At 43.3% G+C, this 72089-nt stretch overlaps 1 protein-coding gene and 1 long non-coding RNA gene across 2 annotated transcripts; one reads left to right on the plus strand and one right to left on the minus strand.

The window, feature by feature from the left end:
- Positions 1–11547: 11547 nt before the first annotated feature.
- On the minus strand, positions 11548–14023 carry GPR6 (G protein-coupled receptor 6). Its single transcript, XM_032275051.1, has 2 exons — positions 13799–14023; positions 11548–13177 (listed from the first exon to the last, which is right to left on the minus strand). The coding sequence occupies exon 2, from the start codon at positions 13157–13159 to the stop codon at positions 12068–12070; it is 1092 nt and encodes a 363-aa protein (XP_032130942.1). The 5' UTR covers positions 13160–13177; positions 13799–14023; the 3' UTR covers positions 11548–12067.
- Positions 14024–14068: 45 nt separating this feature from the next.
- LOC116549472 lies at positions 14069–47393 on the plus strand. Its single transcript, XR_004267895.1, has 3 exons — positions 14069–14258; positions 37542–37674; positions 47217–47393. It is a non-coding gene; the product is annotated as an uncharacterized LOC116549472 (long non-coding RNA).
- Positions 47394–72089: the final 24696 nt, after the last annotated feature.

Raw genomic sequence — 72089 nt, forward strand, 5'->3', positions numbered from 1 at the left:
TGAGGGGATAGAGCCATAAGATGGCTGGCTATATTGCTGCATAGAGAAGCATTGCCTTGTCCCAGACATTGCAGGTAATGTTACACAAATGAGAAATCTTTGTTGTGTCAAGCTATTGTGACTTGGGGGTTGTTTGTTACTGCAGCATAACTTAGCCTATTCTGACAATAAATCACATTATGTGGGGACTTGGCATTTTATTTTCATGTGGTATTATTTTGAATTTTCTGCTATGGTACTATAGCTCTTTTTCTGACCTTTATTTATTACAAGCTTATTGAGGTATAATTGATACAATGAACCATACATCTTTAAAATGTATAATTTGATGACTTTTGACAAATCTACACATTGGTGAAACCATCATCACAGTTAAGATAAGAAACATATTCATCACCCCAAAAATTCCTCTTTTTTCTTTATTCCTTCTAAAAAAAATGGGATACATGTGCAGAACATGCAGGTTTGTTACATGAGTATACATGTGCCATGGTGGTTTGCTGCACCTATTGACCCATCCTCTAACTTCCCTGCCCTCAATCCTCACCCTGCAACAGGCCCTGGTGTGTGCTATTCCACTCTTTGTGTCCATGTGTTCTCAATGTTCAACTCTCACTTATAGGTGAGAACATGCAGTATTTGGTTTTCTGTTCCTGTGTTAGTTTGCTGAGGATGATGGCTTCCAGCTTCATCCATGTCCTTGCAAAGGACATGATCTCATTCCTTTTTATGGCTGCATAGTATTCCATAGTGTATATGTGCCATGTTTTCTTTACCCAGTCTATAATTGTGGGGCATTTGGGTTGGTTCCATGTCTTCGATATTGTAAATAGTGCTCCAATAAACATACGTGTGTGTGTGTGTTATAGTAAATTCATTTACATTCTTTTGGGCATACACCCCAGTAATAGGATTGTGAGGCCAAATGGTATTTCTGGTTATAGATCCTTGAAGAATCACCATACTGTCTTCCATAATAGTTGAACTAATTTACTTTCCTACCAACAGTGTAAAAGCATTCCTACTTTTCCATATCCTCACCAGCATCTATTATTTCCTTTTTAATAATCACCATTCTGACTGGCATGAGATGGTATCTTATTGTGGTTTTGATTTGCATTTCTCTGATGGTCAGTGATGGTTTTTTTCAAATATTTGTTGGCTGTGTAAATCTCTTCTTTTGAGAAGTGTCTGTTCATATCCTTTGCCCATTTTTTGATGGGGTTGTTTTTTTCTTGTAAATATGTTTAAGTTTCTTGTAAATTCTGGAAATTAGACCTTTGTCAGATGGGTAGGTTGCAAACATTTTCTCCCATTCTGTAGGTTGCCTGTTCACTCTGATGATAGATTCTTTTGCTGTGCAGAAGCTCTTTAGTTTAATTAGATCTCATTTGTCAATTTTGGCTTTTGTTGCCATTCCTTTTGGCATTTTAGTCATGAAGTCTTTCCTCATGCCTATGTCCTGAATGGTATTGCCTAGGTTTTCTTCTAGGGTTTTTATGGTTTGGGGTTTTACACTTAAGTCTTCAATCCATCTTGTATATTTAATTTTTGTATAAGGTGTAATGGAAAGGTCCAGTTTCTGTTTTCAGCATATGGCTAGCCAGTTTTTCCAGCACCATTTACTGAATAGGTGATCTTTTTGCCATTGCTTGTTTTTGTCAGGTTTGTCAAAGATCAGATGGTTGTGGATGTGTGGTGTTATTTCTGAGGTCTCTGTTCTGCTCCATTTGTCTATATGTCTGTTTTGGTACCACCATCATGCTGTTTTGGTTACCGTAGCCTTGCAGTATAATTTGAAGTCAGGTAGCATGATGCCTTCAGCTTTGTTCTTTCTGCTTAGGATTGTCTTGGCTACACAGGGTCTCCTTTGATTACATATGAAATTTAAAATAGTTTTTTTGTCTAATTCTGTGAAGAATGTCAATAGTAGTTTGATGGGAATAGCATTGAATCTATAAATTATTTTTGGCAGTATCATCATTTTCGTGATATTGATTCTTCCTATTTTTGAGGATGGAATGTTTTTCCATTTGTTTGTGTCCTCTCTTATTTCCTTGAGCAGTGGTTCGTAGTTCTTCTTGAAAAGGTCCTTCACATCCCTTATTAGCTGTGTTCCTAGGTATTTTATTCTCTTTGTAGTACTTGTGAATGGGAGCTAATTCATGATTTGGTGCTCTGCTTGCCTATTGTTGGTGTAAAGGAATGCTTGTGATTTTTGCATATTGATTTTGTATCCTGAGTCTTTGCTGAAGTTGCTTATCAGTTCAAGAAGTTTTGGGGCTGAGATGAGGAGGTTTTCTAAATATAAAATCATGTCATTTGCAAACAGAGACAATTTCACTTTCTCTCTTCCTATTTGAATATGCTTTATTTCTTTCTCTTGCCTGATTGGCCTGGCCAGAACTTCCAATACTATGTTGAATAGAAGTGGTGAGAGAGGGCATCCTTGCCTTGTACCAATTTTCAAAGGGAATGCTTCCAGCTTTTGCCCATTCAATATGATATTGGCTGTGGGTTTGTAATAGATAGCTATGCAAATAAACTAGGAAATATAGAAGGAATGGATAAATTCCTAGATGCATACACTCTACCAAGACTAAACCAGGAAGAAGATAAATCCCTGAATAGACCGATAACAAGCTCTGAAATTGAGGCAGTAATTAATAGCCTACCAACCAAAAAAAAAGCCCAGGACTGGACGAATTCACAGCTGCATTCTACTAGAAATACAAAGAGGAGCTGGTACCATTCCTTCTGAAACTATTCCAAATAAGTGAAAAGGAGTGACTCCTCCCTAATTCACTTTATGAAGCCAGCATCATCCTGATACCAAAACTGGGAAGAGACAACACAAAAAGAAAACTTCAGGCCATTATCCCTGATGAACATCAATGCGAAAATCCTCAGTAAAATACTGGCAAACCAAATTCAGCAGCACATCAAAAAACTTACCCACCATGATCAAGTTGGCTTCATTCTTGGGATGCAAGACTGATTCAACATACACAAATCAATAAACATAATCCATCACACAAACAGAACCAAAGACAAAAAACACATGATTATCTCAATACATGCAGAAAAGGTCTTTGTTAAAATTCAGTAGCCCTTCATGTTAAAAACTCTCAATAAACTAGGTATTGATGGAACATATCACCCCCAAAGTCTCACTGTATTCCTTTTCAATCCCTTCCTTTCTCTCCCATTCCTATACCCCCAATCCCAATCATTGATCTTCTCTGTCACTATACATTTTAAAGGATTTTGTATAAACAGAATATTGCTCTATTTGGTCTTTTTTTGGTTTGACTTCTTTCACTCGGAATAATTAGTTGAAGACATAGCCACGTTGTTGCATGCATCAGTAGTTCATTCCTTTACATTTCAGGTTAGCATTCTATTATATGGATGTACCACCATCTGTTTGCTCTTTCACTGTTGGAGGGATATTTGAATTGTTGCTAGCTTTTGTCTATTAAAAATAAAGCTACAGTGAACATTCATGTGCAAGCCTTTATGTAGACATATTCTTTCATTTCTGTTGGGTAAATACTTACTAGTGGAATAATTGAGTCACATGTTAGGAATATGTTTAACTTTTTAAGAAACCACCTAAAGATTTTCCAAAGCATTTGTACCATTTTACTTTTTCACCATCAGTCTATGAGAATTCTAATTGCTCTACATCCTTGCAGTACTTGGTATGGTCTGAACTTTCACTTTGGTTAAATGATTACACTGTCTCAAGCACGCAGCTTTGTTCTCAATGTCATCAACTCAGGTTCTCGATACTTCTTGCAACAGTCTCTTAACTGGCACTCCTCCTTCAGATAAATCCAGGTTGTCAGGTAGGAACTCTGTGAACTTCCTCCCACCTCCCATAATCTTAGATCTATCAGTACCAATTATCCCCACTTGCCTCCTGTCAGAACAGGGGAACTGTGTCCCTGCCTCCTCCTATCTGCACTCTTCTTTCCTCTGACACTGTGTCCTGGACCCCATCCTCCTCCTGTCAAGCCTCACTCTGTCAGCCAACTTTCCCCTCTCCTATTTTCAGTGTTTCCAGTTACGTGGTGCTTTCCCCTTGGTCTAAAAGTGAGAAAGATTATCTGTAACCTTGTATTTCCCTCTAGATACTACCCTTTCTCTCTCCTTCCATTTAAAGCTAAATTTATTGAAAAAACTGAAAATTCCCATTTTCTCCTCAATCCACTCAATCTAGTTTTCATTCTACTCTCTATGGAAGCTGTTCTCACTAAAACCGCCAATGACCACCATGTTCCTAAGTTGAACACTGCCAATCCCTGTCTTATTTGCTCTCTCGTCAGCCTTTACACACTTAATCACATCCTCTCAGCTTCTCAAGATCTCCCTGGGTGCCACTCCTAGGTTTCCTTTTCCCTTTTTCTTTTCTTCATTCAACTCCCATATGTTATTGGTCCTGGACTGTGACGTTGGCCTCTTCCTGTTTCCTCTCCTGGCTTCACTTCCACGGTAAGGTCAATGACTACAGAAATTACATCTCCATTCCAAACATCCTTGTGAGCTCCAAAGCCACAGGGTCACTTGATATCTCACAGATCCTGAAATTCAATACATAGAAATCCTGACTCATTCTCTTGCTCAAATTTTCCTCTCCTGCTATGTCTCCATTTCAGTGAATTCACCCAGTTTAACACTCTTTACTTCTAAACCGTTCTTCAGCCCCTACAATCTCTCACTTAGTGCGAAACCCTCTACTTCTTTGAGATCTCTTGAGTTTATCTCCTCCCCAGCCCTCTGCCCTGCTCAGCTCACACTGTTATCGCCTCTCACTTGGATTACTGCAAATGGTCTTTGGGTTCCTGTCTTTCCCGGCTACACCCATTGTCAGTGTAGCTCTTAGTGCTCTTGTTCCTTCTATCTCTCCAGACTTATCTCCTGCCACATCCTCTCTGGGCTCTATATCTCATTCACTCCAGCCATGCTGAATGGCCTGCGTTTCTCTGAGTGGCCCATGCTTTTGTGCCTCTTGTTGCCCTCTGGCCTAGAGCACCCCTCTTCAATGCCTTTGCCTTGCAAATGTCTTTTGTTCTTCTAGACTCAGCATGGTGTTGTCTCCCAAATGGAGACCTGCACAACATTTTCCTGACGTTCCTATTGGATCGTTTCCAATTCCGTGCATACCTTTGTTGTCATACTTTTCCTTAGTACTGTTGTCAGAGCTGTGTCTGTTGCCTTATGTGGCGAAAGGGGCTTTGTGGATATGATTAAGAATCTTTAGATGGGGAGGTTATCCTGGATCACCTGGTCAAAGCCTAAATGTAAACACCAGCATCCTCATAAGAGGGAGGCACAGGTATATTTGACTGCAGAGGAAGAAGGGAATGTAACCACTTAGCAAGATGTTACACTGCTGGCTTCGAAGATGGAAGAAGGCACCAGAGGCCAGGAAGACAACTCTAAAAGCTGGAAAGGGTAAAGAAAAAGGTTATCCCTGGAGAACCTCTGCTGACATCTTGGTTTCATCAGTGAAATTGATTTCAGACTTAACTGTAAGAGAATAAACATGTGCTATTTTAAGCTTACTACCAAGGTTGTGGTAATTTGTTACAGCAGCGATAGGAAACTAGTACGTGGGGCCACGTGGAGTCCTGACCTGGGGCTTATGCTCTAGAGGCCCCTGCTCAAGGCCTCTTCCAGTTGTGTACCTTCTTTTGGAGTGAAGTCTATGGCCTCACCTAGACCAGGCACCAGGTACCCAGGACCCCAGAATTTCTTACTCGAGAAATTTTTACTCAATGTCTATTTCCAGGGCCTATATACCTCTTCTCCAAGTTTGTTCCTTTGAGACAGAACTCCTGGTGGAGGCCAGGCGTGGTAGCTCACGCCTGTAATCCCAATACTTTTGGAGGCTGAGGGGCGTGGATCATCTGAGGTCAGGAGTCCAAGACCAGGCTGGTCAAAAGACTGGCAAAACCCAGTCTTTACTAAAAATGCAATAATTAACCAGGTGTGGTGGCAGGCACCTATAATCCCTGCTACTCGGGAGGCTGAGAAAGGAGAATCATTTGAACCTAGGAGGCAGAGGTTGCGGTGAGCTGAAATCGGGCCATTGCACTCCAGCCCAGGTGACAGAGCAAGACTCCATCTCAAAAAAAAAAAAAAAAAAAAAAAAAAATAGAACTCCTGGTGGGTTTATGCCTAGATCTGAAGAGTAGTCAAGGAGCAACTGTTTGTGTGGGTGAGCCACTGTGTAGACAGTAGGCTGAAAGAACTAAAAGTGGGAGACAAGACAGGAGGCTGCTATAGTAATTCAGGCAAGAGATGATGAGAGTGGGGTGGTTGGTGAGAAGTGGCTGGATTCCGGGTATGCTTGGAAGGTAAAGGTAACAGGCTTTGCTGACACATTGATTGTGAGGTATGAGAGAACTAGAAGGGCAAGTGTGAGCCTAGGGTTTCTGGCCTGAACACCTAGAAAGATGACATTGTCATTAACTTACACATAAGGGATAAAGATCAGGTTTGAAGGTGAAGATCAGTGGTCCAATTTTAAACGTGTTGAATTTACGATGCCCATTAGACAACAAAGTAGGTAGGCATTTAGCTGTTTGAGTGAGTCTTGCCTTTCTCCAAGACTATATGTTTAAATATACATACTTACTATATACCCATAAAATTTAAAAATAAAAAAATTAAAGAATTTTTAAAAAGATTATTTTTCTAGCAACTAGCATAGGATCTTGCAGTAGGTTATTCTTAATTAAATTTGATAGGTCAAAAGAATATGTGACCTTCTTCTGTGGAAATGTTTCAAGATCTACCCACAGTTTTATATTTTCATATTCCCAGGTTGGTTAATAGCAAGCCAGCCGACATTACACAAGCTGGAGAACTGTGGAAGTCGGCATTAGCAACAACCTGATTGTTTAGTACCTTCTTATGCTTGGCTCTTCCAAACATTTTGATTAGGACCAGGACTGATATTGAATATTAATAAGTGGATTGAAGGCAGACCCATGGTTTGTGTCTTATTATTCTAGTGTTGAACTTTCTTAATGTGATGATTGCAAGACATTCTTTTCTCTGCGAGTATAGAAGATAAAATACTATTGACTTTTTTGTTTTACTTCTGAAATTATAGTGTTTTCTCCATCACACAGTATAGGAAATAGAGGCACAGAGAGGTTAACTATGCATGTCTGGAATTCAGGACCAAGGTCTAAGCAGGACAAATGAATTTGGGATTTATCAACATATAGGTGGGAGGTAACGCCTTGGGTCTAGAAGGGGTCACCTCATGAGTACATGAAAAGAGAAGAGGCCCAAGAAAGCTGACAGCAAGAGCTTTTGCCTTGCAGCTCACTTGAATGCATTCCAGATGATAATAGGACCTGAAACAGTATCTGGTGATGCTGAAGAGTCCATGAAGGTTAGTACTTTAGAAAATTTTGATTTGGTGAGTGAGCAGTAATGCTGATCTTCCCTGATGTGAATTTATAGACAGTGTAACACTCGACATCTATAAAACGTAGTGTGTTTTATAGTGTTGAAAAGGTCACAGTCCTGTTGTGAGTTGCTGGAGACTAGATTACTCATACATTTTCTCTCGTACCTTCTACAGTCAGGCTTTTTTTTTTTTTTCTTTCTCCCTCCCCTGAAGCTTTTCTTGTCAAGTTCACCAATGACATTCACATGACATCATCGTTGGAAATTTTTTAAAGCCCTCATTTTACTTATTCTCTCAGCGGCATTTGAACCAGTTGACTACTTCTTCCCCACACACCTTTTTCTTCTTGATTTTTTGGGTCACTGTGCTCTTGGTTTCCTCCCACCTCACTGATCACTTTGCTTTCTCCCTTGCTTGATCCTCCATTTCTTCTTGATTCCTAAATGCTTCAGTTTCCTGGGCATCAGTCCTTGTCCCTCTTCTGTTTTCTATGAGTATTCATGAGGTGACCCCTTCTAGACCCAAGGCTTTACGTACCACCTATGTGTTAATAAGTCCCCAAATCATCTGCCCCACTTAGACCTTGTTCCTGAATTCCAGACATGCATAGCTAACCTCTCTGTGCCTCTATTTCCTCAGCTAAAAAGTGGAGCAATGAGAGTACTGAGCTCACAGTGTTTGTGCTGGATATTCTCTGTTTGCACCAGCAGATCCACCTCTCACCCTTTCTATCTGCTCAGTCCCCAGGGAAGCTGATCTGTGTGGCCTGCACCAAAGAGTTGTCTTGCTGTCTGGCTTCTGACTGAGTTCAGTTCATGGAAGCCTCCATCAAGAGGTGGGACAGAGAGAAGAGAGAGTTCTCGTAATTTATTCTCCCAGATCTCTCCCTGTCAAGCTATAGGATGGCAGTTGCTGCCTTCCTCTGTTGAAGTCCATAGCTCCTGTGGGACAGCCAAGACGTAAAGCCTTGTTTCCTTGTTCCAGTAATTGCTCTCCCTTCTTCGCTGTTCTCACAGCCCTGCTAGTGCCAGTTCTGGGGCATTTCACCATTCCTTGTTTATTTTCCTTAGCTATGCTCACACTTTTATAAATAGTCCCCTCATTAAACTCTCCTCAGTCACCTGGTTTGAGTGTGCCATTTGTCTCCTACTGAGACCTGACCAGTTTGAGATTAAATGAAGGTGGTGATTAAATAAGCCAATATTTGTAATGGACTTAGAGCAGTCTCTGGCATATAGTAAGTGCTATAGACATGTTTGTGAAATAAATAAATGAATAAACTGCACACATGAGCTCTCTATTTAGGTGTTTTAAACTAACTCTTAAAATTTGCCACCCTTCCTGTATTGGTCAAGGTTCTTCAGAGAAACAGAACCAATGGGATGTATATGTACATAACTACATCATACCCATAGGATGTGTGTGTGTGTGTGTGCACGTGTATGCATATGTGCATATGAAGACATTTATTCTAAGAAATTGGTCAGTGATTATGGAGGCTGGCAGGTCCACAATCTGCAAGGTGGGCCAGAAGCCTGGAGACCCAGGGAAGTTGACGCTGTAGTACCAGTCTCAGGACCACCTGCCATAGAACCAGGAAGAGCCAATGTTGCAGGTGGAGACCAAGGGAAACCCACTAAAGATTTCTTTCTTGCTTGGGGAAGACCAATATTTTTGTTCTATTCAGACCTTCAAATGATCAAAATGTGTTTGACCAAATATCTGGGTACCATATTGTCTGGTCAAGTTGACACATAAAATTAATCATCACACTTCCCAAGGTACCCCGCCCCCAGACCTCAGGTTTTCCTTGCTCACTAAAGTCCCGTGCGTTCACTCATTTGACTAATTCTGAACTTTTTTCTGTCATGCCCCACATCCCATCCATCCTTCAACACATTTCTAGAACCTACTATTTCTCACCATCTCCACCACTGACACTGTGCTCCAAGTCGCTGTCATTTCTCACGGGGATTATGTTTATAGATCTCTATCTCCTGCTCTCACTCTACCCTCCTAGAGACTATTTTCGACAGGATAGCTAGAGTGATTTTTTAAAAATATAAATCTTATCGTGCCACTTCTATGTTACTCAGGGTCAAAACCCAAGTCCCTAGAGTGGTCTGTGAAGTTTGAGATGATCCAATCCCAGGTCCGTCTCCCATCTCTTCCCCTTGCTCAGCTTGTCCAGCTACGTTGAACTTCTTGTTGTTCCTCGAACTTGCCGTGCATGCTCCCACCTGGAAGCCTGCATACTTGCTGCTTCCTCTGTCTGGAAAGCTCTTCCCTCGCATGCTCATGCATCTCACTCTCCCTTCACTGAGCTTTCCTTCTAGATGTTATCTCCTTAGAGAGATCGTCCCTGGCTGCCCTTACTGGAGCACCCTCCACAGCTTGCCACCCCTCATCCTCCTTTGTTTTCCTTCCTAGCATTTATCCTAACATGACATTATGTATTTGTTTGCTTGCTTGCTTGTAGACCATCTCCCCCGCTAGAAAGTAGCACTACGGAGTACAGAGACTTCTTGCTTGTTTTTTTTTTTTTTTTTTTTTTTTTTTTTTTTTTTTTTCACTTTCATATTCCAAGCCCTAGAATTGTGTCTAGGAACTCAATTATAGTAAAAACTCAATAAATATTTGTGAAATCTGTGAACAAATTTTCTTGTGTGTATTTTCCTAAGGCCTAAGAGTAGTAATGACTTGGGCTGGTGTGCATATTAATTCACAGAGGGCTCAGAGCATGCCCTCATATATTCTCCAATTTATCCCCACATCATCCTGTAAGAAGGGAAGGAGAAGAATAATCATGGCTCACACCTATCAGTGGAATGGGAATGTTCAGTGCTTAAGGATTTTAGTGTCCTCTTTTGAAGATTAGAATACCCCAAGAGAGGATACTGGATATAATTTAATGTGCCTCATGAGGTTGGAGGTATGTATTTTGGAATTCCGTATTGGAAGAATTTATTCATTTTACAAGGCTGTGAATTTTACTACAAGATCTGGCCAGCAACAATGTACTAAGTCAACATGAATTTTAAATCTTTAAAATTCTTGCCATCTGGAAAAATTACAATCGAAAGTTGTGGTTTCAGGATACACAAGTGCACAGGGGATAAAAGGAAAAAATAGTTTTGGACATTCTCTGACACTTCTTTTCCAAACCCAGTAACCAAGGGAGTAGTGCCCTTTGTTGTCCTGTGAATGCTGTTACATAAATACGTTACTTTCTTACTGCACACTCCCTCCCAACCACAACAGTATAAATTTGGTATTTCTGTGAAAGTTTATGAACAATGTGCAAATGCATATGATTTTTTTACATTAAGGTTTTCTCAGGAGAATGATGCTACATAATAAACTTGCAATTGCAAGGATTATGGAACCAACCTAAGTACCTTCAACCAAGGAGTGGATAAAGAAAAGATGATACGTATACACTATGAAATACTATTCAGCCATAAAAATGAATGAAATGATGTCTTTTGCAGCAACTTGGATGGAACTGGAGGCCATTATTCTAAGTGAAGTAACTCAAGAATGAAAAATCAAATACCATATGATCTCACTTATAAGCGGGAGCTAAGCTATGAGGACATAAAAACATGCAGAGCGATATAATAGACTGCGGGGACATGGAGTGGGTAGAGGCTGGGAGGGAAGTGAGGGATAAAAGGCTATTTATTGGGTACAGTGTACACTGCTCAGGTGACAGGTGCACTAACATCTCAGAATTCACCACTAAAGAATTCATCTAGGTAACAAAAACCACCTGTACCCTCAAAACTATTGAAATTTTAAAAACTTTAAAAAATAAATAAAGTAATCTGGGTGCTGTGGCATGCCTGTAGGCCCAGCTACTAGGAAGGCTAAGGCAGGGTTTCTTGGGTTCAGCAGTTTGAGGCTGCGCTGAGCTATGACTGTGCCACTGCATTTCCAACCTGGACAACAGAGTGAGGCTCTATCTTGAATGAATGAAAGAAAAAGAAAGAAAGAAGGATGGAAGGGAGGAAGGAAGGAAGGAAGGAAGGAAAGTAGGAAGGAAGGAAGGAAGGACACTCATACACTTATAATTCAGTTCTCTAATAGTTCTATAGTCAGTCACATACCCCAAATTACATTCTTATAATGGGTTTATTCGTGTACAAAATATGTTGTAATTTGTTGATGCATGTGCAGCAAAATATTCTATCACATACAACAAAAATACACCTTTTACTCCCTTTTCCCTGCCCTTGAAAATGGCAATACTGTTTTGGCAGTTCAGCAGCTAAAAATAAAGTGCTATAATTAAGCAGTATTGGAATGTCTTCGCTTGACAAATGTGATGTAAAATTTGAGTATACAACCATATCATTTTCCTGGTTTTTCACCGAATAGGAAGCTCCACATCCTGAACACCTCCAGAAGATACAAATATTTGTATATATATGTACACATGTATACACTGTATATGTAAAGTGCCAACAAGCCTCTTTGTCCTTGTGAGTTTGTTGCATTTCTCTTTAGTCTCTTTTTCTTTACCAAGTCAGACTCACAGCATTGGGATCTCACAGTTCATCAGCAGACACCGAGCTTACCAAAGGCTAGCTTGTTGCGGGTGTGGTGTTGGCGAGAGGACACGGAGCGAGCCCTTCAGACCTCGCTGGGGGACCTGGAACGAAAGGGCACTTTGGACTGGAAACAGCCGCAGAACAGGAGCCACAGGGCGCGCTGGATCTCCTGGTTGCGGAAGGCATAGATGATGGGATTGATCATGGAGTTGTAGGTGGCAGGCAGCAGGGTGGCGTAAGTGTAGACCGCCGGGTCCTCGTGGCTGCCCACCACGCAGTAGATGGCGAAGGGCAGCCAGCTGGCGCCGAAAGTGCCCAGCACCACAGCCAGCGTACCTACGCCCTTTCTGGTGGCGGCGAGATGGGGCGGTGCCAGGCAGTGTTGCTGCAGCGCGATCTGGTGTGCGTGGCGCCAGACCACCTGGCAGATGCGCACGTACAGGTGCAGCATGATGCCGAAGACCGCGAAGAAGGCGGCAGAGAGCAGTGCCACGTGGCTGCGCGCCAGCGGGCGCACCACGCTGCAGGCGGCGCGCTCTGCCAGGCAGTTCCAGCCTAGCACGGGCAGCAGCCCCAGGCCTAGGGACACGGTCCAGGTGGCGGCAAGCAGGAGGTGCACGCCCAACAGGGTCCGGCGCGAGTAATAGGTGAGCGCGTTATAGAGGGACAGGTAGCGGTCCACCGTAATGGCCAGCAGGCTGCTGACAGAGGCGGCGAAGGAGGCCACGAGGAAGCCCACCGTGAGCAGACTCACAGTCTCAGAGGGCACCATGTACTGGAACACAAAGTGCAGAATGAGGCCACAGCCCGCCAGCAGGTCAGCGGTGGCCAGGCTGCCCACCAGCACGAACATGGGCGTGCGCAGCGCCGGGGTGGACGCGATGAGGGCCACCACCAACGCATTTTCTCCAGCGATCACTGTCCCCGACACGCACAGGAGCACGTCCCACGGGTTCACCGCTGGCAGCAGGAGTCCCGGTGGCCCAGCCGACAGCTGCGAGGACAGCTCCAGCGACCCATTAGCCCCGCCACCGGCTCCCAGAGCCGCCGCCGCAGCAGGGGGTCCCCATTCGCCGGTGTCCGCCCCCCCTGCTGCTGTGGCCGCCGCCGCCGCTCCTTCGGCCGCCACTACTACCACTTGGGAGTCGTTGAGCGAGGCGGCGCTCGCGTTCATCTCGGCCGGATTTGCACCCTGCACAGAGAGGGAGTGTAGGCGTCAGGTGTACCCTTGAGGCTGCCAGGAAACTTCCCTACACATAGACCCTCCTCTAGCATTGCCTCACGCGAGTTGCACATCCCACCCCGGGACCCCAGAGCAGAGTGGGGAAACGGGTTAAGTGCGAACCCAAAATTAATACCTGTTGAGTGAGTGAAATGCCCACTCGGACTTCTGAGTTTTTGCAGATACACACCAGGAGAACATGCACTCACATGCACACGGATCAGTACTTCAAGGGCGCCGGTATTTGCACACGCACCCGAGTGCACCAAACTAGGAGTGTCATCCTGGGAGAGTCCCGCCCGGGTAGTGGCGGTTCGATCAAGGCATCGCCACAAAGGTGGGCAGCGGAGACGCTGTCCGCGGTGCTGAAAGCGAAGTTTCTGCCACTGCGAAGCCTGGAGCTCCTTGGAGCCCAGAGACCTCTGCGAAAGGGGTCTTGAAGGAGAGACTAGGGTGTGCGTATGGGGCAGCGGAGGTTTGGAATGAAGGTTGGCTCAATTTCTCCGCTTCTTGTAAGACCCGTCCCCTGGCGGTCTTTCTCCCTTTTTCTCCCCACATCCTCAAAGTTCCCTGGGGAACTCAGCCGCTTACCTGGGGCGTCAGGACTTCTGGAAGTCGCTGGTCATGGGCGCCGAGGCGGGGCGCCGGGCTGAGCTCCCCGCGCGGACAGAGCAGCTGCCTGCAAGAGGCAGTCGGGCCGGGGAGGAGGCGAGCGCCGGGCGCTTGTCGCTGTGCTGGCTCGGCGAGTGAGATACACAGTTAGTGGCAGAAAAGGCGGCTGCGAGCGACGCGCGCCGGAGATTGACAGGCAGGGCGTGGTGACGTCAGGCTCCTGGCTCCTGGTGCGAGCCCAGCACTCACTCTCCTCGCCAGCCCATCCTGTGCCCTCCCCGCCGCACTCCCTCTGCCCCCAAAACTATCTGAGGCTCCTGGGAGGGAGGAGAAGCCAGAGCAGCCACCTCCAGTCCAGAACTTCCAGGAATGGGATAGGGGAGAGACAAGGAGAGGGAGAAAGGAGTGAAGAAGACCCTGAGACCGGGCGGCTAAGAGGGTGAGCTGGGAGGGGAGGGGTGAGGGATGAGTGGCACCTGCCGGGCAGCAAAGCCCAGCGTCAAAGATCACTGAGGGATCAGGTCGAAAAAGAAGCCCCCGAGAAGGGGGTGGTTGGGACAAGGGTGTTTCATGGAAGAGTAGCTACCTTAAAAAAAAAAAAAAAAAAAAAAAAAAAAAAAAAAAAAAAAAAAAAAAAGTGCTGCTCCCGAAACAGGAATTATCTGGGAAAATAAGTTCACTTTTCATTTATTTATGTATTGAGATGGCACAATCTCAGCCCACTGCAACCTCTGTCTCCTGGGTTCAAGCGATTCTCCTGCCTCAGCCTCCAAGCAGCTGGGATTATAGGTGTGTGCCAACACGCCCAGCTAATTTTTGTAGAGATGGGGTTTCACCATATTGGTCAGGCTGGTCTTGAACTCCTGACCTCAAGTGATCCACCCGCCTAGGCCTCCCAAAGTGCTGTTATTACAGGCATGAGCCACCATGCCAGGCCTAAAATCCAGTTTTTATAAAGGCTGTTTGTGATACATGCTCCGTTGAGTAGATCCAGGAAAGAAATACTGATTTATGGGGAGCAGACACAAGATGAATAAAAAGGGGACATCTGAAGAAAACAATCTCTTCTTTTGGAGGTTGCCTGTGCAATTCCTTTCTTTCCCATTATCTTTTTTGAACTCTGCACAGCAGGTTTCGCTGTGATCTTTTCTGCCCAATGTTTCTCGATTTCAGTAGCTGATAGTGCCCTTGGAACTTGCACTTTAATTAAAGACCAAGTCTGTGTCTTCGCTATAAAAGAAGAAAACAGCAAAATGTGATTTACTTTCCTGGCAATAGACTTTGCCCTGTTAATTAGTACCCTATAAAACAAATTACAGGATGAAAATAGTGATAACTCAGCTGCACCAGACTTCGGTAGGCAGGAGTTTTATTTTCAGCCCAGATAAATCATCCTTTTGGTTTAAAGGTGTTTTGTTTTGTCAGTAAGATACAAGTATTAGTCTTATTCTTCTCTTTCTTCTTCCAGAATCTGCAATAGCTGTACTTGGGCAAGAGCTAAAATAGTTGATGCCATCTGAGGTTCTAAAATAGATGATTGCACATTGGCATGATGGCATTGCACAGAGGCCACAGCCATAGTTTTCAGGGACCACATAGTCTGGGCAAAGTGAAAATCAGCAATGTTTGTTGCTAGTGCTCCCCATAATTCTCCCTGTGGACCCTCTCCTCCCTTCACTTTGCCTCTAGCTCCAAAGTAGGGAAAAAAGATACTCAGACTGTCCATGGGTTGGGGGATGAGTTTACCTTAGATTGCCACCTTTAAACACATCCTCCAAGTCCAGACTATTCCTACCTCAATGCAGCCAAACTTAATTACAAGAAAAAAGGGCATAGGACGGTTCAGTTCTTTTCTGAAATAGCTGATGCTGGATATAAAGTGAGTTTACACACAATTTATTCATTTGGGGAGCTTAAAAAGTCCACACACCACTATTTTCTTGAACCCCGAAATTGACTGAAGTTAAATTTCTGAAAAGAGCCATTTTGTGTTTTAGTACAAGATTGTTATCTAAAAGTCAAGAGTGTTATTTCAAGTGAACCATCAAACCACTGAAATAGCATGTTAACTGAGGATTTTCCAAATGATCAGATAAAGGCCCAAGGGGAGGAGAATCCTCCTTAATGTCTAACTATGTTCCATTTTCACATGCCACAATGTAGCAGAAAGTATAGGCTTAAAATAGAACCTACCACAGGATCTCTGAGTATCCTTAGGCTTCAACATTACCAAGAATGGATTTCTCAGTGGTTTCCAGAGGAAGACAATACATGTAGAATCATGTACATAAATGCTGGTTGAGGATTTGTAGACTGACTTTGAGTGATACCAGTCTGTGGTTACCTTTCTTGGATGCTAGACTAGGTCCTGTGCAGACAGGGCATGATCTTTTAAACTCCTCTTTATCTCCCCCATATCCACCCATCTGTTGGAAGGTAGAAGATGGAAAAGCAAAATGTGTGTTTCATCAGTTATGAATGGAAATTAGATGGACTTCTTTACCTGCCTTGCCTATAGCTACTATATAAGCACCTGCCCTTCCAATGGTCTCCTAAAGTGTTCAGCCTGTGAACCACATGAAATTTTCTACCCATACCCTAGTACATGGGAGAAGATTGACACCTCACCTGAAGGTAGGTAAGATCAGATCAGCCATCCTTTTCTGGGCTAATGACCAGATCTTTTTCTGTTGAAAATTTGAACTAAGAAACACCTTAACAATTGTTAGTCAGTGTTGGGCTCTAGACATGAAAGATAGTGATAAATTAGAGCTGAACCACTTGTGTGTGGGAACTTGTGTGAAGTATGTAATCAGAGAAAGGCAATTGCAATGGAAGAAAGAAGCAGATGTGTGAAGAGGAACAGAGATGAAGGAGATCAGCTGACCAAGAGGTGAAAGGAGTGACCTCAGTCCCACTACATTGTTTGTATCTTTTTGGAATAGTTGCAATAAAGAAATTTCAGTGAGAATCCAGCTTTAAATCATTCAGTGAAACTTCAGGTTTAACACACTAACTACATCTCCTCTTCAGACCTTCAATTTTCCACACACACACACAGAACCTCCTTTTTCTCTCAAGAAAAAGGCTGGCACCTGGCTTGGCCCCGATGAATTCAATAGCCCCATCAGGGAGCACTAAACTCTGGCTCTGGGTCAGGTTGCCCTGAGTCCTTTATTCTGCTGTATGTTTCAAGATACCTCAGCATTTGCACCCTTTCTCTGTGCTGTTCTCACAGCTGCCTCCCAGGTGTGCCCTCTCCTGGCTCAAGTCCTTGCAAATCAATTCTGTTTTATAATAATAGGACTGCAGCCAGTCAAGCTGTCCAGAACCTCATAAAACTACGTTGGAAAGACACCCACTGGCAAGAAATTCTGGTCTCTCTCTTTCTCTCTCTCTGGGCATCTCAGCACAAACACACACACACACACACACACACACACACTCTCTCTCTCTCTCTCTCTCTCTCTCTCTCTCTCTTTTCTTGATTCTTGCAGATAAACTGTATAGTTTTCAACTGGGAAGTATAAGTCTATCTTGGGATATCCAGATGCTTGTGCTGACATCTCAGGAAGACAGCAAGTGCTTGGTGAGATGCAAGAAGCTGTTTATTAAGAAAGATTGTTGCTACAAGAGGCAGAAATCACAAAGGGCCACTGAATACACTACATTGTTTGTCCAGATCCATGGTATTGGATGGAGTGTAGTCTTTTGGGGCCACATGCTGAGGTAGATGATTCTATTAAAAATCTTTTTTATTTCTGCTTCCACTTGTCCCCAGGGGTTCCTCTCATCCTCAGGCATCAGTGCTCTGTCATAATATCCAAGGTACCTGCTTCTTCATCATATCCAAACACATCGGGGATGTTCCTCCCTCATGCCAGATGTGCAGTCCCCACTCAAAAGGGCTTCTAACCTAGGAGGCCAGCATAAACTGATGTTTCCACCAAATTGAGATAAGGAACAGAGCACCATTATTATCATTATATGTCCACAGGATGCAGCACACTGCAGGAAAGTTGAGATTTGGAGTTTAATTCACTTAATGAACATATTTTTTTGCATAAGAAATAAATTGTAGCATTTAAAGGCATGTGTATTTTTTCACAAAGATTGAAAACAATTTCATTGAGTTTATGAAGGAATGTATAATATTACAACTTAGAGCACCATCTATACTGAATATGAGAATGTTAATAAGAAAGTTGTTTCTATTAGTGTATTTGAAAATAAACACGAGGCAGTCTTCTAATCTGTCATGCCCTCCATTTTCTTTTCTCTCTCTCTCTCTCTCTCTTTGTGTTTTAATCTGTATTTCCTGATAACATGTAATTTGGAGCACATTTTCATATGCATATTTACCATGAGTATATCATCTTCTCTGGTGAGGTGTCCATCAAGGTGACTGGCCTTTTTTTTTTTTTTTTTTCTTTGAGAAAGAGAGACAGAGTCTTGCTGTTTCACCTCAGCTGGAGTCTCTCTCTCTCTCTCTCTCTCTCTCCCCTCCTCCACTTTTTTTTTTTTTTCAAAAAATGAAAGGTTCGAGGTAGATGTAAAGGTTTATGACATGTGTAAATTCCTATCACAGGGATTTGTTGTACAAATTATTCATCACTCTAGTATTAAGTCCGGTACTCAATAGTTATCTTTTCTGCTCCTTTTCCTCCTCCCACCTTCCACCTTCAAATAGATCCTACATGTTCAAAGTGCTTTGAAGCTCATTCTGTGGGTTCATACTCATTATCTCATTTCATTGAGACAATTACATAGAGTGTGAGGTTATGATCTTTGCAGGTGGGATAACTGAGGTTCAGAGAGGTGAAATGAGTTGTCCTCAGGTACACAGGGCACTAGCAGGAGACTTGAGCCTTCAATGGGCTCATTTCACTCAGTGCCACACTTACTAAGGGCTGCTGTTTGCCAGGGACCATGACACGTCCTGGAACTGTCAATGGAAAGAACAGGATGGTCCTCTCCCTCCTCCTTCCCTGGCATGGCCATCAGGCCCCCAGTAGCAGCTTTGCCTCTTTTTTTTTTTTTTTTTTTGAGATGGAGTTTCGCTCTTGTTACTCAGGCTGGAGTGCAATGGCGCCATCTCGGCTCACCGCAACCTCCGCCTCCTGGGTTCAGGCAATTCTCCTGCCTCAGCCTCCTGAGTAGCTGGGATTACAGGCACGCGCCACCATGCCCAGCTAATTTTTTGTATTTCTGGTAGAAATGGGGTTTCACCATGTTGACCAGGATGGTCTCGATCTCTTGACCTCGTGATCCACCCGCCTCGGCCTCTCAAAGTGCTGGGATTACAGGCGTGCGCCACTGCGCCCGGCCAGCTTTGCCTCTTTTTCTGTCCCTGTCTGGGCCATGAGGGCAAGTGGAGCCTGATGAGCCATGCAAAAGGGAGCAGCACTATCATCATTGACGCTGGCCTCCAGGCCACCGGGCACATGGTCATGGGTTTCCTCGAGTGGTGGGACAGGCGCCTCCCCTTCCTGCAGTTCTTAGCTCCTCTCACTTTCCCTGAAGGGCGGGTGAGCAGGGGCTTGGGGTTGAGTAATTCAAAGAAGGTTCCTCTCCATTTCTAGCATAGAGTCTTCCCTATCCCACCTTACCCAAATGTTTCTGTTTTGTATGAAAAGAAAGGCCACTCTTAAACTAAATGGCAAAGTTAAGCCAATCAAAGGCTGCCAAGCACCTGTTTAATGAGATAAACCCATTGTGAACAAGAGATTGACAATCTTCTGGGAAAGCAAAACAAACATGGATCACTGTGTGCAGCGATACGTAGGTAGAATAAAAAACTCTAAGAGGCTTTACTGTGGATAGATGGGTCCAAGATGATGGAGGTTGAATTTTATAACTTCAGTATTACCATGAGTAGCACTTGATAGGCTTTTTTCTGTTTTGCAACCTGTTTTTTTTTTTTAATGTATTGCTTTGAACAGTTAAAACGAATTTTGAAAGAAAATCATTTCCCAATATTCCCATCAGCTGAACAAGATTGCTCCCCCAACCCCAAGACTGTAAACCTTTCGAGAGGATGGGTCAATTTGAATTAATCTTTCCATTAGTATTATCTGACACAGAGTAGGTGCTAAATAAATGTCTCTTGAATGATTATTTCCAAAATTTATCCACATGTGTATGTATTTCATGTAGTTATATTGCATAGTGTGCAGTGTACTATACATACAGTTTACAGTTCAAATTTTCACTTAGTAATAAAAGACATGTTGTCAATATTTTCCTTTTCTTTTCTTTCCTTTTCTTTTTCATAGAGACAGAGTCTCACTATGTTGCCCAGGCTGGACTCAAACTCCTGACTCAAGTGTTCTTCCAGCCTCAGCCTCCTGAGTAGCTGGGATTACAAGCATGCCCCACCACACCCAGCTCCTTATTGTCAGTCTTTTTCTATGTTGCATTGTAATTATGTTTTAATACTTTGCATAGTCATTCATTCATTCAATAAGCATTTATTGAGTGCTGACTATATGCTAGACGTTGTGCTAGAAAAGGAAGCCAAAATATGGTCTGTATTCAGAGACAAGTAAACAGATTCCATGAGGACAGTGTAACGCAAGTTATAAAAGATGTGAATATAGGGGTAATGAGGACACTCAGGAGACTTTCACCTAGCTTAGAGGAGTCAGAGAAGGCCTCTCAGGGGAGGTAACACCTGAGCTGAATCTTATAGATGAGTAACTGTTATCTAGGTAAGGAAGACACGGCAGTGGTCCAGGCTGAGGGAGCCGCATACCCAAAGGTTTGCAGGCAAGGAAGCCTGGCATAGGGCATTGAAACTGTGGGTAGTTAATGCTGGCTGCCCAGGAAGACAAAAGGACAGGAGCAGAGATACACCAGGTAGGTGGAGACAATTCATGAAGGGCTTCTTATGGCATAGTGGAAGTTGATTTTATCTCGAAGGTAATGGGGAATCAGTGCCAGATCTCCGTAAGCAGGAATGGTTGATAAAATCAAACTTGGGTTCCTCTAACAATTTATGAAGTCCCCAACAACAACTGTATGGAGAATAAATTAGAAAAAAGAAGGAGTGAAGTCAGGCAAACCTGTGAGGAGGCTATTTCAATGATCTACTCAAAAAAGGATTATGAAAGCTTCAGGGAGGGTTGTAAAAAATGGGGATTGGAGCAGTTGATGAATCCTCCAGATATTTTGGACTTGTAAAGTTAAAGCATCTCTAGTTGCTGTGAAGATAGTTTCAAAAATCTTGGTGGCATAAATACTAGGGGATTGTTTCTTACAAGAAATTCAAAGCAGGCCTTTCTTCCTGGCAGGCAGCCTTTCACATGGTCAGTCCAGGGCTCCAGCTCCTTTATCTTACAGCCCTGGGCTCCTCTGCAATCTTAGAGTTTTCAGCATTTACAACATTGGCATTTCACCATTCTGGTGGTTGGGGCATGAGCTTGGGGAATTCTACCTGGAGTATTTTATGGGACATACCTGGGAAGAAAAACACAGATAAAGGGAGAAAAGGCATCAAGGATATCTCCCAGTTTAGATATGGTCAGGAATGTTAATGCTATTGTAGACATATGGAGTTTGAGGAAGGACAGCCAGGCAAAGGCTCCCAGTAGGACACTGAACACAGGAGTTGCTCTGAAGGTCAGCAGAGTCTAGGTAGAAAAAATAGAGTAGGGTATCACATAATAATAATACTAAGAAGAATAGCTATCATGCATTGAATGTGTACCGTCTACTAGGTATGCTACAGGGTGAGTTCTATTATTATCTCCATTTTACAGGAGAGAAAACTGATGCTTAAGAGGTGGAATAACTTTGCCACCTGTTTGGAAAGTGAGAAAGTTGGAATGTGAACCCCATTTTTCTGACCCCAGTTAAAGAAAATGAATGAACCTGAGTGAAGAAGGCCAGTGACAGTCCCTTGGGGAATACTGCCTTTACAGGAGAGTACAGGAAGAGGTTGCCAGAAAGGGTGTTGAGAAGAGCAGTGAGAAAGGCAGGACATATGATAAAACCCAGCCTCAGTCAGGGAGACAAGACAGTGGGGTGTGGGAATCAAAGGAAGAGCAGTTTCCGGAGAAGGAGAGTCAAAGTACAGCCTGGGAGGTTAAATGAGCTAAGGTCAAGAAGGAAAAACTATTCACTGAACACAGCAACCAGGATGACATTGGTGTCCTTGCTGAAAGCACAGGGCAGCTACGGCTGAAGTGAATGGGTGTCAGTGAGGGGTCAGAAGGTCAGTGCAGGTGCCTCTAACAAGAAGAGGGGCTTAAAGTGGGAGGGAGCAATAGGGCAGTAGCTAGATAGAGATGTAGGTTCCAGCGGGAGCTCTTCCTCGAAAATGAAACCAACAAGAAGGCAAAAGAGACAGCCAAGAAGTTGAGGTTGATTTCCGGGAGAGGAGGTAGTTGAGGGAGTGAGATGTGGGGAACAAAGAAAGAGAAGGTCTGCAAGACAGGTGGAGGCATTAACCTGAGAAAGGGGACAGGGGCAGAAAGATGACAAGCACAGATGGGACCACACGTGAATGTTAAGTAGGGGGCAAGGAAACCAAGGGATTGCCTTCTAATTCCTTGTGCAATCTGGGGATGAGGACACCAGATAACTGTGAGATGGTAAAGGGAAGGATTATTTTGATGGCTGCACAATATTATATTGAGGACATGGGGCAACGTTTAATTCACCATTCCCCTACTGTTCGACGTTTAGATGGCTCATATTTTTGTTGCAGATAACCCTACAAAGATTACTTTCATGCACATAATTATTTTATTTTGCATGATTTTCAATGTGAAAATTGTCAGCCAAAGAGCAGAAACATTTTCTCGGCTCTTAAAATGCACTGGTAAATTGCTTTTCAAAATGATCATAATAATTTACAATGCCAGTAGCACTCTGTGAACATACTGGCTTCTCTACAGCTCTTCCAGCACGGGGTTTTATTATTTTAAAATCTTTCAATCTAATGGGCAGAAGTGATACTTTTAAACATTTGAATTATATTTATTTGACTACCAATAACATTAAAAATTTGTCTTTTTTGTAAGAATTTCAATTTCCTCTTATTTGAATGACCGATTCTTTACCCTATCTGTTAGGACCTAATGCTGTACTTACAGAACTGATGAAGTCCACTGTAGCTAGCAACGCTTTGTATGTCCAATTTGAAGGATTTATTTTTCATTTTTGGTTTTCTAACTTTTGTTTTGATTGTACTGGAAATTACATTTTTATAATGGTGGTTTTAAAAGATAAGGTCCGCTGAGGCTTCTAGCCTCAGAAAGACACATCCATGGCTTTACAATGGAGCTTTTTGGTCATTTATTAGTGAAAACAGAGGACTGAGAACTTCTGGGGAGATAAAAGGTTCTGGAAGGCAGGCTACAGTCTCCACCTGAATGCCCAGAGGGTGACTCTGCGGCCAAGACCTGTGTAATGTACCCAAGAAGGGTGTTAGCATGCCAGGACAGCGAAGGCTTTGGGAGCTGGGAGACAGTAGCCCTCAAGTTCTGGCACAGAGTTCTGCAGGGAGATCAGAGGCAAGAACCTGAGCTGCAAGGAAAGCCAATAGGCTCTGCACAACTGGACAGCCCAGCCCAGCAGAAGCAAGGTGAAGACCAGCCCAGAACAAGTGGCACCCAGGAAGGACACAGTATGCTGGGAACTCAGCAGAGAAAAGGCCCTCAACAGAGAAAAACGACTACACAAGAAAAGGAAACGCATGGGGAGAGGAACATCACAGTGACTTAGTCCCTTGCCAAGAGCCAGGCACAATGCGGGGCACTCCGTGTACATAGTTTGACCCAGCCACGCCCCTGGGGGACCATATTTGTTATTCCATTTTTATTATTCTCTCCTATGTATTATTGATCACACGAGAAAACAGAGGCTCAAAGGGGTTAAATCACATGCAGTATTATGCAGTTCATTAGAGACAGAGTCCATTTGGTTCTCAAATTCACGCTTCCTTTAAAAAATAAGGTCTTCCTTTAAAAGGGGTTAAATAACATGCGGTATTACACAGTTCATTAGAGATAGAGTCCATTTGGTTCTCAAATTCACACTTCTTTTTAAAAAATAAGGCCTTGGAAAGGGAACCCAAGGTGTCGCCAGCTTCAGTGCAAGGCAGGAGCTGGGAGAGAGCCCGCAGTGGGGAGCAGTGAGTGGCTGCAGAAGTGGCTGCAAGTTCAGTAGAGAAGGTTGGATTTGGTGCAAGAGGAAGCAGGGACCCACAGGAGAATTCTCAGCCGAGTTGATCTAGATTGATGCTTTAGGAAGACAGTGAGGGAGGAGAAAGCAGAAAGGAAGATGTTTTCCTGTGACACATTTGTGGGGACCAAGTCAATAAAGCAGGCCTACTAAAGGAGAGCACACAGGAACTGACATTTCTGAGTTGCTGCTAAGATAAGTCACCACTCTGCATACTTATCTGAAATGTAATCCTCTGAGCTTTTGAGAAGGATTTTAAATCCTAGGAGAAGTTGCTAAGGGAATAAAGCCCTAAGTATCATAAACAGCAGAATTCATAAAATAATCTTCCCAAAATATCATGAGCTTAATTCTCCAGCCAGCAGCAGCAGCACTTGAAGGTTTGGCTGGAGAAGGTGAGAACGCCAGCATTGATCTATATTCTCTTTCTCCTCCACTTTTCCTTCCCAGGAACAGAGAGGTGAGTCCCGCCAGGAATCCATCTTTCACACCTGTGTTCTCAGGCGTGTGTACACTCCCTCATGTGTTCCTTGAGCCAGGGACGCTGCCCTCTTACAGGTTCTCAATTCCTCTCAGCTTTTTGCATGATATGAAATGGGTCTTCTTGGACCCCAGAACTGAATGATGCATCAAGCAAGAATTAGTGAATGTCTTGTATAACATGCTTATTGTATTAGGTCGAATTGTAGATTCCTCTTTGGAGCTTTTTTAAAAAGGATATTTACACATAGTCATAAAAAGACATTCACAAAATGCAAACAAAAAAGTGCATATGGTATTGACTCGGTTTTGTAAAAGAAATTATGTGTACACACACACAAACACACACACACACATGCTACATGTTACAATGTTAACAGTGATTCGGTGATTACCTCTGGGTGGAAGATTTTTTTTTTTTTTTTGAGAGGGGGGGTCTCACTCTGTCACCCAGCCTGGAGTGGAGTGGCACAATCACAGCTCACTGCAGCCTCAACCTCCAAGGCTCAAGTAATCCTCCTGCCTTATCCTCCTAAGTAGCTGAGACAATGGGTTCATACCACCATGGAAGGCTAATTTTTGTATTTTTTGTAGAGATGGGGTTTCATCACACTGCCCAGACTCCTGAGACTATTTTTAATTCTTTAAACAAATGTGTTGCAGAAACTAATAGTGATCTTATTTTATCCACTCTCTTTATTCTATGATAATAGACCTCAAATCTTAGCTGGCACATGGCCACTTAGAATAAATTCCATATGCCTACACCTGTCTTGCAGCTAGATGTGGTCATGTTACTAAGCTCTGATCAGTAAGATGTACATGCACGTGTGACATGTTACCTTCCAGAAAGTGCTCTTGAAAGAAAGGGGCATGCCCTTCTCCTTCCTGTTTCTTGCTGGCTGGAATGTCAGCATAATTGCTGGAACTGGTGCAGCCATCTGAGACCCTGAAGTGGAAGCCATATGCTGAAGGTGTTGGAGCCACAAGAGAGGAGAAGCCCGTGTCCCGAGTGGCCATCCAGCCACCATGCCAGCCCCTGGACATTCTATATATACATGAGAGAAAATTACTTTTCCTCTTCTGTCTTGTTTAAGTCACTATTTTGAATTTTCGCCACTTGATAGCTGAACCAAATCCTAGCTAATACACTTGTATATAATTAAAAGCCACAAAATACAAAGGGCTGTGTTGAGAATTCAAGACCAAGTTCTGTACAGGGAATGATTTTTCTGGTCTCTGGTTCATGGACTATCTTTTTTTTAATTCAAAGGGCTTCTCACAACTTTCCTGGGAATAAGGTATTGACTGTGGCTCTGCTATGATGATTTTAGGGTATTTGTGATCGGCTTCTAGAATACTGGAGACACTGTAGGTCAGCGGGCCCCACATGTTTTGGCACCAGGGACCAGCTTTGTGGAAGACAATTTTTCCACAAACCAGAGACAGGGGGATGGTTTCGGGATGAAATTCTTCTACTCAGATCATCATGCACACAACCTAGATCCCTCACATACACAGCTTCACAATACGGTTTGCTCCTGTGAGAATCTAATGCTGCTGCTGATCTGACTTGCCCACCCATTCACCTCCTGCTGTGCGGCCTGGTCCCTAACAGGCCATGGATCAGTACCAGCCCGGAAATTAGGGACCCCTGATATAAGCTGAAGCAAAACCAAAGTTGCGATGGTCAAGGCAGCACTTTTCCTAACCAAATAAGCTGCTTCTATCAACATATTGAGACTGAAGCCTGTGAGGGTCAAGAGGGAAGCCAGAGTAGGTATGTGTGTGGTGCAGCTATGTGCTACACATTATTTGTGTGGGTGTGTTATGCTCATGTGCTGTGTGGTACTGCTGTGTGGGGGATACACATATATTCTTGAGGTGTGAGTGTTCATATGTTTTGGGGGCCTGTGTTTGCCAAACCTGTGTGTTATATAGAGTTGGATGTGGGAATGTGTATTGTGCATTGTATCACATAGATGTGTGGGTGTGTGCATGCATATTACGGAGGTGTGTGTTTGCAGTGTCTGTATGTGTGTGAGTGCATGCTCGCACATGCACGTGTGTTACATGACACGGATGTGTTATATGGTAGTGACAGGAGATGCCTGTGATAATGAGTCCTAGAGAAGGTTGCAGTTGATTTAGAAGCCATGCGAGAATTGGTGATATAGGAGAACCCCCACCTCCTCCACACCTCCTTATACATTTCTACATCTCAGGCATCTCCATTCATTCCCAATCGTAATGCAATGTTTACATTACAGTTGGCTATCTAGACTGTAGGAGACTATCTGCAATTTAATTTTTAGTTGGCTTCAATTCAGCTGGTACTTCTGCTGTTCCAAATGATTTGAGGTCATTTTTTTAGCATTTTAAATTTTATGTTTTTTTTTGAGACAGGGTCTCACTCTGTCGCCCAGGCTGGAGTGCAGTGGCACAATTGTGGTTCACAGCAGCTCGAAATCTTGTGCACAAGTGATCCTCCTGTCTCAGCCTTCTGAGTAGCTAAGACTACAGGTGTGTGCCACCATGCCCAGTTAATTTTTTTTTTTGTAGAGATGGGGTCTTGCTACGTTGCCTGGGTTGGTATTAAACTCCTGGCCTCAAGCCATCTTCCCCCCTCAGCCTCCCAAAGCACTGAGGTTACAGATGTGGGTCACTGCACCCAGCTTTATTTTTTTAAATTAATTATTTCCAAGAATTTGCTTACAGTTTGGAGGGAAAATTATCCTGAAACATAATACTTAATAAAATAAGAGGGAGGTATCAGATAAAGAAAACAGATGTCAATGAAGCATAGTGTTGATATTTTAGCTATTCTCACGTTTGGTATGAAAAATATCGTTTAGCACCCGAGGCATCACTAGTATATTTCCACCAGGAATCCAGCTTCTTTTGCTTGTCAACTCACTTACTACACTGGCTGTTGCTCCTGAGCAGGTCTAGGTTAACAGGAACCATCTAAAAGGAGGGGAACCCCATTCCTGTGAGAGTATTTATAGATTCCATCTCTAGGCATATAGAGATTTCCGACTCCTCAGGACTGTACTGCCCCCCTGAAGCCTCCCTAGCACCAGAAACTGGCCACTTGCTACCTCCTTCGTGGCTAGCCCTTGCCCTGCTTCCTTCCATTCTCAGTGCTGCATACAGGCAGAGCATTGCTGAGGTGGAAGTCAGTTCTGTTCCTCCTCTGCTCCAAGCCCTCTGAGGCTCGCATCCCACCAGGCCCTGCAGTGGCCGTGCAGGCTCGCCATGGTCTGGCCGCCCTCCCTCCTCCCTGAACACAGCTGCTGCTTTCCTTTCCCCCTTCCACCCCTGGCACATGGGTCTCCTTGTTCTTCCTCCAACACAGACATGCACGCTCCCCAATATGGGGCCTTTGCACTGGCCACTCCCTCAGCCTGAAACGCCGTTCTGGTAGATGTCACAATGAACTCCCTCACTTCCTCAGAGTCTTTGCTGAAAGCCACCTTCTTGATGAGGCTCTCGGTGACCACTCTATTGACAGTTGCCACTCGCCCTGCCCCATGGCTCTCTGGAGTCCTCTTACCCACTCTGCCTCTTCCCCATGCCCCTTATCAGATTTACCATGCTATATGTTAGTCATTTATTATGTTTCTTGTTCAATGTCTCTCAGCACATCTGAAGTGTCTGTAAAGGTCAGTTGTGGTTAGCATTATCTACCTGCCTATAAAAGGAGGGAATCCTGGCCACTGCCATGACCTTTGCTTCCTGTTTTTCCAAAGAAGCTCCATTTCTGCCTCCTGCCTTTGGGGAGAGGCTTGGGCTCAGCTTCAAGTGCTATCTTGGAAATGACTTAGCTGGAAAGTACTGATGTAAACCTGCCAGGCTGCAAAGAGAGACACCAGCCTGCAGCCAGGAAGCAAGATGGCTGAAACACACCACCTCTCTCAGGGATCAAAGGAAGCCTTGGCAAGATTGCCCTCTGGTTCAGGGGACTTCTAACAGCCTCAGGGACTGCAGGGAAAGTGAGTCAATTCTTTAGCAGCCATAGATTTTACCACTTTAATATATCCCTCCCTCCAGATGGTCTCTAGGTATCAGACCAAATGGTGAGACAGCCCATCCAACTTGACCTCTTCCTTCTGTCTGCTGCATGCACCAACTGAGGCCCAGCTCTGTGGTTGCAGGAGTAGCCGAGAGATCCATTTCCACAATATTTCCAGCTGATAGCCGTGTGTTTGCTTTTGGGCTTAAAACAACACAAATTTGTTATCTTGCTGCTCTTACACCAAAGTCCACACGGGTCTCACTGGGCTAAAGTCAAGGTGTGGGCAGGGCTGCATTTCTTTCAGAGGCTGTAATGGAGAATCGATTTCCTCACCGTTTTCAGCTTCTCTAGTCTGCCTGCATTTCTCACCTCCCGGGCCCTCTCTCCATCTTCAAGGCCAGCAATTTCTCATCCTTCCAACCATTCCTGTGGGGTCACATCTCCCGCTGATGACAGCCGGGAAAGGGTCTCTGCTTTCAAGGAACTGGGTAATTAGATAGGGCCCCCTGGACAATCTAAGATGCCCTCCCTATCTCAGGGAACTTAATCGTATCCTCAAAATCGCTTTTGCTATGTAAGGTAACATATTTACAAGTTCCAGGGACTGGGACAGGGGTCTCTTTGGGGACCATTATTCTGCCTGTCACAACCATCAAAATAAAATGGTCTTTTGGCCATAAAATCATCTCTGCATGTATGGAAGACCATCCACCCCAATTTCAACTCTCATTATCTCCAAATGCTGGAATACGTGCTGGCTGCTTTTGTTACTCTTTGATAGGTTTTTAAAAGATATCATTAAATGATTTTGTTCTCCTGTCCTGACGCCTTAGGGAGCTTCTACTAAGGGCAGTGTGACCTCTGTCCTTTCTTTAGTGTTGCTGGAGTTCATAAAGGGCCTTCCCTTTTTTTTTTTTTTTGAGACGGAATTTTGATCTGTCACCCAGGCTGGAGTGCAGCGGCATGATCTCAGCTCACTGCAACCTCTGTCTCCTGGGTTCAAATGATTCTCCTGCCTCAGCCTCCTGAATAGCTGGGATTACAGGTGTGTGCTACCATGCCCGGCTTATTTTTATATTTTTCGTAGACAGGGTTTCACCATATTGGCCAGGCTGGTCTCAAACTCCTGATCCCAAGTGATCACTGACCTTGGCCTCCCAAAGTGCTGGGATTACAGGTGTGAGCCACTGCACCCAGCCTGTGAAGGGCCTTTCTTAAATGCAGAGGTGAAAGGCTTCAGCCAAGCCCAGGTAGCCAGGGAGGGTTACATACAAATCAGGAACAGCAAAGGGGTCTGAGGCATGGGGGTTTAGTCAGCTCCAGGACTTACCTGGAATCAGTATCTTACAGGTGGACCACCTGGTAAAGGCATGTCTAGATGAGGAATAAGCAAATTCTGCCCCCGTTTGTCCACTTATGGGGGAAGGAAGGCTGGTAAGAGTTGACTGGGAAGGTGAGTAATTTTTAATGGCTTCCTCCTGAGCTAGGTCTGAGGAAAATTGTACAAGGACTGACGAAGAGAATTTGCCCTTCAGGTACCCAAATGGCACAGAAATCTAAAATATTTTATTTGCTACTTTGCGTCACAGCAGATGCTAGATAAAGGAGTGCAGGATGGTGGATGCGGAAGAGGCCGGAAGGAAGTGCGGGGCAGATGGCAATCCCTGGCCGGCAGCAGAGGCAGGGCAGGGCGTTAGCAGAGCTTGAGAGGAGCTCTTGGGAAAGAGTGGAATCTACTGAGAATGGAAAGTTCCCTGAGGAGTTCTGGAAGCCCCATTCTGCTCCTCCTGGAACTTTAGAAAATTAAAACTACTAGAATTCCGAGGAGAACTTGTTTCTTCTCTCGTTCTTGAAGAAGGCCCTTTCTCAAAAGGCAGTTTCAGTTGTGAGTTGCAAAGTAACACACCAGCTCTCTAGGAAACTCATCCATCAGAAACTCAGACAACCCATGCCTGCATTTTATGCACAGCACTTCTTGCCCCTTTAACCACAGGACAACCCCTCACTAGAATGTACTTTTAATTTCATCACAACTAGGGCAGGCTGAGGTCTTATTTTGAAGCAACATTTTAGAAAGCAAGAAGAGGGATTGTGGCCATGCTCAGAAGGTCATCGGAGAACCCAATGGCAAGGATGATTCAACTTTTACAACCAGAACATAAGCGCCAAGGGTAGCCGAGGCTGGGACTTTGGAGTCGGCGCAAACATCCCTCTGCTTCCCAGGATACCTGGAGGGTTTCCTGTCCTCAGCACAGTACAGTCACTCTCGCTTACAATCATGGCCCCAACTCATTAGGAAAAGGTGAATTTGATCATCTAGTGGGAGGCTGGGAAGGATGTCATGTGTTTCCAAACTTTCCATGAAATATGAGAAGCTGCAAAATTTTTTTCCCATTCTATTGGTTGCTGGTTCACTCTAATGACTGTTTCTTTTGCTGTGCAGAAGCTGTGGACTTTAATTAGGTCCCATTTGTCTATTTTGGCTTTTGTTGCCAATGCTTCTGGTGTTTTAGTCATGAAGTCCTTGCCTACGCCTATATCCTGGATGGTTTTGCCTAGGTTTTCTTCTAAGGTTTTTATGGTGTTAGGTCTTATGTTTGTCTTTAATCCACCTGGAGTTAATTTTAGTGTAAGGTGTCAGGAAGGGGTCCAGTTTCTGCTTTCTGCACATGGCAAGCCAGTTTTCCCAACACCATTATTAAACAGGGAATCCTTTCCCCATTGCTTGTTTTTGTCAGGTTTGTCAAAGGTCAGATAGTTGTAGATGTGTGGCATTGCCTCCCAGGCCTCTGTTCTGTTCCATTGGTCTATGTCTCTGTTTTGGTACTAGTAACACGCTGCTTTGATTACTGTAGCCTTGTAGTATAGTTTGAAGTCAGGTAGCATGATGCCTCCAGCTTTGTTCTTCTTGCTTAGAATTGACTTGGCTATGCGGGCTCTCTTTTGGTTCCATATGAAGTTTAAGGTGTTTTTTTCCAGTTCTGTGAAGGTCATTGGTAGTTTGATGGGCATAGCACTGAACCTATAAATTACTTTGGGCGGTATGGACATTTTCACGATATTGATTCTTCCTAACCATGAGCATGGAATGTTTCTCCATCTGTTTGTGTCCTGTCTTGTTTCCTTTAGCAGTGGTTTGTAGTTCTCCTTGAAGAGGTCCTTTACATCCTTTGTTAGTTGTAATCCTAGGTATTTTATTCTCTTTGTAGCAATTGTGAATGGCAGTTTGTTCTTGATTTGGCTCTCTTTAAGTCTGTTATTGGTGTATAGGAATGCTTGTGATTTTTGCACATTGGTTTTGTATCCTGAGACTTTGCTGAACTTGCTTATCAGTTTCAGGAGATTTTGGGCTGAGACGATAGGGTCTTCTAAGTAGACAATCATGTCGTCTGCAAATAGAGACAATTTGACTTCCTCCTTTCCTATTTGAATACCGTTTATTTCTTTTACTTGCCTGATTGCTCTGGCTAGAACTTCCAATACTATATTGAATAGGAATGGGGAGAGAGGGCATCCTTGTCTATTGCCAGATTTCAAAGGGATTGCTTCCAGTTTTTGCCCATTCAGTATGATATTGGCTATGGGTTTGTCATAAATAGATTTTATTATTTTGAGATACGTTCCATCAATACCTAGTTTATTGAGAGTTTTTAATATCAAGGGCTGTTGAATTTTGTCAAAGGCCTCTCTGCATCTATTGAGATAATCATGTGGTTTCTGTCTTTGGTTCTGTTTATGTGGTGAATTACGTTTATAGACTTGCGTATGTTGAACCAGCCTTGCACCCCCGGGATGACGCCTACTTGATCGTGATGGATAAGCTTTTTGATGTGCTGTTGCAGTTGGTTTGCCAGTATTTTATTGAAGATTTTTGCATCATGGATATTGGCCTGAAGTTTTCTTTTCTCGTTGAGTCTCTGCCGGGTTTTGGTATCAGGATGATGTTGGTCTCATAAAATACTTGGGAAGGATTCCCTCTTTTTGGATTATTTGGAATAGTTCAGAAGGAGTGGTACTAGCTCCTCTTTGTATGTCTGGTAGAATTCGGCTGTGAACTCATCTGGACCTGGGCTTTTTTTGGGTGGTAAGGTATTAATTGCTGCTCAACATCAGCCCTTGTTATTGGTCTATTCAAGGTTTCGACTTCTTCCTGGTTTAGGCTTGGGAGGCTGTAAGTGTCCAGGAATTTATCGATTTCTTCCAGGTTTACTGGTTTATGTGCATAGAGTTGTATGTAGTAATCTCTGATGGTGGTTTGTATTTCTGTGTAATCTGTGGTGATATCCCCTTTATCGTTTTTTACTGCATCTATTTGATTCTTCTCTCTTTTGTGTTTTATTAATCTGGCTAGTGGTCTATTTTGTTGATCTTTTCAAAAAACCAGCTCCTGGATTTATTGATTTTTTGAAGGTTTTTTTTTTTTTTTTTTGGTCTCTATCTCCTTCAGTTCTGCTCTGATCTTAGTTATTTCTTGTCTTCTACTAGCTTTTGAGTTTGGTTTTTTTTGGGTTTTTTTTTTTTTTTTTTTTTTTTTTGATCTTGCTCCTCTAGCTCTTTCAATTTTGACAATAGGGTGTCCATTTTAGATATTTCCTTGCTTCTTATGTGGGCATTTATTGCTATAAATTTTCCTCTAGACACTGTTATAAATGTGTCCCAGAGATTCTGGTACATTGTGTCTTTGTTCTCGTTGGTTTTGAAGAACATCTTTATTTTTGCCTTCATTTCATTGTTTATCCAGTCAACATTCAACAGCCAGTTTTTCAGTTTCCATGGAGTTGTGAGGTTCTGAGTTAGTGTCTGAATTCTGAGTTCTAATTTGATTGCACTGTTGTCTGAGAGACTATCTGTTATGATTTCCATTCTTTTGCATTTGCTGAGGAGTGATTTACTTCCAATTATGTGGTCAGTTTTAGAGCTGGTGTGATGTGGTGCTGAGAAGAATGTATATTCTGTGGATTTGGGGTAGAGAGTTCTGTAAATGTCTATTAGGTTTGCTTGGTCCAGATCTGAGTTCAAGTCCTGGATATCCTTGTTAATTTTCTGTTTTGTTGATCTGTCTAATATTGACAGTGGAGTGTGAAAGTCCCCCACTATTATTGTGTGGGAGTCTACATCTCTTTGTAGGTCATTAAGAACTTGCTTTATGTATCTGGGTGCTCCTGTATTGGGTATGTATATATTTAGAATAGTTAGCTCTTCTTGTTGCATTGATCCTTTTACCAGTATGTAATGCCCTTCTTTATCTCTTTTGATCTTTGTTGGTTTAAAGTCTATTTTATCAGAGACTAGGATTGCAACTCCTTTTTTTTCCTCTCCATTTGCTTGGTAGATCTTCCTCCATCCCTTTATCTTGAGCCTATGTGTATCCTTGCACGTGAGATGGGTTTCCTGGATAGAGCACACTGATGATTTTTAAGTTTTTATCCAATTTGCCAGTCTGTGTCTTTTGATTGGGGAATTTAGCCCATTTACATTTAAGGTTAATATTGTTATGTGTGAATTTGATCCTACCATTTTGATGCTGGCTGGTTGTTTTTCCGGTTAGTTGATGCAGTTTCTTCATTGCGTCGATGCTGTTTACCATTTGGTACATTTTTGGAGTGGCTGGTATTTGCTGTTCATTTCTATACTTAGTGCTTCTTTCAGGAGCTCTTGTAAAGCATGGCTCGTGGTGATGAAATCTTCTATCAATTGGTTGTTCATAAAGGATTTTATTTCTCCTTTGCTCATGAAGTTTAGTTTGGCTGGATATGAAATTCTAGGTTGAAAGTTCTTTTCTTTAAGGATATTGAATATTGGCCCCCAATCTCTTCAGGTTTGTAGGGTTTCTGCGGAGAGATCTGCTGTGAGTCTGATGGGCCTCCCTTTCTGGGTAACCTGACCTTTCTCTCTGGCTGCCCTTAGCATTTTTTCCTTCATTTCAACCCTGGTGAATCTGAGGATTATGTGCCTTGGGGTTGCTCTTCTTGAGGAATATCTTTGTGGTGTTCTCTGTATTTCCTGGACTTGAATGTTGGCCTGCCTTGCTAGATTGGGAAACTTCTCCTGGATTATATCCTGAAGAGTGTTTTCCAGCTTGGATTCATTCTCTCTATCACATTCTCTCCATCACATTCTATGAAATGTAGATTAGGTCTTTTCACATAATCCCATATTTCTTGGAGGCTTTGTTCATTTCTTTTCACTCTTTTTCTCTAATCTTGCCTTCTCCTTTAATTTAATTGAGTTGATCTTCAGTCTCTGATATCCTTTTTTCTGCTTGGTCAATTCAGCTATTGAAACTTGTCTGTGCTTCGTGAAGTTCTCGCATTGTGTTTTTCAGCTCCATCAATTCATTTTTATTCCTCTCTAAGCTGTTTGTTCTTGTTAGCATTTCATCAAACCTTTTTTCAAGGTTCTTAGTTTCTTTGCATTGGGTTAGAACATGTTCTTTTAGCTCAGAGACGTTTGTTATTACCCACCTTCTGAAGCCTGTTTCTGTCAATTCATCAGACTCCTTCTCCATCCAGCCTTTTCCCCTTGCTGGTGAGGAGTTGTGATCCCTTGGTGGGGAGAGGCATTCCAGTTTTGGGTATTTTCATCCTTATTGCACTGGTTTCTTCCCATCTTTGTGGATTTATCTACCTGTGGTCTTTGTGGTTGGTGACTTTCAGATGGGGTCTCTGAGTCGATGTCCTTTTTGTTGCTGATGAAGTTATTTCTTTCTATTTCTTAATTTTCCTTCTAACAGTCAGGCCCCCCTGCTGTAGGAATGCTGGAGGTCCACTCCAGACCCTGCCTGCCTGGGGATCACCTGCAGCAGCTGCAGAACAGTAAGGGTTGCTGCCAGTTTCTTCTTCTGTTATATTTGTCCCAGAAGGATACTCGTCAGATGTCAGCCTGAGCTCCCCTTTATGAGGTGTCTCTTTGGTTATATGGGGGTCAGGGAGCTGCTTGAGGAGACAGTCTCTCCCTTATAGGAGCTCAAGTGCTGAGCTATGAGCTCTGTTGTTCTGTTCAGAGCTGCTGGGCAGGTACTTTTAAGTCTGCTGCAGTGGAACTCATAACTGCTCTTTTTCCCCAGGTGCTCTGTCCCAGGAAGGTGGGGCTTTATTTATAAGTTCCTGTCATTCTGCTGCCTTTTTTCAGAGATGCCCTGCCCAGTAAGGAGGTAGCCTACTCACAGTCTGCCAGCAGAGGTGTTGCTGAGCTGCCATGGGCTCTGCCCGGCTGCTGTGTGAGCTTCCCTGCAGTTTTGTTTATAGGGGTATAGTTAGAACTGCCTTGGTAATGGTAGACTGTCTTTGTAATGGCAGACTGCCTCAGTAATGGTGGATTGCCTTGGTAATGGTGGATTGCCTCTGTAATGGTGGGCTGCCTTGGTAATAGTGGACCACCTCTGTAATGGCAGACTGCCTCGGTAGTGGTGGACTGCCTCAGTAATGGCAGACACCCTTCCCCCCACAGAGCTGGACTGTCCTGGGTCCAGCTGTGCTTGCTGTGAAACTCTCAATCCAGAGCATTTCAGATTGCTGGTTTTTGTGGGGGTGGGACCAGCTGAACCAGGTCACCTGGCTCCCTGCTTTAGCCCCCTTTTATTCAGTTGAATGGGCGACTCTGTCTCCTAGGCTTTCCAGTCGCCAGTTCAGACAGTGCCCGGATTTGTGTGAATTTTTGTGTGGAGACCCGCTGCACCAGCTGGAACAGCCATGTTGGAGACTAGTGGTGCTTTTCTGCCCAGGAATCTCCTGGTCTGTGGGCAGTAAAAATTTGTTTGGAAATGCGGTGATCACTCACTCTCTGCGTTTTCACTGGAAACTGCAATCCAGAGCTGTTCCTGTTTGGCCATCTTGGATCCTAAACCAATAGTTAGTTTTCCAACCTTTCCCTGCTCCCTCCTTCCCTCCCTCCCTCCCTCCTTGTTTTGGTAGTTCCCAGTTTTGATTGTTGCCATCTTTACATCCACTAGTACCTGATGTTTAGTTGTCACTTATAAGTGAGAACATGTGGTATTTGGTTTTCTGTTTCTGCATTAATTTGCTTAGGATAATGGCCTTCAGTTGGATCCATGTTGCTGCAAAGGACATGATTTTGTTCTTTTTCATGCCTGCATAGTATTCCATGGTGTGTATGTACCACATTTTCTTTATCCAATCCACTACTGATGAACACCTAGGATGAGTCCATGTCTTTGTTATTGTGAATAGTGCTGCAGTGAACATACAAGTTCATGTGTCTTTTTGGTAGAACAATTTGTTGTTGTTGTTGTTGTTATTTTGGATATATACCTAGTAATGGTAGTTCCGTTTTAAGTTTTTTGAGAAATCTCCAAACAACTTTCCACAGTGGCTGAACTAATTTACATTCCCCACAAGGGTGTGTAAGCATTCCCTTTTCTTCACAGCCTCACCAACATCTGTTTTTTTTGTTTTGTTTTGTTTTGTTTTGTTTTACTTTTTAGTAATAGCCATTCTTTTTTTTTTTTCCCATTTATTTATTTTATTGCATTTTAGGTTTTGGGGTACATGTGAAGAACATGCAAAATTGTTGCATAGGAACACACGTGGCAGTGTGATTTGCTGCCTTCCTCCCCTTCACCTACATCTGGCATTTCTCCCCTTGCTATTTCTCCCCAGCTTCCCACCCCCCACCGTCCCTCCCCTATTTCCCCCCAACTGACCCCAGTGTGTAGTGCTCCCCTCCCTGTGTCCATGTGTTCTCATTGTTCAACACCCGCTTATGAGTGAGAACATGTGGTGTTTGATCTTCTGCTCTTGTGTCAGTTTGCTGAGAATGATGGTTTCCAGGTTCATCCATGTCCCTACAAAGGACCCAAACTCATTGTTTTTGATGGCTGCATAATATTCCATGGTGTATATGTGCCACATTTTCCCTATTCAGTCTATCGTCGATGGGCATTTGGGTTGGTTCCAGGTCTTTAGTAATAGCCATTCTTACTGGTGTGAGATGGTATCTCATTGTGGATTTGACTTGCATATCTCTTATGATTAGTGATGTTGAACATTTTTTCATATCTACATATATATTTTGAAGGAAGTGCTAACAGAACTGAATTGGGGTAAAGATGACTCCAAAACAACTAGAAGGATTTAGTTGCACTAACTGAGATGGGGAAGACTCTGGGAGGGACTAGTTTGCAGGGGAAGATGAGTCCATGTTGGACATGGTAAGTTTCACATGTCTATTGGCCACACCCAAGTAGCATTGTTAAGCAGGAGTTGGATTTACCAGGCTGGAGTTTAGGGAAGAGATCTGAGCTGGAGCCACCAGCTTACAGGTGGTATTTAATGCCACAGAACTAGATGTAATTAGCGGCAGTGAGGCGTAGAGACAGAGAAGAGTCGGGGTGCAGCTTCTGAGCTCTGAGCCTTTCTGTGTTAGAGAACAAAGGGATGAGGAAGAAACTGCAAGGGAGGCTGAGAAGAAAGAGCCAATGAGATGGGAAGAAAACCAGGAGAGTGTGATGTGCTCGAAATCAAGTAAAGGAAATATTTTCAGGGGAAAATGATCAGTGGCCTCAAATACTGATGATGGATCATGTAATGCAAGGACTGAGAACTGATCTTCAGGAGAAAACAGTTCATTTGAGTCACTGAAAGCTGTAGATTCTTTCTCCATGTTATTTCTTAAGTTAAGCCATGTTGTTCACCACCTTGTTTCAAGCCACTGTCTTTTCTTGCCCTGCAATTGGAGCTGCAGCTCTTAACCAATTCTTCTCGTGGTGCCCTCCATCTAGATCTGTGCTTTTCCTTGAAGGAGCCACAGGTCACACATGGTTGTTGAGCAACTGAAAATGTGGCCCATCTGAATTAAGATGTGCTATAAGTACACACTGGATTATGAATACTTAGCATGAAAAGAGAAAAAATAAAAAAGTAGACATGTCTTATGAATGATATTTTATATTAATTGATGTTGAAATAAAAACAGTGGGAATTGGGAGCTAAGTAAAATATATTTTTAAGATTCCTCACACATGAGCCTTTTTTCTTTTTATAGTTTTTAATGTGGCTCCCAGAAAATTTGAAGTTACATCATTGACTTGCATCTGTGGCTTGTGTTATATTTCTATTGGATAGTATTGGGACACACCGTTTATGACCCTGCCCCATAGGGATCTTTTAAAGTGACAAAATGACCATGTCACACTTCCCACTGCTAAGATAAAATGCCTCAACTTGAACACAAGGCTCTGTGAAAACAGGGCTCTGCTTGTCCAGCCTGCCCTCAGGTCTCTTTCTTCTCCATTGCCTATGCTCAGGGCACATTGGTCACATCCCTTTTCTTTTTTTTTTTTTTTTTTTTGGGACGGAGTTTCACTCTTGTTACCCAGGCTGGAGTGCAATGGCGCGATCTCAGCTCACAGCAACCTCCGCCTCCCGGGTTCAGGCAATTCTCCTGCCCCAGCCTCCTGAGTCGCTGGGATTACAGGCATGCGCCACCATGCCCAGCTAATTTTTTGTATTTTTTTTTTTTTAGTAGAGATGGGGTTTCACCATTTTGACCAGGATGGTCTCGATCTCTTGACCTCATGATCCACCCGCCTCGGCCTCCCAAAGTGCTGGGATCACATCCCTTTTCATTGTCTGCTAATGTATACTCCACTCTGGCTGGAGCCCTCTTCTCTAGCTTCTTTGCCTTGCCAATGTCTACACATCTGTTGGGTCTCAGTTTAACCATCACTTCCTCAGGGCATCCTTCCTTGGTCCTCAAACTAGGTTAGGTGCTCCACTCCTGAGGCTTGATCTTTTCATTTATAGTACTTGATTCCCATCATTATTTGCCTAATTAATTTTGCTCTTTCTCCACTAGACATTTGCTCCTTGAGGGCAGAGTTGGTCCTGTCTTAATCATTAGAATATCCTCTGCAACGGACAGACAGAAAACTGAGTATGTTTTTTACATTACTGTGGTGTTCCTTCCTGAGATTACTTCTATTCTTTTTTTTCTTTTTTCTAAGTTGTTACATCAAAACTTCAGATGTGGTGTTTTAGAAAGTGTTCTTATTATTAAGTTGAAGAGAGTTGCTTTCTGGTTTGTTTTGGGTTTGGGGTACTTTTTGCAATTTATTTTTCTTACGCTTTTAAAAACTAAGGTTAAATTTGCATAGAGAAAAATGCATATGATATGGTTTGGCTGTGTCCCTAACCAAATATCATCTTGAACTGTAGCTACCATAATTCCCACATGCTGTGGGAGGGAGCCGGTAGGAGATAATCAAATCATGGGTGGTTTCTCCCATACTGTTCTCATGGTATTCTCACAAGATCTGATGGTTTTATAAGGGGAAACCCCTTTTGTTTGGTTCTCATTCTCTCTTGTCTGCCACCATGTAAAATGTGTCTTTCACCTTCTGCCATGATCATGAGGCTCCCTAGTCACATGAAACTTTGAGTCCATTAAACCTCTTTTTCTTTATAAATTACCCAGTCTTGGGTATGTCTTAGTCAGCAGCATGGAAACAGACCAATACAGTAAAAATATTAAATATATCATTCAGTGACTTTTGGCAAATTAATATATCCATGTAATCAACATTCCAATCAAGACATTGAAGACTTCCATGACTCCCAAGAAAGTACCCCTTTACATTCAATACCTGCCCTCAAACACAACCACTTCCTGATTTCTACCATCATAGATTACTTTTGCCTCTTCAAAAGCTTAAAATAAAATAGAATCAGACAGTGTATGCTTTGTTCTGTCTGGCTTCTTTGACTCAGCATTGTGTCATATGGTTCCATCACTTGTTCCTTTTTATTGCTGAGTAATTGAATAGAAATAATTCATGTATCTATTAACCTCTTTTTTAAAAATAATTTCAACTTTTAGTTTAGATTCAGGGGATATATGTGCAGGCTTGCTACATGGGTAAATTGTGTGATGCTGAGGTTTGGGGTGTGGATGATGCCATCACCCAGGTAGTAAGCACAGTCCCCAGTAGGTAGTTTTTCAGCCCATGCCCCTCTCTCCCCCCTCTCCTTCTGGTAGTCTTCAGTGTCTATTATCCCATCTTTATGCCCATGTGTACACAATGCTTAGCTCCCACTTATAAGTGACAACATGTGGCATTTGGTTTTCTGTTCCTGCATTAATTCGCTTAGGATAATGACCTCCTCTTTTTCTTATAATGTCCTTATTTTCCTTCTCTCTCTTTTATGATGGATTTTATGTAATATTGGCAATATTTACAGACTTCATCAGAGAAATAATCTGGGCCTGGAATTTTCTTGTTGAAAAGGTTTGTAATTGCACATTTAATTTCTTTAATATAGGAGATATTCAGATTTTCTCATTTTTGTCAGTTTTGGAAAATTATCTTATACAAGGTATTTGTCCATTTAACTGAAGTTGTCAAATTTAGGGACATAAGATTATTCATAAATTTTCTTTATTATCCTTTTAATGTCTTTAGGGTCTTTGGTGATATCCCCTCTTACTCCTGTTACTGGCAATTTATGTTTCTGTCTCTCTTCCTCATGAACATGGATTCAAAAATGTATTCAGAAAAACATTAGAAAATGGAATCTAGCAGTATATGAAAAAGATAGATTATAACCAAGTGGGATTTATCCCAGGAATGTAAAGCTGGCTCAATATTTGAAAATCAATGTAATCCACCACTTTACTAAAACAAATGAGAAAATTGTATGATTCTTCTGATAGATGTAAAAAAATCACTTGAAAAATTTTAACACCTATTCATTGTAAAAACTCTGAAAATTAAAAGAATAAGGGAACTTTCTCAAATTGATAAAACTAATATCGTAATAGAGAAATATTGCATGTGTTCCCATTATACTTGAAAACAGAAAAAATATCTATTTTTATCATAAAATCTAACACTTTGGTAAAGTCCAACCAAATGCAGTAAAGCAATACAAACAAATATATAACATAGAAATTGGAAAAGAAGAAGTAAAATTTATTCAAAGACAACACAATTGTGTTTACAAACAATCCTAAGGCATCCACAAAAAATTTACTAGAACTAATAATGTGAATTTATCAAAGTCACAGAATACAAGATCACTAATTCAAAAATCAATTCTTTGCTTATATTCTGACCAAAAATTAAAAAAAAAGAAAAAGAAACATTTAAATACCCTTTAAAATCGCATCAAAAACATAAAACATTTGGGAAAAAATTTAATGAAAGCCTACAGTTTGAAAACTGCCAAGCATTGTTGAAATTAATATTTGCCCTTCTATGCCCTTTTCTGTCTTCTTTTGCATTTAAAATTGGATTTTTACAAGTAATATATTTTATTTCTTCTATTAGTGTTTCCGCTATACCATCTGTATTGTTTCAATAGCTGCTTGGTGGTTTTAAATATGCACCAGTAACTTTTCATGAACTACTAAGAATTAATATTATTTCATTTCACTTATAATGTAAGAAGTTTTTAACAGAATATTCAATTTATTCTCTCTGTTCTTTGTGTTATTGTCATATACTTTATTTATACATATGAATGCCACAAAAAGTTATTTTTTCTTTAAATAATCAATTGTCTTTCAAAGAAATTAGCAAAATTAAAACATTTTTTACATTTAGTAGCATCTTTGCCATTTGTAGGAATCTCCATTCTTTTTTGTAGACCTGAGTTTTCATCTGATATCATTTCATTTCTTTTCAGTCTGAATAACTCCTTGTAACTTTTTTTTTTTAAAGAGACAGAGTCATGCTCTATTGCCCAGGCTTCAATGCCATGGCACAATCCTAGCTTGCTGCAGCCTCAGACTCCTGGGCTCAATGATCCTCTGCCTCAGCCTCCTGAGTAGCTAGGACTATAGGTGCATGCCACCATGCCTGGATAATTTTTTTTTTTTTTTGGTAGAGATGGGGTATATTGCCCAGGCTGGTCTTGAACTTCCTGTCTCAAGAGATCCTCCTGCCTCGGTCTTCCTTTTAGCATTTCTTATAGCACAGTTCTTTTGGCACTTAATTCTCGCAGACTTCCTTTTCTGAAAACTTTCTGAGACTTTCTATCTGTTGTCTTTCTGGCCTCCACTGTTTCTGGTAATGTGACAAGTACCTTTCTTATCATTGTTCCTTTGTATACAATTATGGGTTTTTTTCTGGCTGCTTTTAAGGTTTTCTTTTATCTTTGGTTTCAAGAGTTTTACTATGATATGCTCAGATGTGTTTGTGTTTTGTCATAATTAATATGAACTTAAAGAAGAAAGAAAATCACATTTATAGTACATCTACCTTCTGACAAATACCATAGAATGCACTGATAAAGAAATAATCTCATCTAATCCTTTCTGTGGATTAATAGCATGTCATTGATGAGGAACCAAGGCTCATTGGTGATGCATCCAGCCATGACAGAGTGACTGATAATGGACCTGTCATCTGGCCATAAACAGCAATACAATCAGACAAGATATAGAACCAACTATTTCAGGCATTGGACAAAAGACAACACAAGTCTATGCTCTTCACACCTACTATATACTCCCAAGAATTTAAAAAATAAAATAAAACAAATAAACAAAAAACCAAATCTGGGCTCTTTGAGAGAAAGAAAGGCCCTAAGTGAGCTTAGCATTCTACTCCTACCCTGTCCCTATCTTCTGCCCTAACTTTCTTGGACCTTGGTGCCAATAGGTGGAGGTTAAATGGAAAGCTACAATTTTACTGGGTAGGGGGAGTAGAGATCAGAGTTGGGGGCTTCTGGTACTGGTGGAGCACTGGGATATGGAGGTAGATTCTCCTTGGGCCCTGGTCCACTGAATGCCGGAGGAGCAGGGGGAGATTTCACAGGGCCTAAGAGGCAGGCGGTTGGGGGCTGAGAGCTGAATGCGGATATCAAAGATTGCCCAGTGCTAGGACACAGGAGTTTTGGTTCAGCCAGAGAAAAGAAAACTTGCTGAGCGTACAAATCATTTCTTTGAGATCTGAGAAATGCTACATCTTAAGAGAAATGATCACATTCAGGGGCAAGGGTTCTGCACTAAAATAAAGTACAAAGCTGAACTAGACATGCCCACTTCCCAAATTTGGTTGCTCCCCTAGACTCTTTCTCTTCCCCTCCCTCTGCATCTAATGACACTGATGACAGTCAACATGTCCAGCATGCTTACTATGTGCCAGGTAGGGTATTCTGAGAATTTTTTAACCTATGTTGATGCAGCATACATCCCAACAACACTGTGAGGCAAGTAATATTTTTATCTCTGTTTCACAGGTATGGAAACTGAGGTACTGAGAGAGTAAATAACTTGCCCAATACTATACAGCTAGGCAGTAGTAGAGCTGGAACTCAAACTCATGTGAGCTGACTCCAAAGTCCACACTTTTAACTACAACTCTCACTACTTCAGTGTTCTCTGGGTTGTTACTTATAGGTTAAAAAACCTATAATGTCTGCTTCCCTTCTCCTCATGCAGTGTCACCAGAGCCTCAGTTCAGATGTTCCTCATCCCTGGCTGTATTAGTTCATTCTTGCATTGCTACAAAGAACCATCTGAGACTGGGTAATTTACAAAGAAAAGAAGTTTAATTGGATCACAGTTCCACAGGCTGTACAGGAAGCATGACTGAAGAGGCCTCAGGAAACTTACAATCATGGTGGAAGGCAAAGGGGAAGCCGGCACGTCCTACATGGCTGGAGCAGGAGGAAGAGAGAGAGAAAGGGGAGCTGCTACACATTTTTAAACAAGCAGCACTAGGAGGATGGTACTAAAGCAATAGAAACCACCCCCATGACCCAATCACTTCCCACCAGGCCTCTCCTCCAACACTGGGAATTACAATTTGACATGAGATTTGGGTGGGGACACATAGCTAAACCATATCACTTGCCTAAACTTTTATAATGATCTTCCTATAGAGGTTTCTCTGCCTCTGTATTTTCTCAAAGGTATATTTCTAAATTGTACATTCCAACATATAAACTTTTTTCTGCTCAAAATCCTAATGTTCACTATGATCCACTCCCCCTCACCTTCCTATCCAGAATTTCCCCAAGCACTTTCTCCCTCCTTTCTTTTTCTCTATTTCCCTCTTTACCACTCCAGTAATACGTACCACTTGTGGTTTAACAAACCGTGCCATTCATGCCTCTGAGCTTCTGCCCATGTTGCTCCCTCTGCCTCAAATATATCCCCTCCTTGTCAGCCTGGCAACCTTGCCTCCTTTCTGAAGTTGTCTGACTCCTTCCAGGCACATGGGGGCCTTTCTTCCTCCATGAGTCATAAACAGGCATCCACTAGTCCCCAACTCAGAGCATGGCAAAACTCTCTGTCTCTGGACATCTAACCCCTGGGGGTCTTAGTTGTTGCCCAGCACCCAGCACAGGCTGGGCACACAGTAGGCACATAACAAACGCCCCTTGAAATTGCAAATGAAATTCCAGGACCCCCCCAACCAAAAATAAAATTCCAGGGTCCCCCAACCATCTGAAGAGACATCTCCTCTTGGCCAAGCACATTCCAAAGTTAACCTGAAAAGCTAGTTCAGGCCATGATGGGAAGAAGGAGGTTGAATATGCGTCATTATATGCTCCTCCCTTTTGGAATTCAGGAAAAGCTGACCAGCATTAACATCAACACAGACCTTAAGTCTGTTAAGAAACATTTACAATCTATTCTTTCTAAAGCCTGATACCTGGAGGCTTCATCTCTTTGAAAAAAAACTTAGTCTCCACAATCTCTTATCATAACCCAGACAATTCCTTTCTATTGATAATAACTCTTTCAACCAATTGCCAATCAGAACGTTTTTAAATCTGCCTATTACTTGGAAGCCCCCTGCCCCACCTTTGAGTTGCCCCACCCTTCCACAGCAAACCAACGTACGTCCTACATGTACTGATTGAGGTATTATGTCTCCATAAAATGTATAAAAGCAAGCTGTACCTTCAAAACCTTGGGCACATGTCAGTACCTCCTGAGGCTGTGTCATGGTCATGTTCTTAGCCCTGGCAAAATAAACTTTCTAAGTTGATTTAAGTCCTGTCTCAGACACTTTGGGGTTTACAAAATATTGTACATATCAAATTCCTAACGACAGCTGAATGGCATCATATTTTCTTCTCCTCAGGAAGGCAGAGGAGGGGTGGTACAGGGGGTCCTGAGAAGCCTGCAGACCTCAGGAAAGGAGAGGAGAAAGGTGGGAAATATCTTTCTCAGAGGTGGCTCTGCTCTGTTAACAAAAGGTCAACGAACTCACAAGAATGAGCGATGCCTCTTTTCCTTGTTTCTAGACAAAGCTGAGATGTGACTTCAGCATTTCACTGTTCTCTGGTCTGCATCCTTGGCCGAAATGTTTTCCCTTGGAATTGTCTTTCTTTCAGAAGGGAGAGTTCACAAGACACAGCTGATCACAAAGAGCTTGGTAATAGTTCCTTTGGGGGAGGCTCCTCAGCCCTGCAGCTGGGAGACTGGGAGTGGGAGAAGGCCTCTTAGACTCCGTGCACCTGCAGCCCTTCTCCTGCCCACATGCCGTGAGTGGGGAGGGAGCATTGTCACCGTAGGTGCAGCCAAGCTGGCCAACCCACCTTCTCACTCCACCTTGGCAGAAAATGGGGTCAGTAGGATAGCTTTTGTTTTTGCTCTTTAGACACTTTGTTTTTCCTCTTTAAAGCATTTTTTTCTGAGATTCTGAGACGATGACTGTTTGACCAACATGCAGCTGTGGGGAGATGGGAGAACTCATCAGCCAGCCAACCCTGGTGACTATGTGGGGGCAGGGACCTTAGCCAGGATCTCTCGCAGGCCAATTGCACTAACGTTGGGCTGTCCTGGGGTGGGTGGCAAGGGCCAGTGCCTAATGCAGAGGGAAGCAGGCCTGTCACCTGGGCCCACAAAGGCACTCTGGATCCCTCTGACTGTTCTGCAGGGAGGAAGCTTTTTACCCCCAGCTCGGGTCAGGTACAGCATTACACTGCTTCTCACCCCCGTATTTTTCTTTCACAGCACTCCCAGAATTTGTGAGATATAGTTGAAGGATTCTTTTGTGTAATAATTATGTTTTCTAGTATTTGATACTTTGACATTTATGCTTTGCAGTTTCTGGAGGGATTGCCCCTCCCAGAGCTAGCCAATTGCTAATGATTAAGTAAACAACTCACCTGGGAGCAGGTCGTTCCTATGCACAGCAACCAGTCCAGAGCCCATAAGCCCCAACCACCTCCTTCCCCAGGTTCTCACACCCCCAGGCCAGCATTTCCTTGCCCTCAAAGCCTCAGGGCCAGAGCCCCTGAAATTATTCCAACTAGCCAATGATAAGCCTTTCCACCCTGCCTCACCTGTTCCTTCCCCCGGTAAACTACAATAAAGGCTCTTACCCATGTTTTCCCCTCCTTCCCTCCCTCTGCCTCCTGACCCACCTGCTGCTTTTCCCCATGGCCCTGAAGAGCATGCCCTGCCTCCTATTTCTACGGATCGGTGAGTACAGAAACTCCTTCCTCATGCAGTCATTTCCATGTCTGCATGTCTTGCTATGCCTGATTAAAAGAAAGCCTGGATACCCTTACAACATCTTCTTCATAATTCTCTCATCCACTGGATGGTGACCTCCATGATGAAACAATGTAGCTGTTTAATCCAGTTCCTGGCCCAGCACTTGGCTTGTAGCATTTGCTGAATAAATGATTGAATGCATAACCAAATGTTTTTAAGATCCCTTAGCGATTCTAGTAAGAGGAAGAGTTTTATAAAATTTTTTTCATCTTAATGTATTGTCCATCTTTCAAGAGACTGACACTCCAGTCCTTACTGATTGAGATGAGGCCCCTTCTGAGCTGCTGTCCAGGAGTGGAGGTGGTTGGCCACATACTCAGCCCAAGCCAGTTTCCCTCTGGACTATGTGGGACAATGTGGCAGGGTACTGGGTAGAGCTTTACTGCAAAAATAAACAAGGAAAGAGAATCACTGCTTCTATGGGGTCTGCAAGACTTTGAGGAGCAGATAGTACGTAAGCTGGTCTTGAAGAAACAAAAGGACTTTAGCAGATTATGGAGCACCTTCCATGTACCAAGCGCTGCTGATGTTTTATTTGTGTGACCTCCCTTTGGGCTGACTGCATCCTTGAGATATATTTAATTTCTTCTTTACAGATGAGAAAGTTGACGCTAAGATTAGGTAACTTATTTAAGGTTACACCATTAAGTAACAGAAGCAAAATTTGAATCCAGGAAGACTTTAGACCAAAGCCCGTGATCTTTCCATTATGCCAGGCACGGCGTGTGTTCGATGATAATACCACGCCCACAATAACATGTGCCTGGTATGCACTGAGGTCACACACATCATCTAATCTAATCAACTTCAAAAAATGAGGGTGATATTCTGACTATCTTCATTATACAAATTCCAAAAAGAGGCACAAAACAGTTTAAGAATGTGTTCAAGTTCATATAACTAGTAAGGGGCAGAGCTAGGAATTGAATCCAGGCTGGTATCTGAATCCACGTACTTAACACAATCATTTAGTTTGTTCATATATGCACATGCAGAGGGGTTTGAGATTGACATGGAGAGCAGGGGGCAGGGGAGAGTGGAGGCTGGATACTGGTGGTTTTATCAATTTTGGCAAAAACTCTTTTAGGACAAGTGTTGATTGGCAAAATTCTGTGTGAGCAGTAACAATAGTAATAATCAGCAATGATAAATATAGCTGAATGTTTGTTTTCTTTATGGCAAACCAGTTAGGGTAAGGATAGTGTGTCTTCCTAACTCTGTACTCCCAAAAGGTCACAATGTCCCTGGTATTTCTGGGATGGAAGGGACTATGAACTGAGACTGAGAAGATCTGTGACTAACAATCCCTGACAATGCCATGGATCCCTGAGCTCCTTTGCCTCACAGTTATGTCTGCTACCAAACTCTATGGCCAACAGCCAGCCATCAGCCTGGCAGTGAGAGAGGGGCTTGGGGCCTATGGCTGCAGGAACCTGTAGCTAGGGGCAGTGCCCTGGCTCAGCAGCCCTGGCCGCTGAGGCAGTGGATGTGCAGAATGGCTCCCTTCCAGCCACAGCACCTGGTGAGTCATCAGTGTTCCATCACAGCATATTAAAGGTGAACCTCTGTGGGAAAGACAGAACTTACATAGCCTTGAGTGCTCTCAGAAACAGGTCCTGGGCCTCCCAAGCTTTGCTACTTCTGCTGTCATCACCAATAGTACCCACAGGAGCCTGGGGTGGTTGCTAGGCAACAAGCCATCTCGGCATCCTCCTCCAATTTGTAGACATCTTTACTCAGATTCCCTGTCTCTAGGTCCATCCTTCCTGCAGGAGAATTGGCCAGACCAGTGTCAGAGATTCTGTAGGACTCCTGCAGGATGCTTGGGTCCTTCCTCCAAGAAGAGCCTCCCTGAGAACCAATCACTATCCCTTAGGTGCCTTCACCGTGCAATATTTCCAGTGTTCCATGGACACAGGGAGGGGAGCATCACACACCAGGGCCTGCCTGGGGTGGGGGAGCTAGGGAAGGGATAGCAGTGGGTGGGGGATGGGAGGGATAATATTAGGAGAAATACCTAATGTAGATGACTGGGGGATAGATGCAGCAAACCACCATGGCACGTGTATACCTATGTAACAAACCTGCATGATCTGCACATGTACCCAAGAACTTAAAGTATAATAATAAAAAAATGTTTCCAGTGTTCTCATTTTCTAACATTTAAAATATGCATCTTCTAGAGGTAATTCATTATGGAGAGGTTTATTAGCTCATGCATGAGTTATCTGGAAGTATTCCTCTTCTCTCTCCTATGGTTACTTTTATGGCCATTTTCTGCTAGGAACCAGAGGTCTGGGAGTAACAGAAGGGTAACCTATGTTTTATGACTTTGCTGCCACTGGTTTTGGAGGCAACGTGTTATTAATTGAGTTAAAAAAAAAAAAAAAAAAAAAGTTTTCTGGTCCATGGTCTAAGGTGAACAGGTTGCAAAATTAAGAAGCAAATTATTGGCCAGGCACGGTGGCTCACACCTGTAATCCTAGTAGTTTGGGAGGCTGAGGTAGGCAGATAACTTGAGGCCAGAAGTTCAAGACCAGCGTGGCCAACATGGCGAAAAATACAAAAATTAGCCTGGCATGGCAGTGCAGGCCTATAGTCCCAGCTACTTGGGAGGCTGAGGCACAAGAATTGCTTGAACCTAAATCACTTGAACCCAAATCACTTGAACCCAGGAGGCAGAGGTGCAGACAGCTGAGATCAAGTCTACTGCACTCCAGCCTGGATGAAAGAGCAAGACTCTGTCTCAAAAAAAAAAAAAAAGAAAGAAAATATTAAATAAATTACCACCCTCCCCACCCCCTGTAACCTTCCCCTTACCACCCATGTCTTTTTCCTACTTATGAAAAGGAAATCTGTGGCCACTCTATTAGGAGGACCTGCAAAGATTGCACAGGCTGCCTTCATTTCTTCTCAGTCTGCCATACTCAGTGTCTTCTTGTCCCTCTGGCTTTAAATCTTATTTGCATTGCTCTGGTGAAACTCGCAAGCAACACAAGACTGAAGAAGGTGGCAACTGGCAAGAAAGTACTGTTCAGACCTTTTAACACCAACAGGGGTGTTTCTATCAAATATCCCAGAACTCGTTCATGGGTCTTGTTGGGCTGGATTCCAACCAACACATGCCCCACAACCCTATCCCAAAGAATGTTATTCTTTGGTGTGCATCTGTCTTCTCTTCCTCCCTGTCCATTAAGGCAGCTCTCTCTCTTTGTAGTTTTTTTGCCTCTATCTATGGAAGAGTCTGTCCTCCTGAAGGAGGGTGGTCTTAGGAGTAAAACTTGAGGGGAAGAGAACCAATATTTATGGAGACCCATAACTGGCCAGGCAATGTGCTAGGTGCCTTCTCTACTTTTCTGCATTAAATCCTTAAAATAATCCTATAATGCATTAATCATATTTTAGAAATAAGCAAAAACTCAGAGAGATTAAGATATTTCATTTTATACCATCGCACAGCTGGCAAAATCCCCAGCCCACTTGCCCGGTTTCACAGCAAGTTCTTTTCACTAGGGGTAGAGTCTCCAGAGAAACAGGGGCTTGCTAATCCTCGAACCTATCCATGACAATCACCCACACGCAAGCAGGGAGAGAAAGGAAAATGGAGAGGTAGCAGCCAGGTTTCAAGCCCAGGTGCTAATATTTGCAATTAGCTGGCAAACAAAACAGAACTGACCAGAAAGCCTAGAAGAAGAGCAGAGATTTAAGAGAAATGCCAGCAGCAGGTGACAGGTTTCCATTCTCTTCCAGCCCTTGGATGTCCTTGGGAGAGTTTGAAATTGCAGCCTTGAGGACCCTGGCTGTGTTTCCTGAACTGGTAGAGCTGGAAGCTAAGTGGAAGTTATAGTATTCCCAGAACATGACCATTTCCTTTTCAAGGAGAGCTTTAGTCTGAAAAGGAAGAATTCACCTGCTACATTCTACGATCCAGCATAAGTGATGGACTTGCACTGCCATCCCCTTGTTGCTATAGGAACGATTTCCTACCCATTTTCGGAAACACGCGGCCAGGGTAAATGCTGCCATTATTCATGCATGTACTTCCATTGGTTCAATTGGAAAAAGACTGCCAGATGGTCACTTGCTGAAGACAGAACCTGAAGACCTCTTTCTAATGTGAAAACTATTTGGCAACTCCATCTCTAATCACAGGGGTGTTTGTAGACTCTGTCCCGTGGTGTGCTCAGACTTTTCTATCAGCTTGTTTTCTAGGTAAACTATGATTGGTGAAGGAGGTGCTGTGAGATTCAGTTCAAGGAATATATCCTGGTGGATATGACTCATCCAGGAGCCAGGGGTTTAGTGCAAGCACAAAGGAGCTGAGGATGACTGGTGTGTGCACGTTCTCATTCAGGCCACACACACACAAACACACAGCTCCTACCTTAATTGTTGTTGTGCTCCATTATGTTCCCTTCCTGGAGGTCACATCACATTTGGTCAACAAAAATTTCTCAGGTGTGCCGCTGAGCCTTAGGACTCAGACAATGTTTGCTGCCTCCCTGCATTGAGACCCACAGTCTGCACACAATGTCTATTTTGTGTGGGAGTGCAGGACATTTCCATTTTTTAAAGGTAGAATTCTCCATGTGGAGGCAGCTTCAACCTAAGTGGAAGGGCAACTGGATTTAAACTCAAAAGACTTGCCGTTCACTGAACTAGCTCTGGGACCTTGACCAAGTCATCTGGTTCAACTGGATGATCTTTTTCTCATTCCATGAAAAGGAATGGTCAAGCCTCCTTCACAGCCCGATTGGTTCAGATAAGTACATTGATTTATGCCTTCAATAGTTGTCTAGAGCTGGGGATATTTCAAATGAAGATGAGACAAGGTCCTGCTCTCATTCTAACATAAGGAAGTGAGAAAAATAATAAACAGGGGTAAATAATATGAAGATAAATAACAGGAGAGTGTGAAAGAGAGGATCTGACAACTGCTTTAGATTGGGGGATCCGAGAAGGCATCACTGATGAAATGGTACCTAAGCTGAAATCTGAATGACAGAATGAACCAGCCACGCATGGGGGAAGAGCAATCAGCAGAAGGAATATGCAGTGCAAAGACCCTGTTATGGGAATAAGCTTTGGGCTGTTTGAGAAAGCAAAAGAAGGGTGACATGGCTGGAGCGTGGTGGGGGAGGGGGAGGAGGAGGCAGAGGCCAGCCCACAGCACTTTGTAAATCCAGGTAGTAAATTGAGATTTTATTCTCATATGTAGGAAGTCATGATAATGGTTTGGGAAAGGACAGGGCTGCATGGTTTGTTTTTAAAAGACTTCTATGCTCGCTGTAAGAAAAGTAGATTTAGAAATAAGAAAACAAGTTAGGAGGCTATTGCATTAGTGCTAGCAGAAGACGATGGGTGGGTTGGTCTAAGGTGATAGGAGAGAGATGGAAAGAAATTGACACCTGGGCTCTGTGTTATAGCTTGCGTCAATGAGTTCCACTCATGGGTTGTTATGTGGGGTAAAAATAATAGAGGATAGGTCAGATTTTGTACTTGAGAAGACGGTTGAGAGAGATGAGGAAGCCTAGGGGAGGAGTGGGTTTGGAAGGATCAATAATTCTGTTTATGATGGGCTTCTGCTGTGTTTTAGATCTCTAAGGAGAGGTGTTATCTAGGCTGTTGGTTACAAGGTCTAAAGCTCAGGAAGCAGGTCGGAGCTGGAGATAGAAATGAGGAGTTTGTGAGCATAGAGAAGGTGTTACAAGCCATGGGACTGGATGAGGTCACCTAAGGAGAGGGGAGAGGTGCAAAGGCTGAGTCCTGGCTCTCTAGTCTCTAGGGATGATGTTTGAGGACGAGGATCCAGCAAAAGAAACCAAGAAATGGCAGTCACTGCAGTCAGAGGAAAAGCAGAAGAGTGTGGTGTCCCTGAAGTCCTGTCACAGGAGTATTCAACCAAGAGGCCAAGTACACGGAGAAAAACGATGAGCCTGCATTTGGCAGCACAGAGGCAGTCTCCCTGGGCAGCCGCGTGGAATGCGAAACTGCTTTGGAAACCGTGAGGTGCTGTTGGTGCTTCTCACAAAGGAACGTTTGTGCAGAAGTGTCCAGGGAGAGCTTTTTCAAAATGCACCCTGCTGAACCTCAGCCTCTGATCAACTGAATCTGAATCCTTAGAGTGTTTAGAAAGTTCTGCTTCAGCCCTAGTTAAGAGCCACTGTGCTATACAGCTATAAGTTACTGTTGCTATCACCTGCATGTCCCACTCCCAAGGATATTCTGAGCTACTTTCAGCTTCTTTGCAGATGTCTTATGAACAGTTCTGTGGAAGGATGGTTTATGTTATTCTTTCCAGGCACATTGATAATATGCATAGAACAGTCCTATTCAGTGCCCCGACTGTAACTGTTTACATAAAAGCGTTCTTTGCATTGTCTAAATACCCTTGGAGTTTTAGAATTAACAATTGAAGAGTTCAAAGTAAGTGTTGCTGATAGAGGTCTTCTTTGATTTAGTTTATTTACGAAGTTTTCCTGCTCAAACATGAGCTCCAGTTGATTCAGATGAGAACATTAGTCGGTAATATTAAATGCCCAGTAGACACATTTCAAGGCACAGCAAACAATGTGTGTTTCAGTCCATGGCAGGCAGGCGTAGTGACCCTGCAGAAAATTTACTCATCATCCCACTTCTCTTCCCCCAGCTCTGTGCCTTTCACTTCGTTTTCATATTCTTCCATTTTAGGGGCTCTGGATGCGTAAGCAGATGTGGACCATGTGGTGGAATGGTGAAGGGAATATTTTCAAAAATATCTCACCAATGCTTAATTGATTTTATAAAATGTCGTTTTGAAAGCAACTCTAATACTTGTTGACAATTGCTTCTGAGAAGTCTGCTGAACCTTTGGGGAAACAGTTATGAACACATCATTATGACAGTGATCACACAAGTAATCAAATGGCCTTCTTCTCACACTCATACACCTGGATATGGCTCAGGAGGGCTGTCACGAGAGTCTGCTCTGCCATGATATCTTTATTAATGAGCAAGAAGCAGAGGTAAATATTGTGCTAATTAGATCTACTGTGGATACTAATCTACAAGGCACAGTCAGCCATGGGAAGCACAGATGCCACACTAACTCACTCTGAGCTTTTTAAATACATGGAATGAGAATGGAAAAATTAGTTTTGATGACAGAGAATGAAAATGTGAGGGAAAAAGATCCTAGATGCTTAGATTATTGGACAGATGATAGGAAGACGTAAATACCAACTATTACCATTATGGCTCAGCAGGGACACTGAGATAGCATGGCTCTCTGCCCACAAATTGGATCTTCGGGGAAGACTGAAACACTAGTCGGAAGTTTAGTTTTTAAAGACAGAAAAAAGAAAGTCGGGGTGATTTGAGATCAGATTTACTGGAATGGAGTGGTTGAGGTCAGGTCTGCTGGGGCCTGCTAGAAGATGCAGAGACCGGTTGAAGAGGCTTGCCTTAGAGGGAGAAGTTAGGAGGCAGCTGAGGAAAAGGTGAATTAATGCAGGATCTCTTTCCCTCAGGGTTTTGAGATAAATGATCAGTGGGAATCTTGCTGCACAGAGATTGACATTAATACATGGGGATTGTGCCTAAGAGGGAAAGGGAGGAAAGCGTTTACTGCCTCGGTAGCATCAGCCTCTTTTTATCTTTTCTTCCTTTTTTCCAAGCTCTCATCCTTAGCAGTACATCCCTCCTTCTGTCAGCCCTGGCCCTGGCCCCAAGAATGACTGTGAAGATTTCCAGGAATCTAAAGAATTAACTACCCTTTTCTGCTCCTAGCAGCACTTTCTGGGTCCGAGGAGACAACTTACCAACAGGCAGAGGGTTTAGGGAGACGTGAGGACAGCAACTCTGATGTGGACCACTGTGTCCAACCTCTTTGGACCTGGAAAGTCTGCCCTAGAGGTGGGCCCCGTGAGGAAGACTTGAACCCTCCCCAGTAAAAGAACACATTCATCCACTCAATTAAATTCTCTACACATTTACTGGGCAACTGCCAGTGCCAAGGTCTATGTTAGGATCTTAGGATATGAGGAAGCAGAAAAAGCAGATACATCAACAAATCATGTCAACACTGAGAAGTAAGCTCAAGCAACAGCCTGCCCCATGCCCTAAGAGTGGCACTGAGGAGGGTGCAAACCACTCATTGTTGGGGCCAGAGGGCTGTCAGGGAAGGCTCTATATCCTTCACAACCAAGTGGGGTGTATTAGTCTGTTCTCACGCTGCTGATAAAGACGTATCTGAGACTGGGTAATTTATAAAGGAAAGAGGTTTAATTGACTCACAGTTCCACGTGGCTGGGGAGGCCTCACAATCATGGCAGAAGGTGAAAGTCACATCTTACATGGTGGCAGGCAAGAGAGAGAAGAGAACCAAGTGAAAGGGGTTTTGCCTTATAAAATCATCAGATCCCATAACACCCATCCAGTATCATGAGAACAACATGGGGGAAACCACCCCAATGATTCAAGGCATCTTCCACCAGGTACCTCTCACAACACATGGGAATCATGGGAGCCACAATTCAAGATGAGACTTGGGTGGTGACACAGCCAAACCATATCATGGAGCATTGTGTAAAACCAAGTTTCCCAGGAGATGTGCTGACCAAGAAAGAAAGGCTGGGAGAGATGGGAAAGGAGGGAGGGGAGAGGTGTTCTAGAGAGTTGGAGCAGCACGTGTAAGACACAGGCATGGCATGGCAGGGTGTGCTAAGGAGGGCACAAAGTTTTCAGCATGCTTGGAGCACCAGGGGCACCAACATCAGTAATATCTGGTTCTTTCTTTCCTGAGCACACAAGTGACTACATTTCCTACCTCCTTTGAGTAGGGCAGGACCATAGTGAAGTTCTGGTCTGGGAAATGTGAGTGGGCGTGACGTCACTTCCAGGCAGAGGCAGTGAAAGCCTGTGTGTCTCCAGTCTCTCCTCCACTGCCTGAAAAACAGAGGACCCAGATTGAGAGGACCGAGCCACAGGATCAAAGTGGCCTGGATCTCTGAGTCACTCAACCAAGAATAGGTTCTTGGACCCACAGGAGTCTTTGCATGAACATAAAATAAACTTCTGGTATGTTAAGTCACAGAGATTTTAAGAGTTGTTTGTTTCTGCAGTATATCCAAACCTATCCTGACTCATGGGGAATATGGGAAATGGTAAGGAGTTGGGCTGGGGAGACCAGCAGGGGCCAGATCTTAGATGGGGAGTTACAGGGACATCTTCTTTCTGAACTTAAGAGTATAGATATTCTAGGCCATAGGGAGATGTAAAAGGAATTTTAAACACCAGAGTGACATGATCAGGTTTGGCAACTGTATGGAAGGGTGTGACAGCCAGCAGAGAGGCCAGGTAGGAGCAGCAGAGTGATGTTAATGGCTTGAATAAGGCCATGGCAGTGAGGATGGGAACAGGCTAGTATGCTAAAACTGAAGGCCTTAGAGATTGCTCAGATGGATGGAGAAAGAGAAAAGGAGGAATTAATCCAAATGACTCTTTAGTGTTTGGCATCAGTGATTAGATGTTTAGTTTCATCATTAACCAGGATTCAGGGTAAAGATGGGTTTGGATGACAGGTTATTTATTTATTTATTTATTTATCCTGTCAATTCCCTGTAGCTTGGTGTTACATCCACTAAAAGCTTCAGTCTACAGGGTCTGGCTTTCAGGTTCTTCCTTCATGGCCTGGACCTGGAACCATATCTAGTTATTCCCAATCTTTCATTGCCCTGCTGTCCCACTGATGGGAAAAACTGTTGAGACATCAATGACTGGACTGTAAAATTAGGATCTTCCCAGCCTTTAAACCACACACTTGAGGCTTCTGATGAAGTTATATTACTTGGAATGGCCAGTAGTAATGATCCAGACCATGTTAGACTCCAAAGCCTTGGAAGGTACCATTCAACAAAAGGAGGTGAGCCAGGTGTGACATTGGCCCAGAAACGTCTCTCCAAAAACGTCTCGGTGAAAGGACTCTCCTAGCCAGATTACCTAGGACCTATTGGCCACCAAACACCAGGAGCAGCGGCTTCTCCATATATTACTTGGCCCTCCCTACCCCATTTCCATGTGTCTTTGGAATTCTATGGCTGAGTTGATAGGTCCTGGTTGTGACTTGGAACAATTACATGCCAAATCTAAGAGTTTGGATATTGCTACCAATGATAACAATAATGAACATTCATTGAATACTGGACCAATATATGGAGGCACCCAGCACCTGGACTCTGTGACTTATAGGTGGATGGGCACATCCTACCCCTCAGGCTGTCCATCTAGATTAGTGCAGGCTTCAAATTAGGGGTGCAAGAGAGGTGAGGAGAACTGGCTATTTCTGATTGGGAATGAGAGTGTGGACCAAGAATCTAGTCAGAAACAGGTGCAGGGAGAGGGACAAAAAGTAAGGAAGAAAGGGTGTAGCTCACAGGACGGCCACATGACTGCTGATGGGCCATCAAGTGCATTCCAGCCTCTTCTCACTGAGGTGCTGGCTGGCTTTGCTTGTCTCCCCTAGGTTTGGCAGCAGGAGCAACCTACATCTATAGGTAGCTGAGGAAGGAAGGGTGGGCTGGAAAAGATGGTGACCTCCAGGAGAAAAGTGAACCTGCAGTGCAGGCGACTTGTCCAGCCCAACAGCCTTCTGGAACCCAACAGGGTTCCAGTCCTCTGAAAAGAAACAGATGGGAAGTAGGGCGTACGATGATGATGGAGCTCTTGGAGATGGCATTCTCATACTCGCCATCTTTGGGCCTCATTGCAGCAGCTGGGATTATATAGTGAATTCACTACTACATATTTTTATATGTCATGTTTGAAAATGGCCACTTAACTTCTCTGAACCTTGTTTCTCAACTAAAAATTGCAGATATCAACACCTAATTGCAGATAACAATATAGAATTATTGTCATGAGGATTAAATAAGATGATTAAGGTCTAGGGGAAGGTCCCCCTTCCGATCAGCAACATTATTCATGGAAAAGTGGACTAGAAAATGAAGGATGGGAGCCCCCACCTGGGACAGTTTTCAATAATGGAAGAAGAACTTGGAAAGCAAATGCAGGCAGCAACTGGTGGCTACAGACTTGGGTCCTACTAAGGCCTTTAGGTCTCTAATCTCTCCCAACTATAAATCTCTAGTATCAGCTTTGTCAGAATCTGCATCCAGATCTGCTGACTTGCCTAAAGTTTTCTTTCATGGTTGCTGTGAATAAGTCCCACCTTTGTGGTGCATTTTCTGCTTAGAAACATCTGCCCAGCAAGCTTAACACGAGGTAAGATAATACTGGTTTTGCAGATAGGCTGCAAAACAAGATCTCACTGCAGCTCATGCAGCCACGCAGGCTCCCTGAACTCACACTGAGGGGAACATGTCGGCTCATACCCATAGCCTCTGATGATGAGTTTGTAACACTGAACTGGATCATCATTTCAAAGGAGAGAAGTGAAGTAGACGCCCCAAGCTAGCTGAAAATCTAGCCAATTAACAAAGTGTTTTTTCAAGATTAAGTGCATCAGAATCTTCCAGATTGCTTGTTAAAAATCAGATGTGTGGGCCTCCCTCAGAGCTACTGAATCAGAATCTCTGAGCTTGGGAGTTGGTACATTTCATGCACAACAAATTCCCTAGTGAGTCTGATGTACAGTAGTGTGAGAACTACTATAAGGACTATAAGGACTGAAGGGAAAAAACATTCACTTAAATAGATTAAAACCAAGTTGGTAGATTGAGTGAGTTAAGGGCACCATTGTTCACTCCTTCCTGGATCCTTCCATTTGAGGTAACTTTGCAGGGTTCTTCTAGTCTTACTCCAGGCTCAGCCATGTAACTTGCTTTGGCCAATGGGATAAACTATACACAATCATATAGTAAATACTCTATGTGCAATTGGGCCTCTGTTCCTGCACCTCTGCCATTTCCATGAGAACACTACCTGGGCCTGCTATAGGAAAAGACACCTAGCACAGAGCCAAGTCCCTCAGTAGTCTCAGCTAACAGCCAGCCAACTTTCACCTGTGTCAGTGAGCCCAGCCAAGATCAGCTGAGCTGCGTAACTGGCCTACAGCTGACTACAGATATAGGAACAAGCCCAAATGACATCAGCAGAACCCTGTAAAACTGCTAGTTATATAAGTGTTTATTGTTGCATGCCACTGAAGTTTTGTGGGGGTTTTGTTTTTGTTTGTTTGTTTAGACAGAGTTTTGCTCTTGTTACCCAGGCTGGAGTGCAGTGGTGCAATCTCGGCTCACTGTAACCTCTCCCACCTGGGTTCAAGCAATTCTCCTGCCTCAGCCGCCCAAGTAGCTGGAATTATAGGCTTGTGCCACCATGCCTGGATAATTTTGTATTTTTAGTAGAGATAGGGTTTCACCATGTTGGCCAGGCTGGTCTGGAACCCTCGACCTCAGGTGATCCACCCGCCTCAGCCTCCTAGTGTTGGGATTACAGGTGTGAGCCAGTGCGCCTGGCCAGGAGACCTGTTTTCTAAACCAGGCCTGTAAACAAACTTTTTCTACAGAGGCCCAGGTAACAAATATATTAGGCTTTGCATGCCATACAGTTGCAACTGCTGAACTCTACCAATGTAGTCCAAAAACAACCATAGACAATAGTAAACACACGAATGTGGTTGTGTTCTAGCAAAGTTGTATTCATTCCAATAAAACTCTACTGAAAAACAGTCATGGACTTGTAAATATTTATGAACTCTGACATTTAAATTTCCTATAATTATCACATCACAAAACATTCTTATTGTTTTTACGTGTTTAAAAAAATCATTAAAAAATGTAAAAGCCATTCTTAGCTTACAGGCCTTATTTTAAAACATGGCAGGCCAGGTTTGGCACAGAGTCCATGGTTTGCTGACCCCTGGTCTAAACTGCCTGCGGGCTATGGACAGGGCCAGTCCCTGAGCCTCAGAGACCATCCTTGTGTCCTTTCATGAGTCCCATTGGATCCTCAAGGGGAATCCCAGGCAAATAAACGCAGTGTTTTTAAAACTGCAGATTTCTACCTACATATATATGGGTTAGAACATAAATTTGGTGGATCACAACCAGCATCTTTTCAGTGAATTCAAATAAAGTAAAAAAAATACTAGAGTGCATTGTTCATAGTAAGGGTAAGTATTGCTTCACTAAATTTTATTTTCTTTTTGTTTTTGTAGAGGCAGTGGGTCTCGCTATGTTGCCCAGGCTGGTCTTGAACTCCTGGGCTCAAGTGATCCTCCCAGCTCAGTCTTCCAAAGTTCTGGGATTATAGGCATGAGCCACTGTGCCCAGAAGTTTCATTAAATACTAATTTCATTTATACACATGTGTGATGGTTAATATTAGGTGTCAACATGCTGGATTGAGAGATGCCTGGATGACTGGTGAAGCATTGTTTCTGGGTGTATCTGTGAGGGTGTTGCCAGAAGAGATTGACATTTGAGTCAGTGAACAGGGAGAGAATGTTCAATGTGGGTGGACCCCACCCAATCAGCTGCCATCGTGGCTAGAACAAAGCAGGTGGAAGGAGGTGGAATAGCTTAGCTTGCTGAGTTTTCTGGCTCTCTTTTTTCTGCTGAGATGCTTGCTCATCTCCTTCTGCCCTTGGACATCCAACTCCAGGTTCTTCTGCCTTTGGACTCTGGGATGTGCAGCAGTAGCTTGCTGGGGGCTCTCAGGCCTTCGGTGGTGGACTGGAGGCTGCACTGTGGGCTTCTCTGGTTTTGAGGCTTTCAGACTTGGACTAAGTCACTACCATTTCCCTCTTCCCCAGCTGGCAGATGACCTACCGTGGGATTTCACCTTGTCTTCATGTGAGCCAGTTCTCCCTATGAACTCCTTTTCATAGATACGTATATCCTATTGATTCTGTCCCTCTGGAGAACCCTAATACAGCATGTGATTGTGAATGTATGTGTTTGAACAAAATTACCACATAAAACATGTTTCTTACTGAGGGTCACCACCCAAAAGTTTAAAACACGATGCATTAGAATTGTGTCTTTTGTTGTTGCTTTTGTTGTTCTGTTTTATCCCAATCTTACTTCCCAATTCATATTTGATTCTAGGTGATATTGGAATGGACTTGCCTTTCTTACCCAGAGAATAACCAATGGCAGGACGGGAAGCCCCAGACCTCCTGGCATCTTCGCACTTCAGATGATACACAGAGTAGAGCAATAGGCTCATGTGAATCAATGGGCCTGTGCCATGCAGACAAGTAGCATCGCTTGAGCGTGGGCTAACCTGTCACTGGGAGCTGGAGGTGGTAGGGAAAGGACTAACCCTGACAGCTGGACAGGCCCAGCCCATCCCAGAGCCCTCTGAGATCCTGCTGCTGATGTCCTGCTAGTCTCAATTCTTTTTATTTCTCACCTTGCCTCAAAGAGCAAATCACTCATTACTCCCTCCAGACTCCTGGCTCACTCACACCTTTGGGCCTTAGTGTGCTATTTCCTCTCTCTGCATTGCCTTCTGATCTTCCACCCTTCCCAGCCTTAACTCAATCAACACTTCCTCATTCCTAAAACTCTGTCTAGGTACCACCTCTATAAGGAAACCTTTACTGGTGACCTCTGCCCTGCCCCAGTTTGAGTTAAGCCCCTTCCTCAGGTCCATCCTGACAACCTTGGCCATCAAAACCTATCATATAATGGCTCTTACTATATTGCTTCCAAGTGATCTGTCTCCATATCCAGCTCTGCCACGCGGAGAAGGGACTGGTGTATATTTATCTCTGTATCCCTAGAACCTAGTGCTGCGCTGAACAGATAAATGGGCAAATGAATGAATGAGTGAATGCCTCAGTGGAGATGATGCAGTTAGGATTTGGCCTTCCCAGTCTTGAAGATGGCCTAGAGTACCCTTGTAACTAACCAGGCTATGCTGCTGGAGGCCCTGCATCCTAGACATGAGGACCTAGTCCTCAGTTTTGTCTGATTTCTAAAGAATTTGCTGTAGCTTCAGGTCATTGATCTTGCAGACACACATTCAAAATAAGTTACCATTGCCAGAGGGAGAGAATAGGAAGGGAGTTGGGTCGAAGCTAGACTTTTCTGAATGAACCTTGTTTTAGAGTTGAATTTTGAAACCAGTAAATGTTTTATATAATTTTAATTAACTAAATAAAAAATTCTCCCAAAATAACAAACCTAAAAGGGAAATCTAATTGTTATCTAGTTTTTGACATGACCACACATAAGAAGGCTCATTTCAAATGACTTGAAACCGCAATATTTTCACTATCCATCTTTTGTGGAATCTATCTTGAGAACCAAAAAGTATCACAGAGATATCAATAAATCTTACTCTGCGTTCAGTGGTCTTATTGTAGGTAGTAAAATATAGTGATATTGTTATTTTGAAACCAGAAAATAAGATAAAACAAGTAACTTCTTCAATATTGTTAGGATGGAACCCAGATTTACAGTATAAGGAGATAAAACAAAAAAATGCAAATTATAAAATCAGGAAGGTCAAATAAAATCCTGAAATTCTTACTTTAAGTTGAAAATATCAGTATTAACTCATGATTTTGGTTGTAGGGGGTGGTTTGAGACAGAGCCTCCCTCTTGTCACCCAGGCTGGAGTGCAGTGGTGCAACCTCCGCTCACTGCAGCCTCCACCTCCCAGGTTCAAGTGATTCTCCTGCCTCAGCCTCTGGAATAGCTGGGATTATAGGCACCCACCACTACGCCCAGCTAATTTTTATAATTTTTAGTAGAAATGAGGTTTCACCCTGTTGGCCAGGCAAGTCTTGAACTCCTGACCTCAGGTGATCTGCCTGCCTCAGCCTCCCTAAGTGCTGTGATTACAGGCATAAGCCACCATGCCCAACCTCATGATTTGTTTTTGTTTTTCCATAAAATTAATATTTTCTAGTTATGTCCACTGAAAACATTTAGAAGCAGTAATAATAACAAGAAACACCCCTAGTTCTTAGACTGTGGACTCTAAATACCATTTTCCACTAAAAAGAACAAGGTCTTCTTGATCTGGAACATCTTGTCATGCCTAAAAGCAGGGAAGGAGTCAAAGAGTACTGTGATCATATCAAATGATGTGGTAGCCAACTTAAAGAGGTTTCCATTGACCAGAAATGAGACAGCTTGGACATTTAAAAAAATTACATAAACTGGCTAGGTGCAGCGGCTCAGACCTATAATCCCAGGACTCTGGAAGGCCAAGATGGCAGGACTGCTTGAGGCCAGGAGTTTGAGACTTCAGTGAGCTGTGATCACGCCACTGCACTCCAGCCTGGGTGACACAACAAAACTTTGTCTCCAAAAATAAGTAAAATTAAAAAATTACTGCAATGGACTGAAATACATTCAATATAAAAAGTCCTTGGGTTCAAAAATAATACTGCTCATCCCACTTCACCCTTCCCCCTCTGCCACAATAGGTAAAACCTCCTTGGTCACCTTAAGTAGTTGCTAGGACACCAACTCATTATTCTGAAAATTGACTAATAAAGAAAAAGAATCAAATATTCTGCCTTCCTTATACAAACTGTACCTTATAACAATCAAATAGTTGCTATTTGATTTTTTACAGAAGAAGCACAAGTAGTAAACACAATCAGAATGATAAAATTGCAAAATTACCAGTTTGCAAACCCTAAAGAAATAATGGCTTTAGTAGTCACTGATTGCTAAAGCCATCAGTGTCTGCTAAAGTCATTAAGTTAAAAATTGATGAGGAATTCTACAATGCATGGATTGAGTTGATACCAGCTGAACTCAAAGATCAAAGTTAAGCCGGCCAGGTGCTATGTGCACCCTGATGGATACAAAAGGAAGTATATAACATCACCTATGAAATATTATCATAGAGTATTATTCTCCCCACCAAAACACCAAAAACCTCAACGTAATGAATTATGTAAAACCTCCCAGTTCATAGGAAATATGAGACAGAAAGGAATACGCTAAGTGACACCATGAGTAATTAATCAGAAATATTAAGTATGTGGGAAATTCTACAGGTCTTTTTACCTATTTTCATCTAAAATAGGTCATATTACCATTTCATCTACACAGGTCATATTATCTTATTTTTCTCTTTTTAAAAAAAAAAAAAAAAGAGATGGGGAACAATGATAGATGAAAAGAGATTTAAGAGACACACCAACTTCGGTGACTCTTGTTGAAAGGTAGGCAGATGTGCATTATACGATCCTCTCAACTTTTCTGTAGGTTTGAAAGCTTTTCAAATTTTTAAAAAATTAAAGACATATCTGCCAAAAGCAGTGTATAAATCTTATTTAGATACTGATTAGAAAAAGCCAACTACAAAATATATATTAAAAGTAAACAAATAAATACGTGTATTTGAGAGAACCAGGGGAAATGGAACATGATCTTTATTACAAATTGTTAATTTGGTTGGGTGGGATTATTGTACTGTAGTTATGTTTTTAAAAGTTGTTATTTATTAAAATATATAGTTAAGGCCGGGTGCGGTGGCTCACACGTGTAATACCAGCACTTGGGGAGGCCGAGGCGGGCGGATCACGTGACGTCAGGAGTTCGAGACCAGCCTGACCCAACATGGTAAAACCCCATATCTACTAAAAATACAAAAAAATTAGCCAGGCGTGGTGGTGGGCATCTGTAATCCCAGCTACTCGGGAGGCTGAGGCAGCAGGGTTGCTTGAACCTGGGAGACAGAGGTTGCAGTGAGCTGAGATCGTGCCATTGCACTCCAGCCTGGGCAATAAGAGTGAAACTCCATCTCAAAAATAAACAAATAAATAAATAAATAAAAGACATAGTTAAGTAGTAATAAATGCAAAGATATTAACATAGTGCTAAGACCATGAGGTACAGGAGGAGGAATCTGTTGGGTGTGGTTAGAGTTAGGATTTGGGCTCAAATCCTGGTATCGCCACTTTTTAACTGGGAGAACCTGAGTGAGTTTCTTGGTCTCTCTTAGCCTCAGTTTCCATCAAATACCACCTGCCTTGTAAGACTGTGGAAATTAAATGAAATAATGTTTGTGTAAGTGCCTGACACATAGTTGATATTTAACAGACTTTTTTTTTAATGTAAAGGATTATCCCTTACAGACAGATTTGCATTTAGGCAATGTCAACATCTCTAGTGGCTCATGACAGATTTGCAAGCATTCAGTACAGGCTAATGACCAAGTTACTCCTTACATCACTTGAGCCCAGGTCACCTGTAGTTTCCATTGGTCCTGAAAGCGTTACACTATAAAACAAGGAGAGACCCAGAGGAGAGGCAGCCCGCACTGGTCATATGAGTGAGGTGGTCACACAGTGGTCAGATTAAATGAGTTAACAAATATAAGATGTTTGGAACACTGCCTGACTTATGGTAATCTTGTGTAAACATTATTATTATTAGAAATAATCTAGCATATTACAAGCCAACTTCAGCTTCTGCAAATTCCTACTTTTTCTGTTTCTCTGAACTCCCTCTCAGGTGCTGAGGTGACAATCTATAAATTGATATATTTTTTCTACGTTTAGAAAGGATGACTCAATCTCTTAATTCACAGATTCTGCTCTTGCCTTGGGCTTGAACCATTTTGAGTTTCCATTTTGACTGCATTATCGCTAATGGGTCTTTGACTTTCAGACAACTGCCTTGACCCATAATGATGAGGGAATCGATGGCCCCATGGAGTCCTCGCTCCAGCCTCATCCTGTTGCTCCAAGGGAAGTCTGGTTCTCATTGCAGCCAGTGGAAATCAGAGATAGAGACACGATTAGTCTTTCACTAATACACTAAGAAGTTCTCAGAGGAGAGCATATGCTGAGTATCACCCTAAGAAATCTGCCAGTTTGTAGCCTTTTTGCAGGGGAGGAGATTTCTATGTTTCAAATTCTTTCCCTGACAATGAGCTGCTCAGTATAAATCTCCATGTAACATGTATTCAGCGAGTTGTACTACGAATTTGGGCTTTGGACTTGGAGCTACTTCAGACAAAAAATGTAGACTCAGAAACATGACCTGTACAAGGACTTTGTGACATTAGTGAAGGCATCACCTGAAGACAAACCAGTTAGCAACAAGACCTGTGATTCTGGGGCTACATCAGCCTGGGAGGCAAACATTTCATTGTCTTTACCTCAACTAGAAATTGCAGGGACCTCAGCTCCCTCGAACCCACTACTGCCTGCTATTCCTGGGTTCTTCAGGCTGCGTCTCACATTTTCTCACAATCCCAGCCCTCCTGGCAGGGTGGTGACCAGCATTCGCCTCTTCTTTTTCTAGGCTCTCCCCACCGTGTCTCCTGCCTCAACATGCCTCTGAAGCTCACCCAGAGCACCATGGTTCCAATGTCACTATAAAGCCTCACTGTCTTCCTGGAACCTGCCTCTGATGCTTTTTGGCCATCTGATGTCACATTGCTTTAAATTAGCAAGAATCCAAGTTAAATGAGGTCCAGTGTTACTGGCTGGTTACGGCTTGGAGAAAAGCATCTAGTTAAGATGGCAGGATGGCGGGAACAAGGAGCCACTGAACCAAAATTGCCCTTGTTAATTGGTGAGGCCACATCAGGGCTTGGGCTTCAGAGTGGCCAGGAAGAGAGGTCAGCAGCACCTGGTGAAGGACTTTGAAAATAGCATGAAGACATCTTAATCTCTCCCAAATGGAAAGTAGCAACCCTCTGCTGAGAGAAGCCCAGCAGAAGCCATCTAGCCTTGCTGGGGGTAAGTGACCTGGTTTAGTGCAATTAGCTTCCCAGCACCCTTTTCAAAGGAATAACTGAATGTTCTACTATATGGCAACCTCCCACTCCATCGGCATGTCATACATGCATCCATTTCAGAGCCTCTGCTTTGAAATTATACTATTTGAATTCAATACCTGTTAGCAGTGGAAGGTATCTGAGTCACGTGCCACCAAAGTATGTTACCAGCAGTGAATCCATAGAAGTCTGCAGTGACCTTAGTTCTTGTCTCCTCAGAAGAAAGAACTCAACTGAGGTGCATAAGGCAGAAGGAGAGACCAAGGCAAGTTTTAGAGCAGGAGCGAAAGTTTAGTAAAAGCTTTGGAGCAGGAATGAAAGAAGGGAGAGTACACTTGAAAGAGGGCCAAGTGGGCGACTCAGGAGATCAAGGGCATGGTTTGACCTTTTGACATGGGGTTTTCAATGTTGGCATGCTTCCTGGGTCTTGCGTTACTTCTCCAAACTCCTGAGATCTTATTGGGTAGCTGCTGATCACCAGTTTCAGGTTCTCTCTATCTATTAGGAGACTGCCTTTCCCTGGTGCTGGATGGGACCATTTACTACATTAGAGAGACATTTAACAACAGCCTGACCATGACCTGATGGCAGCCTCAGGTATGTGGGGGGGGGGCACATACCAGGGATGGCACTCCTGGTATGTGGGGGGGGCCCTCTCCTGCCCTCCTCGAACCCAACTAGCTACCCACTGTAACACACCCAGCTCTGACACTTAATAGAAATGTCTTTGGACTTATCATTTATCCTCTCTCAGCCTCAGTTTCCTCACCTGTTGGTTGGTTTGTTTAAGTATCACAAGAATACCTGCCCTGTAGTGTTGTGTTTGTAACATCAAATGCACCTACACACTTAGCACAGAGCCTGGCACATGGTAAGCACCCCATCAGTATTTTATGTCATCATCATAAATCACCACCACCATTCCTCAGTGCTTTTATCATCCCAGAATTGTGTATTTGATATTAATAAAGCCTGCCATACTGACAACGTGCCACAGACTACACTTCAGAAGTGAGCCTCCAATCACAAGTCTTGAATCACACATGCAAATAGGACATTCAGGCTGTTGGAGTGGGTGTGGAGATGCCCAGAGGAAGACCTATGGTCTGTTCTCTGCATGGGGTCACATATATGTGTGTCCAAGAGCCAACATGAATTATCAAGGTTTCCCAGGTTTATTCCAATATTTACTCACATTTCCTGAAGAATTTGAAAGGGATTCCAGTCCATGGCACCCGCAGTCTACTTCCGATCCTCCCCATTTCCCTCTCTGCCTCAGCTTCTCTGGGGTCTCTTTCCATGCAACCCATCACCTCAGCACTCTGCCATACCTGACCTGCTTATTTTTCCTCTTTTCTCCTTCCCTCCCGCCCCTGTGTCTTTTTAACTTCTGCAGCGTCTCCCATCCAGTCTGTCTCTTTCCACCCCATTCTCCATCATTAAAATGTAGAGCAGGGATGGTTGGCCAAGAGGCAAGTCTTCTTAGGCAACAGCCTCGGGATTTCCACGATGACTTAAAGTAATAGAAATAATGTCACTAGAAATGTATATAGTGCCTTAACATATATTATCACATTTAGTTTTTTAAATTTAATGCTGAGTGGATAAACACAACATTCTCTTTGGAGGGCAAGGAAGATAGAAAAGAATAAAAAATCAGAAATACCAGCAGGTTACTAAATCTTGGCTCCAAGAAATGTACAGCAAGCATTTCCCAGGCGTTCTTCTGCTCCTCAGGCCTTTGCCAAAGCTCCCTGCCCCTCCCTCTTAGATCAAAACCTGACTCCTGGCTTTCCTTCCTAACCTTTGGGCACTACTGTAGCATTCTCATGTGGGGATGGGACTGTGAGTTTTGTGAAGGGCCTCATTTGGATCCAAGTGGAGTCACCACACATGGCCTTCCAAAGGCTTGTCATCCCTACAATCTTTGGGGGACCTCCTCTGGGGAGGAGCTATTTGGAAATTTTCACATCCTGTCTCTGAAAGTGTTTACTCTGATATGTCACCCTCTTCTGAATTAAAAGCATGGAAACAGGCCAGGTACAGTGGCTCACACCTGTAATCCCAGCACTTTGGGAGACCAAGGTGGGCCAATCACCTGAGGTCAGGAGTTCGAGACCAGCCCGACCAACATGGAGAAATCCCGTCTCTACTAAAAATACAAAATTAGCCAGGCATGGTGGTGCATGCCTGTAATCCCAGCTACTCGGGAGGCTGAGGCAGGAGAATCACTTGAAACCCAGAGGCAGAGGTTGCAGTGAGCCAAGATGGCGCTATTGCACTCCAGCCTGGGCAACAAGAGTGAGACTCTTAAAAAAAAAAAAAAGTTTCCTTCATAGAGAATCCATATATATATATTTTTTTTTTTAAAAAAAAAAAGAGTAGTTTTAGGTTCACAGAAAAATTGATTAGAAAGTACAGAGATTCTCCGCATTCCCTCTCCACCCCACGTACAACCTCCTGCACTATCAGCATCCCCACCAGGCTGGTCCATTTGTTATAACTGATAAATCTACATTAACATTCTCAGCCAAAGTCCAGAGTTTACATCAGGGTTCTTTCTTGGTGCTGTACATTATATGGGTTTGGACAAATGTCTCATGTATGGGTTTGGACAAATGGTTCACCCTTGTAGTATCATACAGAATAGTTTTATGGCCCTGAAAATCCTCTGTGCTTAGTCTATTCATCCTTCCCTAACCCTGATTTCTTTATTGTCTCCATAGTTTTGCCTTTTCCAGAATGTTAAACAGTTGGAATCACAGCATGTAGCCTTTTCAGATTGGCTTCTTTCACTTAGTAATATGCACTTAAAGTTCCTCCTTGTCTTTTCATGGCTTAAGAGCTCATTTCCTTTTAGCACTGAACAATATTCTGTGGTCTGGGTATGCCATAGTTTATCCATTCACCAACTGCAGGAAGTCTTGGTTGCTTTCAGGTGTTAGAAATTATGAATGAAGCTGCTGTAAACACCTGTGTGCAAGTTTTGGTGTGGCCATAAGTTTTCAGCCTCTCTGGGTAAACACCAAGGAGCATGACTGCTGAATCGTGTGGTCAGAGTAAGTCTAGTTTCGTGTTTTTAATACACGTTGTCTAGTGTTATCTTGAAAGATCTCGTGTCACTTGGATGACTCTCCCATTTTGCAGTTTGGCAACTGAGACTCCAAGGGGTGAAGGGACTTACCCAAGGTCACCAGGCTAAGATGTACCTGCTGACTTGGAAGAGGAGAGCTCTTCCTTTGCCATCACTGAATTTCAACCCCTGGTGTCTCGACCCCTTGCCAGGCAGAGTTCTAAGCTGGCTCCCTCCCCGCTGCTCTTCTCTCAGGCTGTGGTTGACCAGGATGCTTAGAAGGGGGGTTCAGCAAACCCCACTGCCCTCTCCAGGACTTTACTCCTGCCCATTGCTCACTGCTCCCTCCCCCTGCATTCAGACTTTGCAGGGACACGAGACCATCTTTCCCCTTCAAGGCTTAAGGGTCTGCCTGAGGCTTCACACACACAGACCAAACTTGGCAGATCACAGTTATTACCTAGATAGAAAACGCTGGTCCAACTTCACAGTGCCCTACAGGCGGCACTGTCCTGTGGATGCCCATTTTGAAAAACCTGTTCCACACCAGGAAGAAGGCTGAGTAGGGAGAGAGTTGCAGTTTATCACCATCCTGCAAATCTGTGCAATGGAAGGGAGGTTGGAGTCTCATTTACTTTCTGAAGGACAAGCGACCTGCGACAATAGGCAATCAGTTGTCTTGAGAGTGTCTTCCTTTTTTTAAAACTTTCTGTCAAGCTCTGTTCTTTAGCCATTACTTATTCAAAATGGTTTCTTTAGAATTGCCTGTTTATTCTCCCCTAAATGTAGTACGTTGTTTCCCGTACAGTATGTCCTCTCCTGAGGACACAGAGAACCCACGCTAATAAGGGCTACACACATTTTGTTGTTCTTTAAAATTTTTTGTGAGCGGGCAAAGCACTCAGAATGTGGGAATTTTCTTTTTGGTAAGAGGATGAGCAGTTGCAAGTGGTGTGATTAGGACTGTCTCCTCACAGTTATGACTGAGATCAATCTATCCAGCCTGAGTAGCTCTAGGAAAACAGGAGGGTGGAGCTGCAGGAGGACAGAGCCATTCATCTCATCTCCACATCTTGATTTCTTCTTATTCCATGCAGTAAAGAGACAGATGCAAAAGGAGGCAACAAAATGGCATTTAAACATTAACTAAGCGTCAGATGCACGCTGATTCCACGGGGATAGACACTTCTGCACTTGGGTCCCTCCCACCTCCCAGACCTTGCCCTATTCCACTCGGCTGTTGACTCTTCCATTTAGCTCTTCCTGAGTTGTATCCTTTACAATAAACCATAGTCATAAGTATTTTTTAAAAAATCAAAATTAACCAAGCATCAGAATATGTTGATCACTAAAGTCAGAATGGTAAATGGTTGCAATGTTCCTTTTGAGAAGCCATTCCAGTGATTCAGAACTCTTAAAAAGCTGATGAGTCAAACAGAAAGGGCAAACAAGGACTGGCCAGCTGTCGACAATCCTATCAGTCATCATGACAACACATCCTTCCAGCATGTAAATGCAGCACTGGGCCCATACCTTGGAACAGTGAGCATCATGTTTCTGACAACACGGATTCCTCAGGACCGGTGATACGGGTGTTTGACTTCTGTGTTTCTGTGCTAGGGGGAGCAGGAGAATTACTGGTCAATACCTTCATCGAAGGAACCAGGCACTGGGCACTGTGGACTCCAGGGGCAATGAAAGGGCTGAGTGGCAGGAGCGTGGGGGAGTGGGTCTGGTAAAGCTTCATGGTGGAGGGACTTTCCTGTAGGGCTTTCGTAGACAGAGGAGGTGTAGAGGAGGGGAGGACTTCCTGGTTGTGCTGGGCTGAGGTGGTGTGAGATGACACAGGGCAAGGGGAGGAGTGCAGAGCTCGCTGGGCTAAAGAGTAATCCCGGGTGATGATGATCTTGGAGAAACAAGATGTGTGACATGGAGTCAGATGGCAAGGGGACAGTGAGAACACTGTCATTCATACTTGGTAAGCCACAATTTCTATTTCAGGCCCATAATCTGTACTGCTTGAAAAATCCTTTGCAAATGGGGAAGGGAGATTGTAGTACTAATGCTGTTGCCCTCAGTCAAGGTGTTTTTGTTTTTTTGATGGAGATAGGGGTCTCGCTTTGTTGCCCAGGTTGGTCTCAAACTCCTGGTCTCAAACGATCCTCCCACCTTGACCTCCAAAGCACTGATATTACAGGCAAAAGCCACCACATCCAGCCCTATTAGCCAAGGTATTTTTCTGGAAGAAGCATGGGGGGTGGGTTCTGCTTTTCTTTAGTTTCATTCTCTCATTTAGTAAGAAAAACATGTTATATTCACCTGTGGCCAGAAATG

This window comes from Sapajus apella, unplaced genomic scaffold (assembly GCF_009761245.1).
Source record: "Sapajus apella isolate SASKATOON/1434 unplaced genomic scaffold, GSC_monkey_1.0 scaffold6, whole genome shotgun sequence".
Classification (NCBI taxonomy): domain Eukaryota; kingdom Metazoa; phylum Chordata; class Mammalia; order Primates; family Cebidae; genus Sapajus; species Sapajus apella.

What these genes read in the sequence shown, in the direction of transcription:
- GPR6 (XM_032275051.1), bottom strand. Translation starts at nt 13,159, where the DNA reads ATGAACGCGAGCGCCGCCTCGCTCAACGACTCCCAAGTGGTAGTAGTG.